This window comes from Echiichthys vipera, assembly GCF_963691815.1.
Source record: "Echiichthys vipera genome assembly, chromosome: 3".
NCBI lineage: Eukaryota > Metazoa > Chordata > Actinopteri > Perciformes > Trachinidae > Echiichthys > Echiichthys vipera.
In genome coordinates, this window is record NC_139828.1 from 18,337,061 (window position 1) to 18,409,149 (window position 72,089).

Sequence of the window (72,089 nt, forward strand, 5' to 3'; positions counted from 1 at the left end):
CTTTCGAATAAAATAAGCTGTTTTTAAGTTACACTTTGGAGCTGTAAGTGAAATGATGGAATAAAGATAAGTGTCTTCATGCTGCTTGTTAATGTGCTTGTTGTTTAGCCAAATAATTTAAACTGAAACATTTTGTGTTTTTTAATTTTCCTGCACATACACATATTTTCTGTTCTAGGTACAGTAATTGCCTGCTTATGCATAATGCCTGCCCTGCATACTGCCATCACTGACATGGCTTAAACTGTGTTTTTGTGTGTGTGTGTGGGGGGGGGGGGGGGGGGGCATGCACGTGGCATTTTGGCAGAAAGAAATATGATGCATTTACTGTAGGTGCCAGGTGTGAACAACTTTGCTGAAAACGGGGAGAAAGGAATTGAAGATGGGGAGGAATGAGAAGAAAGTGATGCAGGAAACAAAAAGATAGACAAAGTGAGAGGTTAGAGAGACCGAGTGGGTGATAGAGGGATGGAAGTTACTGCAGAGGAGAGTGCAAGCAGGGATTTACCATCCCTCACATGCTGCGCTCGATCATTCCCTCTTTTGTGAAGGTGGACAATGAGAGCCAGGGGTTCAGGGCTTAAAAAGGATACGGACACTGTCACAAGCCAGCAACCCTGGAGAGACACCGGCCAAACCAGAGGTATAAAAAAAAAATGGACTTACACAGAACCTGTTTTTACTGTACTAACTGAAGATACTACAGTACTTTCTTTATGGGGTTTAGAAGGCAAATCAACATCTAAGAAACTGTTTTTGGAGAACAAGTGGAACTACAAGACAGAAGAGAAGTTTGAAACCTGTGTCTAGGGAAAAAGGTCTTTACACCTAACAAACTAACCCTGGGACACTGGTGTTTATTCATGTCGCTTGATGAAAATTGACACATTTTGGGCTTCAGATGTTATCAATCTAATTTGTATGTGATTTTTGTTTAGCAAGGAGTAACGAGAGTTGAGAACCAGTGTCATAATCATTGGTTTTGCTGGCTGTGTGACAGGGAGCGACACTGCTGACAGTTCAGTTGCTCGGTATTAGAAGATTACTTTGTTGGGCATAGAGGGGAATTAGTGGTGAACAATGGCTCTGAACTGCCTGATAGGCAAGGTTATTGTTATACGGCAGTTTGGGTCTAGTACTTTGCTGGCTGTGACCAAATTCGACAGTGTCACTGAAGGTTGACTTACTCTCTTGTCTAATGTGCGGGGCATGTACAGCATGATTCAAATGTTCACATCAAATCTCTGGATTTTTCTATTTTATGAATAATGCTCAACAATGATCAGCTGGTAGGCTATTTCCAAAGCCAGAGAAAATGTCTCTTGCTAATTTAAACTTTTTTGAAAAGGGTAAAATTGGTTCCTTCTGGGCATTTAGTTTTGATGTATGATCAGTCTATTCCGTCTACTCTGATACTAACAGCGAGAAACCTGGCTCAGATATCATAAACACCTATAACTGATTTTTTCCCTGATCTGTAGCACATCCAAGAAATTGAAGTTTTGTGCCGACCTACAATAACTTCTGAGTTGCTTAAGGACAGATAGGGGAAAGGGAAAATGGCTAAGAAATCTGACCTTTGTTATCTTGACTGGACATAGATAATGATGATTTTTTTTTTTGTCACATTCAGAGGATCAATGAGTAAAATATTGGGTATGAGGTCTAAACGTTGCACGTTTTCTACCTTGTCTGCTCTTCTCCTGAACAGTTGCTGAATGTTTAGGAGGACAGTGTTTCCCCGGGCTTCTCCAAGATGCTGTATACTTTAGCGGGAGGGGGCACGCTCTGCGGCGTGGCCGCCCTCGTGCTTCTCATTGTTTCTACGGCAACGGATTTCTGGATGCAGTATCGATACTCGGGTAGCTCAGCCAATCAGGGGCTTTGGAGGTTCTGCATCAACCACAAATGCCATGCCCACACCATAACTGTAGGTGAGTACTTCAGAGGTGGCGTTTGGACGAGACAAAAGTTTTTCAAAAAATAAAATGTTTTGGACCAAGTGGGTGTTTCTGAGGAAATTCTGATAAAAATAAATGATATCAAGACACTTTCTAATCAAAGACCAATATCATGCAGGTTTGTCATAGAGAAAAATTTCCAAATAGTTGAGAAGTCCCAGTGAGACTAAAATATCATTAGTTTTGGCAAATCCAGGCCTAAGTGTAAGAATCTGATTTGCACATGACCCTGACCTTTATTGTTTTCCAGCCTTCTGGGATGCCACACGGGCTTTTATGTTGCTGGCGGTGCTGTGTTGCTTCGCTGGTGTTGTGCTCGGCCTGAGCGCCTTCACTAATGGCACCAAGAACAGGAGGGTCCGCACAGGGGGCATCGCCCTGGTCCTGTCAGGTAACACACACAGTTATCTAGGTCATCACATTATAAACCTAACTGCTCCTCTTCTAGACAGAGTGATTGTTAAATTGAGGAGTAATTGCAGTGAAATCAACAGTCTGTTGCTTACAAAAAGTGGTTTGTCAGTGCACTTTATAAACAGTCCATGTTGACAGGTTATTGGTTGGCGTTTCTTTTCTGTATCTTGTCTGCTTACTTTCATGTTTTACTTTTAAAATTCATCTCACCCTCCATTCTCAGGTTTTCTTGCTCTGCTGGCTTTGGCCATTTACACCGGAGTGACTGTCACTTTCTTTGGCAAACGCTTCTTGGACTGGCGCTTTTCCTGGTCCTACATCATCGGATGGGTGGCCATCATTTTGGCTTTTGCAGCAGGTATTGAAATAACTGTATTTAGAATCAGCTTATCTGTGTATTTTTATTTTGACTGCAGCAGCCTGGATAAGATTATCCAAAAAAGTGCATTGCACATTTTTGGTCAGTAACAAAAACCTTTGGATCTCTGTAGCGAGTTAGCACACACTTTAAGTGGCTGTGCTAGACACTGTATGATGTATATAGCAATTTTTAAAAAAACAAGCTTTAATTATGTTGTGCAGTGGCAAAAACTACTTTAGATCAGGTGATTACACAGCAGCCAGGTAAAAAAGCAACTTCTTTTGGTTCCTCTTGTCTTGTTGTACAGTAGGCTAATTCACCAATGTAATGCCACTACTGTATGTGTAGATTTGAAAGTTTCGATCTTCAGAAACAGTGATACACATTTAACAATAACATCAACCATGGTAACATAACTTCTTTTTTTTTAATATCATTTAAGAATGCAGCATTACCAGTTATATTTGGAGGCTACTGTGTTACTTAACTTCTTCTGCTGTTTGGTTTCTTCCAGGTGTGTTTCAGCTCTGTGCTTACCAGCGAACCACTGCAGAACCTGCTCCTTCAAATAACCCGGACAGCTAAACAAGATGAAGGGGCAGATTAGCTCCAGGGCTGTTGCAATGGATGCCACTGCTGCTTTTGAGTACCTAGATTGGAATAAATAGAAATCATAAGACTCCTGTGTGATTTCACTCCGATTCTTAATTCATTGACGGTGTTTTTTTTTTTTTTTTTTGAACTGTTGACCCTACATCTTACCTTTGTTCCTTATCATACCCAAGGACCACCTGACCCTAGAAAACAATTAGTAAGGGCACCCATTATTGATTTCCCTTTTCATTCCTCTGGTGGTTTATGCAACTGATCAGAATAAAAAATTTAAATGTAGTGTATTGTTGTGCTACACTGTGTATAGACCTTTTCAGCGGAATTCCATTATTAGGCAACAACCTTGGCCCTCGTTAACTTCCTGTCATTCATTCACATGAACTGTAACAGGGGAAAAAAATTAGGACACATTTAGAATGTTTACGTTAACATCATTGAAACTGTCTATAAGAGATTCTCCACTAGATGGTAGTCTTACGCTACACACAGGAGGCATAAAACACCACTGCTTAAAGAGTGGATATGTACTGTTGCTTACTCACCTCACAATGAAAACTCTGGCTAACTGGATTTTGAAAAACAGTTACCAGTAGGCTTTTGGAACAAACACCCAATCCTAAGCACAACTGCTCAGGAGCAGCAATTTAATAGTTATTACTTTGGTCCCTCTAGTGAATCTACTGTAGGTCAATGATAGAATAAGCATATCTTTAAAATAAAAAGAAGGGGGGTGGTAATAATTAGGGCTGTCAAAGGATTTAAATTTTTAAGTAATCGCACATTTATCTGTTTTAAATAAACTATTTTTCAAGTTTTTAATACTCTTATCAACATGTGAGTGGACAAATGTGCTTGCTTTATGCAAATTTATGTGGTATTATTACTATCATTATTACAACAATCTCAAACAATGACAAATACTGTCCAGAATAACCTCAGAAGGTACCACATATTGACTTTAATGTAACATAACTTAGTAATACAACCAAAATGTAGTATTTATCCATCTATCCAACAGGGTCTGTCTTTGGTGTTGTCACGAGAATGATTAAATGATTAAATGATTTTTGAGTATTTATATTCTGAATTGAAGTGGCATTAAGAAGAACTTCCGTTAGCTCTTAATTATTGCGTTACTTCGACAGCCCTAGTAATAATACAATTTGTAGGAGGCGCTAATTTGACCTCTCACTTTTCACACGCGTAATAATCAGCAAAAAAGCAATGAGTATAAATTAGTATGAAAGTATTCTATTTTCAGACTCAGTCCAATTCACGGTTGAGTTTTAATGCTTCAAAATGTTCAAACCATAGATAATCTGAAATGGATTTTTTAAATCTAGATCTTATTAAATGAGGTTAAATATTTCCTGTAATTGTTTTACAACAAACACTGGTGTGAAACAGGTGTGATTTGTGAATGTTTTTACTTGTTACCTGTGTCAAAAACTTGATCAAGTTAATTTCCATTCCATTTAATTAAGTATTGTGCATGTACTAAAATTAAAGCAAATACACCAAAAATTATTTACGTAGCAACATTTTGATTTATTTTTGAACAATAGCAAAGCCATCTCACAGAGACTACTTTGAATTACACAGAATGCAAATAAATATATATAGGACCATAGTAGAATTAAGGACATTAACAATTGATACAAAATTATTTACAACACTTTGAATAGTGCAAAACCACACGGATACTGCCCTCATTGAAATTCTTGCAATGTGTCCATCTAGGGACAGTGCGTGTGTGCTGCCCCCTGGTGGGGGATTATGAGAACTGACAGTACTGTATATGGCAAGTTGACAAGAACCTTAGCAAACATAAGATCATGACTATTTTCAAACAGGATGTAGCAAAAGTAAACCCGCTGCTACACCTTGTCAAGTACAGCTTCTTCAACGAAGGTGATGAAGAGTTATTGAGATTTGGCGTGGATATGCAGTTAGGTTATTTTAAAAAGGGTCATGGGGAGCAATCATTCTGAGAAGCTGAATACAGTAATTAGTAAAGTCAAGTTAATCTCAATGAAAAATAGTGTTCTTTCTCAAAAGGGACATTTGAGAAACCACCAAAGCTGGGATGCACAATGTGTGGACCCCATCACAAGCACCAGACTTTGAAATGACAAAAGGAAAATGACGACGGCCTAAAACCACGTGGCAGGTAGTGCCCACCACCCCTGAGTGAAAACAATTTAAAAAAGGTCTTAGCACCGGCAGATACCACAGAACACCAACTTTGCCATTTCCTAAACCAAACACCACACCTTGAATTGTGACAGGCACAACACATTTTTTAAAGTGCGCTCGCTCGATTGAGCAGTTTCCTTTCACTCAAATGTTTTTGTTTTTCTTCTTCTTGCACAATTTCTTCCCCACAAACATCAAGCTGCATTTAAAAAAAGCAGCACACAAAGATAAATTACATTTTTTGCCATGCATAATAATTTGTTGCATACTGAAATTTCTTCTTGGGACCATTGCCATTGAAAACTTGGACCTTAGAGCGAGTGTGGCTGCAAATTCTCCTCTTCAGGTGACAAGAGTGAATGCATATACAGTTTCAGTCGAAATAACTGAAATAAAAATGTTTTTGCTACTTTAAATAACCTGAAAATTCTAAATGCAACTTGGCCTTCAAGAGGAATGTCACAGAGAGAAGCTTGTACTTTTAACACAATGTGGTCAAACTGGTAGACAGTACATCAACAGACATCTGAAACAGATGTTAAATCTACTCTTGAAGACCAAAGTTGTACACAAAAACATATCGATGCCTCTGAGACAACCTCTCTGTGTCCTATTGTATTAAATATTTGTGCATTGATGATGTACTGTATTTATCCACAGCTGAGACTGCAGGAAAAGAAATAACCTCTGAGCATCGATCATTAAACTGGTTTAAATCATGCCAAAGATGAGGAAAGTAATACTGCAATAATTACTGATTGGAGAAAGAGAGAAAGGATAAGACCATCAGGAGAGCATCAAGCCTCCATGGGCTGATCTGATTTTAAAGGTTCCAGCTATCATAATTTCAACCCACAGCTAATCATGAAGATGTGAACCATTAAGAGAGAAGTACCCGACAGAATTTGAGGACAAACTGATTTGTTTTATCCGCTGTTAGATGGCAGATATAACATAATTTTAAAATCATCTCTGTGCACTCATGCAAAAGACGTGCACCGTGTGCATCTTTGGTTATGCATAGCACTACGCCTCTGGTTTTGAGGTTCTGTAATAAGCACTACGGCAGGCTAATGCTGATTGGTATAGCCCTGTTCAGATTGCATGCTCGGATAGAGGAGTCTGTAATGAAGGACGACGGATAACATAAACTTCAAGGTGTCAAACAGGTTCTGTTGGGGGAAAGGTGCCCGTCAACTTGGCTTGTGTGGCACATTGCTAAAGTTAGAGCCGTTTGGCTTTGGTTTCACTGACAGACACGCTGCAACCAGGCAGCGTGTGTACGCGATTTGGCTCGGCTCTGTGTGACTAAGTCGTAGCTTGTCCATTTCTCTCCTGCACTAGGGGGGTGGAGTATAGCCCTTCAAGTTAACAAGTTGTCTCTTAAAATTGCACAAGTTGGCCATTTTTTCCTGTAGCCAACACCACAGGCCATGTTGGGAGCACGGGTCTTGAGTACATTAAACTTCTCCCACTTCGTTCTGCTCAAAGAGGTCGAAATAATCCTCCAATCATGGGTCAACCGATCTCTCCTTCAGTCACTTGAGTGTTATGTGTCTTGGTACCTATGAAAACACAAGAGGGAACCAGTTAAGAGCAGCATTTCAGAAGCAACCTAAATAAAGCCCTAACGATACTAAAGTATTTAGTTACTTGAAATGAGGCTGCACCTATGACAGGAATTCATTTGGATTAATTTCTCTCATTTAGAGTCTTGTGACACTAAGGGCCAGTTTTGAGGTCACTATCAGGGGTGTTTATAATCAGAGAGACTTCTTACCCGCTCTGTAAAGTGAATTCAGGTAACGCCCCTAGTGATGTCAGCTGTTCCTCCAGGGCCACGATACGTAAACCAATGTAGCCGGAAGACAGCAGCAGCAACACAACCCTGTAACAAACAAACAAAAGATATAAGTCACATTTACTGCCTTTTCCCTGCCTATGTATTCACTGTGATAAGGGTCATTATCAGCTTATAGCAGGTAAATAGAGAACAATAGCTAAGCACTGCCAGAAAAAACACTGGAGGCCGACTTAATTAATGGGTTGATAAACTAGTTCGCAAAAAAACATAAAAAGTTGGCAACCCTGCATTTTCTATTTTTGTAATGAGATCCTACAAGATCACCTGGTCCGTTACCACCACAACAGGTTTTGCAAATTCCTCAGCACTTCCTTTAAAGAGTGTGACTTTGAGAGTGACTGGCAGATTGAGATTAGCACATAAGGTATTGGCTTAAAAAAGAAGAAGGGAGGGAGAGAGAGAGCAGAAGACAGAACATGCTACAGAGGTGAAGGGCTACTCACAAAATCAAGTAAATGAAGAGTAGAGTGTTGAGGGTGCTGGCCTCTCTCTGAACCAGCAGGGACTTGGCCTTTTCTGTTACGTTCCAAACCCACGATCCACCTGAACCTGGAAAAAGAAATGTAAACGGAGTATGAATATCAATGTTCTCATGTTTGTCTTTTTTGTACTGTCATTTTTTGCATATTTTGTACAGTCTATGGTTCAATTAAACAATGTCCAAACAGAAAAATTATCGTAATATCGTGAAAACCATTATAATAAAAATAAATAAATCCTGGGATTCTCTGTAATTATGCAAGATTTAAAACAGACATTTTCCAACTAACAATTTCTAAATGTCTGTCTGTATGTGTGCGTGTATATATATATATATATATTACCTGATACTGACAGCTCCTCTGAGGATGAGCTATCACTTGGCTGCAAGTGTAGACTCCTGAAAGCTGAGCCATTTACATTAGGCACTGCCTCTGCTTTAGGAAGAGCTGGGGGCAGGGGAAAGAAATAGAATCAATGTCAGCTTGCAGGCTTGAACAGACTTGAGAATGTGAGATAACACTAAAACACTAAAACAAACTGTTAACAGATTTTTACATCACGCATGGCTGATAATTAGCATATACTGCAGACATATAATGCATCATGGGTTACACAAAGAAATATTTTTTAAATTTCTCTATCAAGGTGATTCGAAGTACAGGTGACATTTGTTATATTAACTAGGTTTGCTGTCGCAGGTTAACAGATTTTTTTTAATCTCTGCTCTTGCTTTTTTTATCCATGTGAAGTCGCATTCTATGTATTATATTCTCATTTTTCTTGTATTTTTACCTGCAGGTTTTATCATTCATCTTATTTTATGTGAATTTGACACATATATCCTTGTTTTTATGTTCATTCTCTGTCTTTTTTTATGTATTGCACTTGGTGTCATTTTTAATTTCTTTGTTGTAAAGAACTTTGGACTGCATTTCATATATGAAAGCGGCTAAACAAATAAAGTTACTGCATATTATTATTAAAGGACTCTCACCTCTGTGTGGTCTGTACAGAGGCTGCTCCTGTAAAGATTGGGACTCAGAGCCATCAAACTGGTCGAAGCTGTCGTCCAGACTGGACTGGCTGGAGTTCTGTTATAAGAGAGCAAGGAACGCCGTCACAACCTTAACCATCATATCATTCAGGCATATTCACAATTCAGTGGTTCCTTTGAGCCCTATGACAAAAACGTCTTGCACCTTTTTGAAATATTCAAGTCTCTCACCACAAGTTTGCTCTTATCGAAGCTGTTCTCCGCTGAGGAGAAGATAGGGCTACTATTTGTGCTGCAATCCTGTAACAGGGAGAAATGTTGAGATTTTAGATTAGATTGGATAATCTGCATGCTCCGATTGCATTTAGTCAAAATATAAATAAAGAGATATGCAACAAGGTTAAAATAGCAAGGGTGCTCTTTCCATTCTAAAACTCAATTGATTTCCAGAGGACTTCTGAATGACTAAAAACTTTAGTAGCATTCAACCTGAGCAACTCACCTCTAGCTGAGGAGATACGGAGCGCAGCAGCTGATAACAGGATTCTCTGTTCCGCAGCGACACAAACAGGTACTAAACAATGAGAACAAACAGGAATATTAGCCATCTGCTGTGCCTGCAAAACTGAACCATAAAACATACTCACTCATTGACTAGATTACATCTAAACCACAGTTCAATGCCTACATATGACTTTGAACTTCTCTAGATATCAAACAGACTGTATGGCTATCAGTGTTTACTAAGATGGCTGTGTGGGGCCCAAGGGGAGAAACTGACCTTGTCTCCATTTGTGGTGCGAATAGACAAGGCGTTGGGTACCAGTAAAGCAGTGTTCTGCTTCTTCACTATGTGGATACAGGAAACTGGAATAACTACCTGCAAGAGCACACAGACGCAAACAGGAGAGGTTATGCAAGTGCAACAATGTTCAGGGTATATAATTAAAAAAAATTAACATTAGGAAAGGGTGGCAGAGATGAAGTCTACCTTAGTGTCCTTGAGCAGAACTGAGGAGTGGAAACAGGCGTGGGTGTCAGTGATGTACAGCCGACCGTGGTAGGGCACTTCCTTCTGCAGGGCACAGATGTATGCTGGGAGTGGAGGGGAGCACAAACAGTTAGTTTTATATGGTTCATTCATTGAGTTATTCGCTCTCTGTCTTTACTTTGCGTTTACCTACCATGTATCAAGTCTTCACTCTTAGGAATGTCTGGAAACAACTTGTGGAATGTCTTGTTGTGCTTAATGAAACTCTACAAGAGAGAAGTGAAAAATTAAAACCACATTAACAAAAGGGTGCACTAAACGTACCAGAAAGAGCTGTACTTCCACCTGACAAGAATAATTATCCATTATTCCATCTGTTTATATGAAAAGTTGTAGACTTACACTTTGTGTGCCAGTTCCCTCCGTCCTCTCAAAGCCTCTGTTGTCAACATCAAATGTCTGTGACCTGCTGAGATAAAGATCGCAGTTGTCAATTTACAGGAAGTCTGTGGCTTCAGCAGGTTAGTGTGAAAAGATGTAGAGACACTACATGACTTGCCTACACCTCAGTGTTTTTGGCACGGTTAAATTAATATTTGAAGATGAACTAATTTATTGTCAAGGGTGTCAAAGGTAGGTGGAAGGTAAGGGAAGTGTTCACCTTGTCCACTATAAAAATTGTTAGGCTTATTCCATGATGAGACGTCGGTTAGTGTTGATGTTTCTCCTTCCAAAATTATGTTGAAAGTGGTTGGGTAATTACACCGTCACATAGGCAGCAGCAGGGATGAATACTGCTCCTCACACCAACAAATATCACAAATATACCTTGAACTTTTGAATCATGTGAGAAGACAGTCAGTGCACAACAGCTGTGCAGTCATGAGTGTGTCACCACTGAACACCAGCTGAGAGTTCGTGCCGGTCTTGTGATACATGTTCAGAATAGCCTGTGAGTCTCCACTACATCCAATGTGTGATTTTATGCATTTCAAAACTGAGATAGTATTTTCTGATGGGACTTTAAGAGTCTGCCAGATTAATTACATACATATAAGTTTTTCAGATTTTAAAAGAAGTTAAAAAAACGGAAATACGTCTTGATTTGTTGTTTTTTTCTTGTTTAGTGAGGTTTGTTTTTTCTTTTTCTTTTGGTTTCTTTAATTGTTATTTTTTTGTTCTCTGTTGACTGTATGTCTGTTTTTATAACATTTAAAAATAAAGTATTAAACCTCTGTGTGTGCTTATAAGGGATTTTATTTAACAACAGTGTTTGAGGCCTTTAAGGCTTTATTTTTAGATCATTTTAGACAGTTGCTGAAAATATCTTTTGGCATTTTGTATAATTCTCACTTTTACCTGATGGCTACTTGTCTGGTGAGGGTTTTGTGCTGTTGCTGGATCTCGAGCTGAGCCGCCTCCAAGCTCAAGGCTTTCCTGGTCTCCGTCTTCTTGATGCTGCCATTGCTTAAGCTGCTCCGGCTTTTCTTCACTTTGGCTGGCAGCCCGCCACCACTGCTCTCTACTGGGTAGCTGCTGGAAATGGGAGGGGAAAAAAGGAGATTGATTGTAAAACAGTATTTTAAATGATGTTGAATCGAAGTTTTCATGTGCCCTTTCAATGGGCATGTGGAATTTCTGTGGGTAGAGCAGAAAGAAAAAAACAGCACAATTAATTGCAATTTCCCCACTATGTGACTATTAAAAAAGCCAAAAAGTCCCAGCCAGAACACCCACTGATAAAACTTCACCTCTGTAGAAACATACAGTCAAATAAATAAAATACCTAAACAATGAGAATATATTCCAAAAAACAGTGTGGGAATCAACAGCCACCACCTAAATGACCCAAAACACTTCACACTGTCTCTGCAGAGATGCCTGTCATAATCTCCTGTACCCTACAGAGTATCTTCATCTAGAACTAAAGAACAGTCATAAAAAACGCCACATTTTAAACTGCGCATATGAGGCTTTACATTGACTTGGGTCTAGGATTTGGTTACTTATCTTAACTAAATCACTCCATATCTACTCAAATTACAGGCTATGTAATGACTGACATTTGGCAGCCAATGCATTTATCTTTAGTGATGCGTTGGGAAAGGTTACACTTTTTCAGAATCAGAAACTTTTATTGATAGACGTTGCGTCAGTGCACTGGTTGTGGCTGTACAAATAAACCTCCTGGCTGCTTAACAAGCTGATCTACGTAGGCTAATGCTCTAAAACTGACAAGGCTCTGCAAATAGATCATTTCAATAAATTGTTAAAAAAAAAAAACTGTAAAAGGAAGACTGCTTGATTTACAACAGCCAGAGTGTTCTTCAAAGACCATGGCCTGTCCTTGACCAGAAACAAAACCAGCCACAAAATCATTACAGGAGAAATATGAAACTACACAAGACAAAACACCTTCAACTTAACAAAACTACTAAGACATAAAATAATTAAGATCACCTTACCTTGTAAATTTAGATCGCTTTGATGAACGAAAACTTATATACCTACTGACAGTAGGCATTTCCTTTACTTATAGAAAACCACCAACTCAAACTGCTCTATAATCTCTAAGCTATATTCATGCCATCAAAGCTGAGGATTTCCAAAAAAAAGATGGCACGATTAAAAAAAAAGCCCCAGAAAGATTTTTGGAGTTCTCTTGATGTTTTAAAAAGGTATAATCCAAGATGAGTTGCCGTCCTAGTTAAGTCAGGGCCATTTGCTATATCCTGCTAGAAAAAACCTGTTGCTGTATTGTAGTATGAATGTACTGGTAAGAGGAAGCCACTTTGTGTTGAGAATGGTGTGACACCCCGTAGTGGGAGACGTCAAACTCAGCCACTCCCCCCAGACCCAGAAGCATGAGGGAGCTGTGCTCACACACACACACACACACACACACACACACACGCACGCACGCAAGCAATGGTGCACTACACAGGCACTGACATGTTTAAGAAAACAAGGCCAATCCCATAAAATCTTCCACTGAAAAACTCCATCCAACATCAAAATCCTGTCTTGTTGGGATTTGTTCTGGTCGGGTAAAGCAGGATAAAAGACTATAAAAACGGCTCTATGTGTGAATGAGGAGGTAAAATACTTGTGATGTGCTCAGACTGGCCCGTCTGGCAGGATTTAGGAGTGGTACATTATCTCTCTCTCCCCTTCTGCAATGAATCACACCAAGGAGCCAGCAGAACAACACAACCTCAAGTCTTCCTTAAGCACACTAGGGGTGTTAAGAACTTTGACACTAGCTCGGAACAACTAGCAGCATAATGTTAAAAACAATATACCTTACAGTACTAAGGGTGGGTACCCAACCATGAACAATGTCTCTACCGTGTCACCTGACTAATTGGAGTAAAGGTCAGAGAGAAAAAGAAAAACATGAAATGCAGCTTAAGGTGGATACCTTGGAACTCTCTATTAGTATTTTTAGTTTTATTTACTGTATACGTGTGTTTATTTTGATTTTGTATACATCAAAGCAGTTTGTAAATTGCTGTTTTTAATAAGGTGCTGTTCAAATAAAGGTATTTTCTATTTATATAATTAATACTTGTCATGAAAGCTTATGGCTGTTAGTGTTGATTCCTATAAACTAAAATATAAATACCCAAAGCAGCTTCTAAACTTTGGGGTAAGTAACCAAGCTACTGTGGCTGGTGCTTATACAAAGGCAACACACCGTGAGAACAATTTTATTATCAGTGCTCAACTGTTGACCAAGTGTATGTCTGTGTTGAAATCTGCTCACCTGACCCATTTCCACTAGGCATGGGGTTACTGGCAGGGCAATATAGGCAGTATTTAAAGACTATTGACTGTTTGATTTCTCAACAACTTCCTCTTTTCACTAAGGACTAACTGTAACCATTAACAAGGTCATGTTGAGGCTGCTTCCGGTAACACTCAGCAGCCACCCGCACTCCTCTGTTCTTTCAGTATGTGCTATATATTTAAACAGCACTCAACCGCAGGTTAAGGGCTGAAATTTTTCAACCTATGTTGAGTGAATTCAATCTCTGATGACAGACCATCAGAGTAAAATTATCTGTACCCTCATTACCATTCTGTTTATTTCATTGCACACAGAGTCTGGCAGTCCTCCACTAAATTCTACTGTGTATAATGTTTATTGCAGAGGTTCCAGACAACACTGGCATGGTCTTTATAATACCATGTTCTACAAACACTGACATGCAAAGAATCTAATAATCCAATGTCTAACAGTGAAACAAAATGAAAGTACATTTAATGCCAAGCCTGTCCCAATCAAGAACAACCTCTGCCTGTAAGGCCTCAACAGGTAAGTGACAACAATCAGTATAATCACCAAAAAGGTTACTATGTGGGAAAAAAAACGTTATTATAAAACAAACTATGTACTATGAAAGTGATGTTACCTAATGACCACGTCATATTTACAAAGCAGGAGGTGGCCTTACCTGAAATGGGTGTGTAATGGCCGGGGCCTTGACCCGTGACCTACTTCCTTGATGGAGCACATGTCATACTGCACAATCAGTGTTGGACCTTGTTGTACCGCCATGTCTAACATTTTATAGCAGGCATGGACACATTAAATTCCCTGCAGCAGCAGATTAAATTGAACATGCACAAGGCTATAGGGGCATAGGGTGGGGGCTACGGAACAAACAGCAACATCACATGACGTGTTCTGTGAAATAAAAAATGACTGGCCAACACATTCCACCTTCATTCGTTTCTTTATCTGCATTTGTTCTGGCATATCTTAAGGCGACCAGACAAATCACTTCATAAGAGTCTTGGCGTCCATTGGCTCAGATATAACCACTGATATGCCGAAACATTTTCCTGGATTTAGGTCTGAGAAAACAGCAAATTAGTACAACTTTTTTTCGGGCAAATGGACTGCTGCTCACATTACTTTATGCAATTAAAGAACAGATAAGACTTATGGCCAGATGATAGAAGTATTTTCCCACAGGTCAGTTGAAACCATTATGTAGCAGACGTCAAACAATAACCATACATTTACTCTGTGTTGCTCAAGTCAGCCCTTCGTTATCTGAGACGTTTCAGAAGTACTGGCTTAGATCAGAAACTAGACACGCTTGCTTGCCTTACCTTCCCAGATCCGCAGAGAAATGAGAATCGGTCACAGTACCCGGCTGGTACAGCAAGCCTTTCCCTTTCTCCATGACCAACCAAAGTTTTCCCACAATCTCTAAAAAGCTTGTAGCCAACACTGGTCGAGGCAGCCAAATGAGTAAGGCAGTTCTTTTGCACTTAGACCCTGAGCGTTGGGAGCCAAATCAAAATGGGTGTAAAGGTCTTTTTTACTGCAGCATTTTAAAACACCAGAGAGCTCAGCATGAGGATAGTGCCAGAAACACACAGCAGGAAAGAAAATAAGAAAGAGGGGGTGAAAGCAGTAACAAAAAGAAAACTGCTTGGGGTTCGAGCGTGAATTGCCCTCCAAAGCTTTGTCCTTTCAGAGTCCTTTCTCCATCTGTGTTGTTGTGGAAATGGCTACAACGGTAGGGGGTAGATGGTGGAAATGTGGGGTTGAGAGAAACAGTGCCAGGCTATTCTCAGTTCAGAAGGACAAACAACAACATTCAATAGCCTGATGGCTTTAAAAGCAGCCGGCGCAATGTGCATGACAATAGCTAGCTCAAACTCTTTGTGCATGATGTAAATGGCACTATCACACATACAAGAATAATTGTGTCTAACTGGAGGGAAAATGTGAGAAAAGCTCAGAATATATAATGAAAGGTAGATTAATGTAGTACACTATGTACTGTAAATGTAACAGACTATTGTTTTGTTAAAACCTCAGCTGAATACTGCTGTTCAATAGGCTGTTTCTATACCAATGATATCATCCAGGAAACTCAAGCAGACAGATAAAAGTCCAACTGCACTTGTGGCATCAGTCTAAATTTAGCCACCACACATCACTCATTACCTCTCCTGTCTCAACACCACCACCTGCCATGTTTTCAGTGGACACCTCTTGGTGTAAAGCAGCAGGATGAATGCTGTGGGAGGCGGTGTTATATATGCACTTTGCCATAATCATAATGGCACAGGTTTGGTCCTTGCTACAGCCAGAATTCTTAAGCCTGAAACCAAATTGCCTACTTCCTCGCCAACAGACCACACGTGTCCTGTGCGTACCATCAATTTCATCAGTCAGTCAATGGTGGATTGCAGGCTATCCATAATTGTCAAAGGCTCAGTTGGTCAATGCGCCACTGCTATATACTGTAACCTTGCTAGACATTTTGTCAAACTCTCCCGAGATCAATTCATCCCGGTGACATTTTAGCAGAAAAAGGTGTGTCCCAGAGGTCCCTTTTTTGGCCCAGCCAGTTACAGAATTAACAAATACAATCTGAACAGATAACATCTGTATCAGAATGCTGCCAAGTGGACAAAAGGGGATACTCATTCACATCAAACAAGCAATTCAACATACACTGCCTGTGAACATTTGCATGAGCAATTCTACCTTTCTCCATTTTATCTACAGATAAAACTGCACAATGCTTGTGAGGAGGCACAAGGGTGCTTTTCACAACAGCAAAGTTCATCTTTGTTACCAAACCGCACTTCACCATTGCAGTTAATATGCAGAAAATGTTACTGACAATGGGGTGAGATTTTATCTTTGAAAGTCAAAAGATGCTGAATTGCACAAAAGAAAATACATGTGTGCAGGCTGATGATATCAAAGAGGGCAGGAAAAGCTCTATTCACTGATCGTAGTTCTTTTAGCAGGTTCACTAGCAAGTTACATATTAAAAGCTAATAATGGGCTTGTAAAGGCTAGCTAAATATATTCAAATAAACTGGAAACTAGCTTGGACTGAGATTGGAGCTGATTTCTCCAGCACAGGACATTCCAGTCGGCAAAGCAACCCCTCTGGGTGTAGAGTTATGATGCTTTCATTTGCTGTTCTGAGATGAGACATAAGATCCCAGGATCCCGCAGACGTCAGTCATACGTCAGCTGTTCAGCTATTGCCGTTAAGATAAAATTGCTTCCTTATAGAATGCCTTTGTCAAAGTTTTCCCACAGGAAACATTAATAATATGATCTCTGGGTTCACATGTGAAGCTGACAAGTTATACATCTGTATAATCTCTATGAGATGAGTGTGAGAGCACCATCTTCTGGAGAGCTGTGGGTATTTTATGTGTCATGTGAAAAGCTGACTCCTCTTCATCCAATTACAGCAGCTAATTCAAGAAGCAAAACAGATTGTTGCAGCCGTGCTTTATCGAGCCAAATTGGACAGCTAAGATATTACAGTTTTTGCAACCATGCACACAGCACGAGTCCAAATCCGTGAATTATCTAGTTTAGTTTTCAAATTTATATTGTAACCTACTTTAAAAAGCAGAAACAAACAAATAATTGCTAAAGTGGGAAGATTAAAGACAACCCAAAATATTATTCTGAGTAGGCCTGAAAGGGGTAATGTGTCTTTGCGTGTATGCATGCATGTGTGTGAGCTTCAATGGAGCAGTCACGAAGGACAGAAAAGCAAGCCAGTGGTCATGGCGAAATAACATGCCATTTGTGGCGCCATGCCAGGGCTCAGTCTGCAGGAAAGCCATGTGTTTGTGGCAAATGGAACAAAGTGTGTCTGTGTACATGCTTTACAGAAAAGCTGTGAGAGTGGGAAGTCATTCAGCCTTGTGCATGCTGCATCTCCCTAAAATTCATCTGTGCTTACTGGACACAGAGACAGAGAGGGTCTTTCTTCAGCGCGGTGGCTGCTGGAAAATCCCACCTGACTTTAAAATCTTTAAAAGTAATTTGTTGAACACAAGGGGGTCTTGAATTTAAACTATAGTAGAATTTTGTTGAGCCGAGCTCCTCAGAGCAGCAGGTTGTCAGCTGTAGTCACGTGTAGACCTGAAAACCTGCTACAGGTTACTTTTAATCTGAAATACCTTCTATCTCAAAAATTCTAAATGTCTTGAATAACAGTAGGAGGGTTCATCTATCATGGAGGGCAGAGTGAATGAAAGAATTGTACAGCAGGTGATTTCTCTGATTAGTAATTTCCTGTTAATTATTTCCTGCCTACATTTCCATAGTCCATAAATACAGTACGTCATTTGTTTAAGTCAATTCAATTAGTTATTCAGACTTCAGTGATAGATAAATGACGTTTTGTCCTCATCTATGTCGCTATGAGTTTTACTGGTGTAGGAAAGTAAAAAATGTTTTCATTTTTCGAGTAAAAAAAGACAAGGTTAATACATTGTATGGATGGCAGTAGTAATGCGTACACACTTTCCTGAGGGTGAAACTTTCTGAGAAGAGTGGATTGGAATTTTCCTTGACTGTTTTTCTTACAGGTACTTCAACCTTAAAATGTGCAGCTTACCATGACAGTGATGCCAAGGCAAGGAACTAAGTTTTTTCTTAGGGCTGGGCGATAATTCGATCTCATCTCATCTTCAACCGCTTATCTGGGGCCGGGTCGATAATTTGATATGACCCCTTTTTGTCTTTCACTGGAATTTTATCATGACTGAAACATATCCTAATATCGTGATACACAATTACGTGTATATAAGCAGATACTAACTCAAATCTTTCAGAAAATCTGAGGTGAAATATTTTGCGTTCATATTTGGCACTTAAGTACTTATTTTTCATTTGTTACATAATTTAATTTACACAATAGTATACAAAAACAGGCTTTACCATGTTATTATCTCATATAGACTATTTATTCATACCAGAAAATATGCTATATGGTGAGATGAAATGAAATTATTCATCTTGGGATAGAAGATTTGAGGCATATTGTCCAGCCCTAATTAAAACAGTAATTTATGTTATTGCAATTACTGCTGCAATTTCCCAGCTTGGGCTCAATAAAGTATTTCTATTCTATTCCATGTTATCCTGTTGATCGAAGCTGAGCAGTCCCCTCGTGTGACTGAAATTTGACCTATAGCAACTACAGTGGAATTCCTCAGGCTACTGTCAGTACCAAAAGGTGAAATGGCTAGGAAGAGTATGGCCTTTGTCTTGGGTCTGTGACAAGAGCAGGGGAGTGGTTATTAACACTAGCCTGACAGAGGCAACACATGACTTCAACCATAACCAGCTTATTAGTACGCAACCCTTCATTTAGCAGTGAACATCTCTGCAGATGTGGTTTTCATCCTCTAACTTGGGCTTTTCCTCTAGGCCTGCAGCACATCTCATAATTTAGACCTACATGGTCTTCACTGCCCACAACCGGCATGGAAGCTCTGTCCTTGAAGCATCTTCATGGAGCCAAGAGAACGCCTTCACAGCTGCCACACCCAGCCTCATCCAGGATCCTCATTCTAAACAAACCTTGCAGCAATAGCTTCTTCTCTGTTTAAATAAGGCCATTCATATTTTTGCCAAACTTATATGCAGCAACTTACAATGAGCTTGCCGGTGTTCTCATGTTCTACCTTCAACTACTTGGCCACTCGATAACTTTTTTTGGGGCTTTTTTTACCTTCATAAAGGAAGATTTAAAAAAACAAACAAACCAGAGGGGGATGAAACGACTATGGATAGATACTGCATTTACATGGTCAGAGTTGTGGCTCACTGAGGCCTGAAATTGCCACAACACTGTCATGTGTGTGTGTGTGTGTGTGTGTGTGTGTGTGTGTGTGTGTGTGTGTGTGTGTGTGTGTGTGTGTGTGTGTGTTGTGGTAACAGACCCCACATACCATACTACAGACACATCATAGCTATGCTGATAAGCAGCAGGCCATGTCTGATTGGCGGGGCCCATGTACCCATACCCGTGTAGCCATTTCCTCCCCATAGATAGCCAGCAAATGGCTATCTATGGGGAGGAAAGTGAAAGTCAAAGCTCAGAGGACGAGGAGTACTAATGGTGAGCTACAGGGAGCATTTATGTAACACCATGTACCACCTGTGGTCGGCTCATGAGAGCTAAAAATAGTCTTTTCTGGGGAAACAGACTCGCTAGTCCCATGTGTGACAAGCGTGTGCGTTTCCCAGAGGGTAACACAATACATGTGTGCATGGTTAAAAGAGTGTATGAGTGAATGTGGTCGTGCGCCTTTGCCAGGCTGGTCTGCTCTGGATCTCCACAGGGCTGGATCATCCACGGCAGAAGGACGCAAAGTGATGCCAATTTGACCCACATAGGCCAGTGGATGAAGTCATGATTTCTCGGCAGGAGGCACAGGCAGAGATTAAGGACTGACCAGATCTGGAGTAGCTTCACCTTTATGCAACTCTACCAAATGTAATGCTGTTTATTTACACTGCCTGGAATAGATGAGCCAGCTACAGACACAAACACCACATTCATAACAATGTTGATGTGGGTCAATCATTGTGTTCTTGGAAGTGGCCCAATGAGGAAGGGGTGAAATGATTTAGATGAAACCCTCTGCATTGTGTCTGTACAAACATTTCAAGGGAAAGCCCATGAAAATACTTCCCATATAATAGCCTACCTCCCCTCTGGTAGACGCAGAACACGTACACCAGAACCACCAGACACAGGAACAATTTCTTCACACTGACTGTCCCCATGATGAACGGTTAACATTCATAGTCATTTTGGTATCCTTGTATTTAGCTGTGTGTCTATTTCTCTTGGTTTTGTTGTGGCTAGCAGAGAAAAATCCCTTGTATGTGTGTACACTTACTTGGCCATTAAAGCTGATTCTGCAGGCCATAATTCTGCTGACAGGTATTTACATTTTACCACTAGAAAACATTTTACTCAGGGATATCCAAGTACGTCTTTGTGCATGCTATAACAACAGCTCAATCAACCACTAATGTAAACTAGGACAGTCACGTGATGCTTAATGCTAAAAGTGTAGATTCTCCAGTATTGGTTATGTTAGCTAATGCAATGTTACACTTATAAAGCAAAGATGCTCGCTAAAGCTATCCGTATGTATTGGAGTGTAGTTTAACTCAGAAGTCAACAATTGCCGTGGTTTCTTTACTGTTTAAATTCAATATCAGAGAGTAATTGTGCCATTGTAAGGTTAGCTAAAGATGCTTTAAATGCCAACACATGCTAACTTGCTAGCATTATCAACTCACTGACTAGAAGACGCATCCCCTCTTACATACGTTTCACCTTAAAACACGTCTTTGTTCTGTGGTAATTAGTACATTAAGATGAGATACAACTACCCAATCTTATCAGACAGCTTAGCACCATCATCAAAGACATGCTAAATGTTAGCATCCACCCAGTTGATGGTGCTCACCGGCACATAGCGGTTCAGTCAGCCACGTTCACTCCGCTCACCTCTCTTTCATGAAGTGCTTGATTCTGACGATGGCCTTCTCGTCGATCTTCCTCAAGAAGGTTTTCAATCTCTCTCTCTTGTTCTCAAGCATTCTTCCCCTCAGCCAGTGGTCGTCGGTTCGTGTAGAAACGACGCTCCACGCCAGACTCCACCGTTCTTGTTTGGTTTGTGCTTCTTTTTTCTTCTTCTCTCTCCCCACTCCATCCACGGCTGATTAAGATAATGAGCCCTAAATCGGACCAAGTCAGCCGACCAATCAGCGTCGGCGACGACTTGTGAAAAAACGGTCATGTCAGACCGCTTCTCCAATCAGAACGGGGTAGTTGGCTTTCACCGACCGCCCAAAACCTTATATAGTAGTCGGGCTGTCCCTAGTTTGAGACCAATAAAATGAAGGGCTTGTGTTATTGTGCTGTTCTGGTCCTTTTAATCAATGATTAACATGGAATTTTAACATTTCACGTGATGAGAAATGCACATCTTGGTTTATCAATAGTGTTTTACTTCCCACATCATGCTATGCTTTATCTGATAGAGAAAATGACTACTGGTACACCAGGGTGGGGCTGTACATACTGTTTCACATCCATAAACATAAAGCTGAATTATACTGTCAACCTACACCTTAAATATGATGCAGTCCCATACTATTAATAATAGTAACAGTAAATACTGCACTATTTATCTGAATACTGCTGTTGTCAGTTATTTTGAATATTAAATGTAGGCTTTTAAACCATAATAATAGTAATATTCATTTACAAAGCACAGTTGAAGAACAAGGAATAAGTAGGCTACTGCAAAAGCCGGCAGCACTTGTGGAGTTAAAAAGTGAAATTACTCTTAACTTCATGATGAATCATAATGAGCCAGGAAACCAATGAGCATTTGACCAAGTGTTGTTGTGAAGGGAAGTGGAGATCACTGACTCAGAGGGCCAGTCAGTAGCTCAGTTTGTGACTTTTCTCCTAATGCCACGGCATGAAATGATTTCAGGCTCAGCATTGTACAGGCAGCTAATGAAGAGCTGTGTCTCTCATCTCCCCCCTTATTGGAGAAAAAGGGAACAACTGCAGTGACGTATGGCAGTCAGACACCTGTACAATCAGCAGACCATGGCCATAAGGCCAAAGCTAAAATCATCAGCTGCAAGTCACATTGTAGTCACACTGGATGACTGTGTGTTACTTGTGACTACCTTGTGTGTTTAAAAAAATTGTTGTAAGTGTAAGAGATTGGGTTTGCCCTTCCTGTAACAGCAATTATTTAGAGTGTTCTTGATCAAGCTGTGTAATAGTTTTCTGCAGCTGACCCTGAACCTTGACCTCAATGTGAGAAGGGCTCCCCAAATAAAAATACATAACGCATTTCATGGTGGTGATCATTGCAGATGGAGAAGGTTGTCCACTTTTGGTTATTCTTATCTGTGAAATCAGTTGATGATTTAAAACTTTCTATATTGGATGACATCATTTTAAAAACATGGCTATCAAGTTCCTCCAGTGTTGTACTGAATATTCATGTTTTTTAATTACTAATATTTGAATGTTATTTGAGTCACTATATTAGTCAATTTCAACAATTGTGCCAGACTTTTTCATGTGTTCTTTGATACATCACATTATGATAAATTAGTGTGTTGCCTTTGAAACACAGTTCACACTGATTACAACACAGCTTTTGCAATTTCATTTCACCATTCTATTGATGAAGACCTCGATCACCTGTAAAAACAAAAACTAACCATTATCAGGTGGCAGTTCAGACACCATATATGTTCACAAATCCTACCATTGAAAGTCCCTTTTTTTCTAACCAGGCGGCTCAGGCGCCGCCGCGCCACCAAGGACAGAGGAGGCAGTGTCTTGCCACATGACACAGTCAACACACCACCCACTCAACCACCCACCCACTCCCTCACGCAATTCGGCCTTCAACAGCCAGTTAACGGTCTTCCCTTCCATTTCCCCTGCCAGGAAACAAAGCAGATAGAGAGGAGGAAATCATGCTTCATAAGGAAGTATGTGATGCAATAAGGGGGTGTAGAAGCAGTGTAGGCAATAACAGACTTCTCTGTGTTGATTCATCACTGTGAAAGCGGGATAGATAATTGGGCAAAGCAGGGAACTATGCAAGGACGTCACAAAAGCCTCATCATCACGGCCTGTCAATTGGTTTGAGGTACTTCGTTCACAGCTTTTAAGTTGCTCGACTAAGATGATCCCATGACCTTGAAGCCCTGTCTCGTAGAGATGCACTGCATGTGAAAATTATGTGAAATCCACATTCAGCATTACATCGTTGCTGAATGTATTTCCTTTTATCAAAAATCCCAGAAGCAAAGTCAAAACAATAAGAGAATTGAGTAAAAGAAACATGTTTATTCATCGTTGCAAATGCTTTCAGTCCTATAAGACCACACATTTTGCTAATATTAACAGTCTGAGTCATGAAGCCTGAATTATTCACCCTTTGAAATTGTCAATATTTGTAAATGACACGCCATCTGTTCAGAGCCAATGAGATGAGAGTCATTAAAGAAGAGAGTATTTAACTTGTCCTTTTGCAAACAGCTAGCAGCTTTAATTTACTAACTATTCTTCCTTTATACTTCTCTGTAAAACATAACCACGGCAGAGCTTTGGCATGCAGGTTTTATGAATCTTGCATGTTCCTTAATTGTTTGCATCATGTAAAGTTTTTGATCTGTTCATATAAAGTTGCAGTTTTACATGCATTAATCCATACAGACTAGACTTTAAAATCTGACAAAAATTCCCCCTCAAAAAAATGGACCATGCAAATAACACCAGAAGAAGGTACAACTTTTAAAAGATAAGTGAAAACTAATATAATAAATAACAAACATTTGAGAAAATGCTTAATAAGGCTCCCAGAGACAACTTTGAGCTGAATCAACTTTTTTTATTTGATTTATTTGCAATTAAACAATGGAGGAACTTTGAAATATTATCTCTTGTTCAGCAAATGTAATGTATGAAGAAAGCTGAGTACCAACAAAATATTTGTATTTGTGCTGCAAATTCAAATCTGGGAAACCAGAGTCAGTCAGTTATCTCTGGTGTTGCCCAAGACAGGCTTGTATTTGCTTAGAAAATATAGATAGAGGTGAACTTCTTTATTCTTGTCATGTGCGCAACAATTATGAAGAAGCAGTCGCTGGCAATGAAAATCTGAGGCCTAGGGCAACCTCCGACAATGCTCATTAAATATATTTTTTTAAAAGAAACATGCAATTAAAGAAATTCTGAATCCAAGACATGGAATAGTAAAAGGTTAAATAAGGCTAAAATATAAACCCAGATATAAATAAAGTAATGTGCATTTGTGACAATGTTGTAAATGAACAAACTGAATGTAAACTGGGATTTGTATATAAATGCATAATTAGATGTAATATGCTGTTTGTATCACAACAGTATATGTTATCATGTATATCTCGGCAGTCAGTCACTGTCAGTGAGATCCTTATTATCAGCTGCTGGTGTAAACACTGTGACCTTGGGAGGATGAGAAATACCTTGACCTGGAAAAACAAGGCTATGACGCACAAACATCTGCGGCCATGCACATTACAGTGCAGGTGTGCAGGAACGCCTATGAAGCAGTAAAAAAAAGCCCCCCAAAAAAATCACAGGCTTTATCCCCATACTGTGCGATGATGGAATGTACATTTTTGGCTTAATATTATACTTAAACACAGTTTACAAAACAGAGCGATACATGGCAGAAATAAAATGTAAATCAACAGATGCAAACGTATTAAAAACATTAAAGAATGAATATCATACAATACAACATACAATGGCAATTTGAATGCCATTCGAATAGGAATGGCTTTTAACTTCAGGAATTTGAATCTGCCAACTAGCATATATCCTGAAAGAATCTTTTTTCTGAAGCTGGAAATTTAAAATGGGATTTTTGTCGAATTTCCAGATCTGATAAAGATAGATAGCGCCTTGTGTCCTAGCATGACATTGTCCTTGACTTCCACATGAGTAACACATCACATGGGACAAAGTGTGACAAATAAAACGGTTAAGGCCAACAGACCATCGTGGCAGAACAAAATAGGAATATAATGCTTCTTCAGTGTTTGGGTGTCTGTCCACTAGTTGAAATGACATCAGCGTTCTGTCAGATGAGTGGAAATTCCCTTACCAATCTTTGAAAGTCTTTATCTATTTGAATCCAGCTGTCTTAGATTCCAGATACAGAGAAAATGTGTGTCTCATGATTTATATAGATATACCTGTACATTAACACTATTCCCATTATTTGTTACTTGTATATTAAGCATTTTGGTATCATTTCACAAAGACATGTTTACTTCTCTTGATTATTATTGTATAAAATGTTAAAGATATTGAGTGACTTTTATTCTTGGTTTACAGAATAGGATAACCTTTTAAAAATTTTATACACATATCGATTCCAGGAGTTAATTAGAAAGATATATTCTATTATTTATTTATTATATTTAAGGGCTGTACATTTTAGTTGGTTGGAAACTACAGTAATATTTAAAAACTTTGCTAGTATAAGAAGAACCAAATGTCTATGAATTAAATATCTATTTAACACCTGTAACTGTGATCTTCAGTATCTGTGGGCTGTCTGTGGGGTCAAAAAGGTCAGTGCATCACCAAGGATTCACCCCAACAACAGTCAGTTTCATTCAGTGAGGCCAGCGAAGGGGGAGCTCCTTACTCCCTACCCAATGATATCATCTTACCTCTAACACTGGGGCATTGTCTGTGGCCATCTCACAGCAGCCCACTTTTGGAATCATTTTGCAGATATGCTGGACCTTTTCACACTTCAGAGGGATGTTCACATATTCAGGGTCATGCATGTCTTGCAACCCAGACTGATATGGGGGATTAGAGTCTAAACCGTGTCATGTCTATGAAGGAACCTTTACCTGATGTGTTTTGTTTGTGTTTTCTATGCGTGAGCTGCCAGAAGCTCAGGTGTAACACATACAGTTCTCAACTCAAAGGGTGTTGGGTTTCTACCCAGCGAGTCTGGCCTGCCTCTTCCAGCTAATGTTACCAGGCTCCTCTCATCAGTAATTCATCTGCACTCTTTACCACAAAGCTTTGGGTGGCTATTTGGTTGATGGTTGGTCACCTAAGTGGGGGGAAGGACAGAGTTTCTCTCTTTGACAGAGCAGTGCACCACCAGGGCTCCCAAAGGAGGACCGTACCTGAGCTGGGGCCCGATGCAGAACGGGGAGGCTATGAGCCCGCAGAACTCCAAGGCAACAGGGGCAGAGGCCATGGAGGAGCAGAAGGCCCAGAACCAGAGCCAGAATCAAGGGTGTGTGGAGCCCACAGCGCCTCCGCTTCCTCCTCCTTCACCGCCACCACCAGGGCCACCAGAATACCCAAGACCCAGGCTCATCTTTCACACCCAGCTGGCTCATGGGAGTCCCACAGGCCGCATCCACGGATTCACCAATGTCAAGGAGCTTTACGCCAAAATAGCTGAAGTGTTCAACATCTCCCCCTCAGAGGTACAGAACAAACCCAGCTGTGCATGATTAGGCCAATTAGTGGCACCTCAAGCTTTGTGAGAAATGATTAAGATTAAAAAAAAAGTTTTATTCCTTTCTTTCATTTCTTGTCTGGTCATTTCAGGCCAGCTGCGAATAGGTATTAGGTTTCAATTCTATGCTATTTTCCATGATGCACTATTGAAGATCATTGCTGACTCACTACTGTCTGCCAGACTTTGTACTCATCTGTGCCTTGACCAGGATCAATAATGGAAACAAATAACTAGATAATGTAGTCGGTAAACACCACACATACACCACAACAAGATCCAGAAGGAAAGTGACTTTAGAGCAAAACAAAAACAGGTGATGAAACATTTTTCTTTGGAAGTTATTTTAACAAAACGACAATAGGTGCTCAGTTACACTGATGCAAATATCTTCAAACTTTCAACCTTTTTTTTAAAAACAATTTTAGACTACTATTATTATAATACCTATTTTGCCTTATTAAGTGGGAATAATATAATATATAATTATCAGCCTTATATCCAGCAGTGCTACATTTTGGTTCATACAGAAACCAAGGTAATGTGATCCAAAACTCATACTCATACTAAATCTTATTTCCAAGATGGTTATATAGCATCATGGCACTAAGAACTTAATATGTTGCAATGAAGGAGTAAAAAAGTGCAGTTTGCAGTCAGGTTACAGCAGGCAGCTGTTCACAAGGCCAGAATCCTTGAGAAGCAGTCGAGTCACCTTAAGGACACTGTGAGTGCGCCCTTAGTAGGTAAGGGCTGGCCACACTGCAGCCCGATACTGCTCTCACAGCTCACCACAACCAAAAGCCACAGGCGGATGTCAAGGAAAGACTTCAACTAATTTTTGCATTTCAGACAGGCATTTAGATGACACTTATCCAGACCAGCTGGAAGTAGATGCAACAGTAGAGAGATCAAGTGTGTAAGAGGTAATTGTTGTTGAGGAAAGACTGTAGAGCAGGGGTGTCCAATCCTGCTCCTGGAGGGCCACTGCCCTGCATGTTTTAGGTTTCTTCCTGCTCCAACACACCTGAGTCTAACCGTTATCTAACCTGTAACGGGCTTCAGCTACTTGATATGAGCAAATTTTTAGAATCAGGTGTGTAAGAGCAGGGATAAACCGAAAACATGCAGGACAGGGGCCCTCCAGGAGCAGGGTTGGGCACCCCTGCTGTAGAGCTTAAGGTGTAGGCAACTGATTATCTGTCTTGTAAAAATGTAAATGAAAGTAAGGATGATGGTGGTCAATGGTTACAAAGCAATAAATATTCAACATTGGCTCTATCTTATACTTATCAGCAGCGGGATGAAGGCCACCATAAAGGCTTTTCTTATTAATGTATCACTAACCGTTGGACAAAAATGACTGGAGATGAAGAGATATACACTGATGTAAATTTCACAGGAGCTAACCTTGATGATCTTATCAGACAAACGATTGTGTGTAAATGTGTTGGCCTGTTTCCTTGTGTTACATAAGATTCCTAAATGCTTAATGTCTATTAATAGGAAAAAAAACTGTGAACTTATGTTCATTTACCCATTAAAAACATACACTTACACACCACAATGATCATCTTTATTCATCTGTTGATACTACATTTTCAGTGTAAACATCTTAATCAGAATGACTTGAGATGAATGGATAGAGGAATGATTTGATAGCAAGAAGACCCTGTGTATTAGCCAGTTGGTGGAGTTTATGTTGTAACTCTCAGACGCTCTTGTCGAAATTGAATTAGAAATTCTGAATTCCTGTAAATGTGTTTGTCTTCTTATATATACTGTATGACAGCAATATGGCAACTTGGTGGCCTGTCCAGGGTAAACACTGCCAATATGCTGGGATAATCTCTGGCGCTCTTGAAAGAACAAACAGTTCTGATGATGATCGGATAATACCATTAACAGTAAACAATGCAAGGGTTGGAGCCGTACATTGTAACAAAGACATAATAATAAATACTAAAAATGAATCCTTCAAACCTTGAGACTTTTAAATATTGTTTTTTAACAAAAACCTTTATATCTAATGCAAAATTGAATGATTAATAAACACACACCTTCTGGTCTTGTTTTGTCAGACTTTATTTAAATAATAGTTGATTTAGCAGCCTGTATATGTACAAGACCTTGAACTGCAGTTAGAATTGAAGATACAAGACTTTCTCTGGGAAATATCAAGCAATTGGTTGGTGATAGTTCCCTTGACCTCATGTGGACTGAACAGCCACAGCATTAAATTACAGTACAGCTACATTCCAACTAAGACCTTGAACTACAGTCAGACTGCTGCACTTGCCAAGACAATGTCTAACAATATCTCACAAGAACTGCTCCAAGTGAGATAACAGATCACAGGCTATCTTGAATTTCCGTTATGAATTATGGAGTCAAACTTGAACTTTAACCTCAGATTTCAGAATACCAAACAGAAAGATTGCACAAATAAAAAGTGATTTAAAAAAAGACAATTGCAGTTCTCAACTATAAGTAAACTACAAAAAAGGGTAGCCAGACAGATGTCCCATTCAGTCTGACAATATCAAATGATGCTTTTCTTTACAACCCATTTGTGGCAATATATGGTTGATATTAGATGTAATCCTGAGACTTAGTTAGAGTTGATGCCCTCTAGATGTTATGGGGAAAAGGTCTTCATCTTAAGTTTATAATACCATTAGTTATACCCATGATTTAAGCATTTAACCCTGAAAACAACAGAAACAGGTGTTATCAAAAACAATGTTTGTTGCTGTTATTCACTCAAACATTCATCTTGAAAATATACAAAGGCTCTTAATGAGTTGTTACATTGATGACTAACAACAAAATGGCAACAATAGCAAAATCCGATTGTGGGCTCTACTGCCCTCTGCTGTTTAATCTCTATACAGCACAGCTAAATTAATTCTGATGGGCTCCATTTGCTTTTGAAATAAAATGAGAGGGGAAAACATGAAAGGGATGCCACAGAAACCATAATCACATGTATTATAAGTATGTAGGACCTTTTTGTTGTTAGGGTTAGGGTTTTATTTTTTTTTTAAAGTGCTAGGGATGATTTTTTAATTTACATCCACACAGGGTTTTCAGCAAAAGCAAATTTAAGTTGATGTAAATTGTCACTGAAATTGAAAGTATTTTTTTTATTTTATTGGCTTATGCGTTATCAAAGATGTAGGGGCCACAATGAAATGCTCTTATGTTGTGCATAATTCGAAAAAGAAACATGTTTACTAAGTTGAAGGGTGTTGACATCATATATCATAAACACTCCAGTATTTCGATAATACATTTAATTTGTGTTTCATTCTTGCACAGGTGTTCAATGTATTGGAATTCAGCTCAGTTATCGCAGAAACAATTCAAAACTTTTTGGTAAATTTTTTCTCCATAGATCCTGTTCTGCACACTCAACTCTCATAAAGTGGACATGCAGAAGCTATTGGGGGGGCAGATCGGACTGGAAGACTTTATCTTCGCTCATGTCAGAGGGGAGACCAAGGAGGTTGAGGTGACAAAGACAGAAGACGCATTGGGCCTCACTATCACAGACAATGGCGCTGGATATGCTTTCATCAAGGTGAACAATTAAGCTAAACAGGCTGAGCCCTCTCATCCCTCAATGTGTAGGAGGCTCCAAATTGGGAATAATTTTCAATGTGTTTCTTTCAGAGGATAAAGGAAGGCAGCACCATAGACCAGTTGAAGACGGTATGTGTTGGTGACCACATCGAGGCCATTAATGACCAGAGCATTGTAGGCTGTCGACACTACGAGGTGGCTAAGATGCTAAAAGAGCAACCAAGAGGCATACATTTCACTCTCCGCCTGGTGGGGCCCAAGAAGGCCTTTGGTGAGTGGAAATGGTTTTCTTGATGGCTGGGCTTCACTATCATGTGGTGGTTGAATAGGTCGATATCATTCACACTCAATAGTTTTTTGCACACATCTGAATTAAGTATCCATTCCTTCCAAGTCTTGAATCTTGTAATCACGTGATGGTATATATCCATTCCTGATTAAATGGGTGAAAAGGGCTCAGTGCCGAGGGCGGGGCTTTAACCAAGAAGTGAAAACACAGGAATAGAGAGCAGGGAATACAAATGTTTCTCCTATTATTGCTAACCTCTGCCCCCCACTCTCAGCATACAGGAAACACAAGTGTGTTGGCAGTGTATCCAGACTTTTTTGATTGGGGTGCCCTGAGTGGGGCACTGACTTATGCAGGGGTGGCATGAAGTAGCTAAATTAACCATTTTCATTTTTCACTACTCCTATCTACTTCAACCCCTAAAGACCCACCATATATGCATTTTTGTCTTGTAAAGTGAACCTGCTACAGACTCTTAAAGACTGTAATGTTGTCTGAGATCGGAGACGGCCCCGCAGGTCTCTTTCTGGGGTGACACTTGGGGTGGACAATCAGATTTCAGAGGTGGCCACCCCCTACAAATGCTCCTGGTTGGCTGTGATTCATAAAACTGACATTTAATATCATTAGCACCAAAAAGCTGCCCCAAAGGTATATTTGTTTTATGATCGACTCTCCATGCTACATGTAACACCAACAGCTGATTCCCACTAATCAGGAGGACTGACTCTGTTGTCCACAGTTGGCATGGCATATTTCCATATTTCATGATCTAAACAGAGAGAAGAGACAGGAACATTTTTGAGATTACTGGCTATCAGCCAATTCGCCTGGAAAAGTTGTTAAACATAACAACTACAATTAATTGACCAGTATTATGGTTGTTAAGCCCTAGCCTGGAGGCTAGTGTGTGACAGATGCTCTAGAGTGGCTCTGCAGGGAAATGTATGGCTCAGTTAGTAGGATTAGATTTTGATAATCAAATCTTATACATAAAAGTGTTTTTGGTTGTAAGTAAATCCACTGCTTTTGTTTACACTTTACTGTAATATTACAGATAAATTGAAGTATGTATTTTGTGTCAACTCTTAGAAGAGGTACTGTACAGCAATGCATTCCAGTATTTTTTTTTTTAGTTTGCAATTCAACTCCAGGCGGTGTGTAGATACATCCTAGGATGCGCTGGGACACATCATCAGTGATGTTATAACCTGAGATCGACGGGCGTTTCGGATCTCTCAACATCAGACACCCTCCCTCAGGCGACCCAGCCGAGGTGATCAATCCCCGGCTTGTGCCCCAGCAGCGTTAGCCCACTTTTCTGACCTGAAGCTGGAGTTTGTTACTTCTGCCATACAGTGCTGCACTTGTGAGACTGCGTGGCAGACCCAGCCATCTTTTGAGGTAGGAACTGATCTTTCTCTCCAGGGTCTCTACCGTGGACATAGTCACCTCGTAAACCAACAAAGGCCAAAGGATACGGGGAAGAGTTCCATGCTGGTACAGCCGTGCCTTGAACCTGCCGGGTAGGCCAGACTTGTCTACAGTGGACAACCAAGCTTCCAGCTTCGTGATGGTTGCTTGGATGGAAGCTGTGTCTCTGAGGCTACAATCAAAAGTCTTTCCCAAGCTTGTGACTGGTTTCTCAGTGATCGATGGTATGGTCGTTCCATCAACAAGGAAGCGAAACTTGTCCACCACTTTTCCCCGCTTCAGGACCATGGACCTGGATTTTGTTGGTTTATAGCTCATCCTAGCCCAGCGGATTAACTTCTCCAGGCCATGTAGGATCCACCTGCACCCTGGCACTGATGTGGTGGTTACCCTCAGGTCGTCCATAAAGGCACAAATGGGGGGTTGCCGAACTCCAGACATTGACAAGGGGCCTCTACACTCAGTTTCAGCTGCTTTCACCAACATATTCATGGCAAGGGCGAACAGGATAACTGAGATCGTACAGCCAGTTATGATCCCTTTCTCGAGCCGATGCAAGTCAGATGTTACATTCCCTGATGTAACTCTCAGCCTGAAGTTCCCATAGTAGTTCAGGATGAGGTCCTTGATTTTGCAGGGAATGTGGTGACGGTCCAGGATGGTTTCCACAAGCTTATGGGGGATGGACCAATTGGCCAGGTCGAGCCAAAGCACCGCCAGGTCTCCATTCCCCTCTCGTGCCTCCCCGATCAGCTGGGTGACCACTCCCGTATGTTCCAGACAACCGGGCCCTCCGGGAATGCCCCCCTTCTGTACTGAGGTGTCCAAGTACTTGTTCTTCAGGAGGAAGTCCGTCATCCTTCTGGCGAGGAGACTAAAGAAGATCTTTCCCTCCACACTGAGAAGTGAGATGGATCGGAACTGCTCCAGCTTGGTGGAATTCTCCTCTTTTGGAATCAAGACTCCCTCTGCCTGTCTCCACTGATCCGGGATGGTTCTTCTGCGCCAAATCACCCGCAGCAGGTTCCACAGGATTCTGAGGAGGTTTGGACAGCGCTTGTATACCTTGTGAGGCACTTGGCTGGGACCTGGAGCAGAGCTTGCTCTTGCAGATGTAAGATATATAAACAACAGAAATGAAGCACACCTTTTATAATAACACAGAAACGACCTCCATGGAGCACCGTCCACAGACAGGAACATGCGCGCACACATGCACACACATGCACACACACACACACACACACACACACACACACACACACACACACACACACACACACACACACACACACACACACACACACACACACACACACACACACACATTTATACTATCCTGGCTGATTCTAGCCATCCCCTGTCCAAGAAGTTAATGTTGCTTCCATCTGGCCAGAGATTAAATCTGCCAAGATACAGGACCAATATAGCCTTAAGAATTCATTGTCCCTGCTGCCATTGGCATATTTAAAAAACTCAATGTGATCTTTATATTGTAGATTGTATTTATGTTGTTATTGCTGGATGTCCCCCACAGTGAAACAATATGAACAATGTTTTGTTTCAAAGACAGAGAGAGAGAGAGAGAGAGAGAGAGAGAGAGAGAGAGAGAGAGAGAGAACACATGAGGCTCACTCTTTTTATGCTTTGCAGTCACACAGAAGTCAGTGCCAAATAAATTGTAAATATTTAATCCAAATGTACTTGTTATACATTCCTGTTGCTGAAGAGGCTGAAATGTACTTTCATGGACATTTCATCTATTTATTTCTGAGAAGTTTAAGTAATCTTTTAGTAATATCTGATATCTGAGTAAAATATCAGGTGACATCTGCCTCTTTTTGAATTTTTTTGTTTTATTTGAACCTGTGACCTTTTTTTCAGGACTGTCTCTTTCACCATGAGGGCGTCCTTTCCCCCTTTCCTTTCCAGACAATGTTTTACTTGTCAAAAGTAAAGGTGATTATTTACTGCATCCTGTATAGAACACAGAGAGGAAAAAGGGAAGTCTTTTCAGAGTGGATAGCGGCCCAGGCTGGAGCCAGGCTGTCCTCAACCTCACTAGGAAACTAAATCCATGATCAACAAGCCAACTTCCTGTTAACGTGCATTTTCTCTTGATATATTTTTACTATGCCTACTGATGTTACTAAGAGACATCAAAACGGGTTAACAAAACAATCTCAGCTAGTGGTCCATTTACTCCCTTTGTCATTCTTTAGCTTTCAACCGTATCAGACTTCATCAGCAGAAACAAATCCCCTCATTTTGCTGTGAAAACCTGCCAGTCATAATTTTCATGGCTGTGAATTAAATCTACTAATAATTAAAACACTTGGCTGCCAAACCTGGATTGTATGTAAAATGATTTATTACACTAATTTAAGGTCAAAGTATCCCAGGCCAACATAAGGACTATTAGTCTGACATAGCTGATGCTGGCCTCTGATATCCCACAGGAAGAGTTTAATTTCCTTTTGTAATCAGTGATGTATCATTCTGAAAACAGATGTGCATTCTCACACAGACCTTGGGACATGAATGTTATACATACAACATACATAACAAGACTGTGAGCTACAACTACGCTAGCGGCTAAATGCTAATATTGGCACGCTAACATGCTCCCAACTCAAACATGCAGCTGCTTAACAGATAAAATTAGCCATGTTAACCATCTTTAACGTGTGAGCATGCTATCATATATAATTATGCTAATAATACCAACATATAAAATAATGACTATCACTAAACACAAACTACAGTATGGTGAATGAATGTCATTAATTATGTGGCTGATTCACAATCATCGACATCATTGTTAACAGAAACAAAGGATGGAAAGCCATGATTCACATTAACTCTATTACAGAACTTTTCCTTTACTGGAACTTCAGAAACAACAACAACAATGGTTAAACACTGTTGGATTCAATGCTGTTGTTTGTGTAGACAACAACAAACGACACACTAAAATTTGATTTGAATTGTTTTGCCCAGGCAGTTTGCCTCTTTTATCATATACCTAGAATTACTTATTAAAACAATATTTCATGTCTTAAGACTAGCAGCAGTAGTGGGGTGCCCTCGATTGAATGTTTTGTCACCTGTGAAAAGAAGAACAAGGAAATATGAATTATTGTGAGTTGCTTTAGTCTTTGTGGACTTTTGGTTTTCTAAATGACAGCAGAAAACCAGCAGTGAAAGGCTCAACAGTTTAACAAAAAAGAGTGCTTTAAAAAAAAGAAGATGATCCAAGTTGAAGTGACACGTAACTTGTAATAAACACTAAAGAAATACATAATGTCTCTTTGAATAGATTAATAGTAATCATCCTGTTTGTGTGCGATCAGACATGATTGGAATGAGGACCAGAGCGCCAAAATCTACAGAGGGAAAGATGGGGAATGGGAGGGAGACGCTGCGTCTTCGCTCCAAGGGTACTGCTACAGTTCAGGAAGTGGTGAGTTTCACACACTCTGCTGTACAATGACTGCTTAACTTCAACACACACACACACACACACACACACACACACACACACACACACACACACACACACACACACACACACACACACACACACACACACACACACACACACACACACACAGGGAGAACGGTTACTGCTGATAGTATTTTCAAAATTTTTTCACAGCTGGTTAGGGCATTTTTATCTTGTTTCGTCCTGTGGGACATTAAAGAACTGAAATGACCTGAACTGAACTGAACACCCTCAGCTGACTTGAATCCGGTCTCACATACAACCACGATCACAAAATATCCATTATTTCTCATCAAACAGCTTTTCCAGAAGTGACCTCAGTAAACAAGGACATTTTTACTTCCTACACTTCAGTGCAGGATGTTTCAGATTACACTTAACTATTATGTGAGTCCTTGAAGAAAGTGTGGCCGCTGAAAAGGTTAAATGGATTTCGAGAAGGGCTTTCATGGTATTCTTGAGAGTTGACTATGGGCTAACTTAGCTCAAGACACATGCTGCACCTCTACTAGCCCTGAGTTAAGTGTGTCTGTTGCAACATTCAATTAACGTTCTAGAATTCCATTGTTTACTTACAGTACTTAAGACTGACAACTTTTTTGGCAGTTTTTCAAGCCTTTATTATATAGGACAGACAGGCAATGGGGTCAGAGAGAGAAAGAGGGAGACATGTAGCAAAGGGCCGCAGGTCGGAGGTCAACCTGCAGCCGCTGCCTGGAGGACCTTCAGCCTCTTTACATGGGGCGACTGCTCTAACCACTGTTCCACCGGCCGCCCCCCTTGGGTTAACGTAAAATTCCGGCGTAAAAAATCATCCCAGAGTCTTTTCGAAAATACACTCAACAAATCAGCCATTGAGGTAATTTTTTCTGTGTAACAACTATTAACAGGGAAATCCTGGACAGTCGCTAACAGTAATTAATGTAATGCGGCTAACACTGATTAGCATGGGGCAGTACGAAGGCATTAAAACAGCTTTTTTAACCACTAATACTGCTCATGATAACACCAAGCCTCTGCATTAGCATGATAAGAGTCCTTACACATTAACCAAAGCACCCACAACAAAGACTTACCAACTGGTCCCAGTAGCAGATCCTCCCACAGTAAAGTCCAATCAAGTCAATTACCAAATGCAATCCAAAAGGAAGGAGCCCATTGATGCTTCGGTTAATATGTAAGGGGCTCTTATCATGCTACTGCAGAGGATTGGTGTTATCATGAGCAGTATAAGTGGTTAAAAAAGCCGTTTTAATGCCTTCACTGTGCTGCCCCGAGCTAATCTGTGTTAGCCACATTCGGCTTTTATTGGTAGACAAAAAAAATGTCTCAATGGCTTATTTGATGAGTATATTTTTGACAAAAAAGGCCCTGGGATGATTTTATGCCGGAATTTCTCTTTAGATTTTTCGGGTATAAGGGCCAGCAAGCCCTAGGCTGAAGTCAAGCTTAGCCAGGATTGTGCCAGTGTAAATGCTTTCTTAGCCTGGGGCTTGATGCAGTGGGAAGAGCCCTAAACATAGAACACTCGAGGAGCAGTGAACATCCACCAGCAATACTCTCATTTATAAACTTTGATATATTTATACATTATAAAGACAAGTTATATACTTGGCCCTTAAATGTTTTGGCATGACAGTACACTCTTAGTTTTTACATTACCATATTTAGAGCACCATGGAATCAGCTAACACCTCTGTATTTTCCTGTCCTCTCTGCCAGCAGAATGAGTTTGAAGAACAGGCCACCAAGAAAGTGGACGATCTGCTGGAAAGCTACATGGGCATCAGAGATCTGGAGCTGGGTAAGACCACCCACATCACACTTGGGTCCCTAAAATAGACATCATCTTTGAGTCCACGTTTAAATGTAAGAATGTGAGCCATTGCTGAATGGCATTTTACAGATCCAGGAGTAGATACGGTTTTCTGTGGGCCGTAATAGACCTCCTCACAAATAATGTATAATGATGAAGGGTACCTCCAGCTCACTGTTATTTTTGTTGGTGTGGTCATTTAATATTTGTGGAGTGCTTATTTTCCTTCAACATTTTTGACCTTTGAGTTCCTGTATTTTATCCGTTGTCAGCATTCAGTGTTTTGTGGCAATATTTCAACTTAGTCAGATCAGTTTACTAGCTTTTACAGCACTTGCATCCTCACATCATGCATGTCATGTCATGTCATGTCATGTCATGTTCAATTGAGCAAACTCCACCTGCTGAGGAAAGGGGTTGAAAGCTTCAGAAAAAGTTACAAAATGATCCATTCATTTTCCTCAATAACAATAGTGAAAGCAGATATAAATAGAAATTGGCAGCATCATTTGATGAGTGAAACAACAACCAAAAATGAAAGTAATTATTGTGTTGTTTGCACTCAAGAGAGCCTTATCCATGCTGAAGGTTCTCAAAAGAATCAGAAATTTGAGTAAGACACATACTTAACATTGCCAATGATATACAAGTTTGCCCTTTCCCAGACTTCCAAGGTCAATGGCCTGATTTCCAGATGGACGTTTGGCTGTTTAAACCTAATAGTTTGAATAGCAGATTCAGGAGTTCTAAATCTTCTCTTGCTCTTGGTTGGTTTGTCTGCATATTTTCATCCAAATATTGTGCAGGGCTTATGGACATTTTTTTTAAATAGTGGTGAGAAAAGTATTTGAAAAAAAATATTATTTATTCTTGTAGACAGTTTTTTTAGAGAGGCCAGACAAGGTTGCTAACAAATGTCTGTTGTTGACTGAATGTGACAAAATTCAGCTACACTGTATGTCATGTATCACTGGGGGATCCAAGTCATTCAATAACTCATTTCTTTAGGCAAATAAAAAGATGGCTACCATACAAACTATTTTATGGTCCACTTAATTGAGAAGATATTTAAATAGCCTGACTTATTATCTTTAATTTTGCCTGCAGTCTAACTAATCAACATCAAAATAATATCATAATGTAGTCTATGGAAGAGTTTGAATGCATTTCCTGTATATAAAGAAGCGGGCTATGATTGTTTTGAAACTATATTATGTTTCATGATTTTAAAAGTCCATTCCACATGAAGTAGATATTGGAAGATAGTATGCGAAATAGCATTGATAGCTATATTCCGGTGCCCCATCAAAGTAAATGAATGGCTTTCCAAGAATATTTTGACCCATATTATAGGTGCATACATACAGTTTGACATAATCAAAGACACTAAAGGAAGAGCCAATGTATTTGCCATTATCTAACAGAAAATTTGATTTTTGGCTTGTAAATAAAATGATAAATGATTAATATTTGTTGGGGCCTGTTCTAGCTTTGGCTGCTGAGGAAGACAACCTACCAGCTACAGCCAGTTTGGCGGTAGTTTACCCACAGTTAACCCTTGCTTGATTCAAATCTATCCTGTCCCTTCTGTTCTGCAGCAACCACCATCGTGGAAGCAGGCAAAGACAAGAAGAACCCTGATGACTTTGCAGAGGCCTTAGACTCGGTATTGGGAGATTTTGCTTTCCCTGATGTGTTTTTGTTTGATGTATGGGGAGCTATTGGAGATGTCAAGAATGGTAGAATGTAGAAGTCCACCATCTGTTCACAACAGAGAGAGGGAGGAGGAGAGAGAGAGAGAGAGAAAGAGAGAGAGCGAGAGAGAGAGAGAGAGAGAGAGAGAGAGATTTTCTGAGAAAAAAGAATGTGTCGAAGCTTTAAATGACAGGGACTGCAATTAATACAAATCTCTACAATAAACAAAAAATAACAAAAAGGGCAGTGTATTTTTTTAAATACATTTGTTCTAAAATCCAAGACTTAAATTAATCTTTTATGGTGAAACTATTTAGCTGATTATCTTGTAAAACAGTGACAGAAAATTAACTGGTTCACAAAAATACAAGCTTATTCCCAGTTTGATTAAAGATAAACATTTATAGATGTTTTAAGGGTGCTCCCAGTGTTAAGGATATGCTAACAATGTGACAGGAAATTCAGTGGCCAATCTGCCAGCCCTCTAGGAATCAAGGAAGTTAGATAAGAAAATCCCAGACATTTTTAGATCATCCCAAAGTCAGAATGTAACTTCTCCATTACCAATAGAAGCGATACATTATGTATGATTTGTAAGTTATAATCTGCTTGCAAACAGGTTTTCATTATATTTATATAGAATTGCTTTACTCTTTTTAAGTAACCAAGTGAAACTTAGTAAAAAAAAACAAAAGACATTAATCAAAATTGTCTCAATGGCACTGCTCTGAACAGCACATATTTCCCACATGATCATTACTGTCCATCTGGACCCAAGCCCCAAATACCCCCACAAAAAAAACAACTAAGGAAAAAGTAACGGCAGCTTGTGTGTGTGTAAAACCCATTTCCTTTGAAATTTCCTGCAGCTCTTTTGCCTAAAAGACATGAGGGTCTTTGTGCTTGCAAATGAAAATAACAATGCATGACATATTCCCTTGCTTCCTTCTTTTGCCAGAATTTCACCAGAATTCTTTCTGGTTTGTTTCAAAGAGAGAATGTAAATAAATTTGACTTGTGTGTTTCAGTCTTTATATTTTGTTATGGCTTAGTGTCAATGTACTGCTCTCTCTTTCTGCGCTGCAATGGATAATATTTACTGTAAAAAGCATCAGACTGCATGTTAGAATTTGCAGTTGTATGTTTTCTGGCTCACAAAACGAGAAGAAGTTATAAATTCATATAATTTACATATGTAGTTTGACTTGACTTAGTTCGTTCTGGCTACACTGTTTCAGCTACATCAGTATTTGTCTCTTAGCGATGTTTTCTTTTGACACTTTGTACATGATTGCACCTCCTTATGAAGACCTAAAAACGTATTTCACATTTTTACATGTTAAATTGTAAGCAAAAAGGTTGGAATCATAGCCTGTGTGTGTTGAACAGAAAAGCCCATTTAGATTTTCTGCATTTTACTAATCCTTTATTTATAGTATGTTCAGTCACATGCCATTTCTTTTACACACAACATTGGATGATATTGCTAAAGTAAAGTTAAAAACTGACAACTATATCATAACTACTAATAACTAACTATAGAAATAATAAAATAATAAAAATATATCATATTACAATATAACTACGATGTCATTACACTGCATAAATGATCTGGCTGTATTTTAATTATCCAACAGCTAAATCATCCCCCATTCCCTATTCAATGAGGTGCAGATGAAAGGTAAGAGAGGGCCAATCCAATATTATGTATCCATACTAAGATTCGGTATCTGATTCTGGTTAGTAAAGGTTATTATTATTCCATTTTTCCCCGGAAAACAATTATTTTAGCTTCCCCATCAAAGGTAGGCACACACATGAAAACAGATGGAAATATTGTACTGTATGGCTTCCTGAGTCATTTACTTGATACAATGACAAATAACATGATTGGGCAAGCCTGTTTTTAGGGTCAGTTCACCTAAATTTAGGCCCTGTTTAGACGGAGAAGGTTGGGACAGGAAGCGCAAAAGTGACGTTGCGTTTTCGCTTTTTATTCCCCCTTCGGGGGAAAATCTGTGTGCATACAGTGACCCAAAAGGGTGTGAATTTTGATGTTATCTGCACGCCAGGTGGCTAAGTGGTACTGTGAAGCCCCACCAAGTCTAAACGAAAGGTACATCCGATAAAATATTTTGTAATTTTCACTTGCTGTTTTTTTTTTTGCAAACAGGGCCTTAAACACATTATGTATTTCCCCAATTATCCTTACTTATACTTGCACTTAACCTTCTGCACTAACTAAACCCTTTTTTCACCACTTAAGGACATGTTCTTGATCAATATTTAAAATATATTTCACCAACTTGATCAGCACAATTTCCTTTTCACCCCTAATGCAGAAATCTCAGAGGTTGATATCTCAAAATCTGGGTAAATAAAATTACATCCATGGCTGGACACCAAAAGTGGTTGGTGAGAAAAGGGTTTTTAAAATTGGGTGATCTGACAGTTTAGGATTTGTGTGAGTAATTGATTGGGAATACTGAATAGCTCATGTCAGAGATTGTTTTTAAATATGGATTTCAAACTATTCATGAAAATAGGCTATGACTTTTCATGCAGTAGAATACATCTCAAATTAATACTGTCAAGTGTTCTTCCACTGAGAACATAAGCTTTGCATTTTCAGAGTCAGCATAAACATCTACAATTTCATTTGTTACAATAATCACATTTTCACTGGCATCTACTCTATTTTCCTTTATTTTCTTCTTTTTTCAAATGTGGATGTGTCCATTCATGGAAATCATGAGGACTGAAAACGTCAAATATTGATAATTTAGTGTGTAGAAAGTTTGGATTAATTTGCATGCATCATCAAAACATAAAATCACATGCATTGTTATGTACTGTATAAACTCTTGAAAAGGAAATTGTATAGTTGTATAGTATTTAATTTCAGTAAAAGCATCTTTACTTAACCTCCACAAGTTTAGGAAAAGTGTTAGATGCTATGGGGGATAAACTGTTACACTGTTACTATTCCTTCAACACCCAGTCTTCTTCAAACAAGTTCTACAGTATGCACTTTTAAGAGGACCTATTATGCTTTTCTATCTTTTCTGACCTATAAATGATGTCATAATCTTTTAAAGTCATGTTTAACAAAAGCGTCAAGTGAAGTGTCAAAGTACTTGCATTTAGAAGTGCTGACCTTCTGAGTTGGCTGTGCTCTGAACGCTAGGGTGTCCGTCGCTATTAGCGATATCTTTGAATTTCTGAAATTTGTCTTCGTAGAAGAAGCCTGACATCCCTATTGGTCATGCTGCGACACACAGGCTCAAACTGTAAGCTGTGAGTTCGGCCACTCGTATGTTGTTTTGGTGTTTGTTTTGGAGGTCAACCAGATAAAGCTAATGTTAGCATGTTTCAATATAATGTGTTATAATGTGTTTTTTAAAGATGCATGTAGCATGTAAACCTGCTCACCCGAAAACTTCAAATTCAAATTCACACATTTGCTATAAGGGCATAATCGTGCCAGAATTTAGTGTCACATTAAAACAATCACATGTGCCCCATCCACTGTAAAAAAAAAAAAAAAAAAAGATTTAAAACTCAGATCATAAAGCAGTTGTGTGTACAGCTATGCTCTGTATAGTGGTAACATACAATTTATTTTTATCAGTAGATTACAGGTTTAACCCCTAGTAAGTGTTCAGTCATCATCCCCTACTCTCTCTTTATAATTTGCTCTTAATTAAAGTGTCAACTGTTTCAAAGGTATGCAATACAGTAACAAGATTCAATTATTTCATATTATTGGTACAATCCTTCTTCTTATCCTATTCACATGAAAACTTATCAGAGCATGGAAACACTGTTAAAGACATACTGTAAACTCAATTGTGGCACTCATGTCTGCTTCGACAACTCAAATCCAAACAATCACACAGAAGGAGTTGGTGGCTTCATTGTAGCTGGGGTTGTTACACTGGATTTCATCATCTCTGCTGTTTCATCTGGGCCCAGGGTGCGCCCAAGTGAAGAGCGTGTGAACCCTTGGATGGTGTCACTGAACGAAGGGTACAGGGTCATGATGGAGCTCCGAGACCAGTTGAAGCGGGGGTAGATTCTCTTAAGAACTGCCCTTCGAAACAGGATGTATACCCATGGATCTAAGATCTGGTTCCACGTGGCAAAGCGTATCCATAGGAGTAGATATTTGATCTGGAGGGGACTTCTGGACAGCACAGTTTGTGCAATAAAGACCTGGTGGGATGGAAGTGGATAAAGGAAAGGAGAGGCAAAGAGACATAAAGGGGGGGATGGGTCGGAGATATAAAAAGATAAAATCAAACAGATCCAGGGAAAAAAAGGACAGACAGCAAATTATAGTTGAAAAGAGTGCGAGGGGGAGATTAGAAATAAGGAATGGAAGGGAAATTATGACATTGGTTAATATTATAAATGCACACAGACACACACATATGTGTTAAGTCCACTGAGGGAATGGCTAGACTAGTTTTACAACGGCCATCCTGAGGCAGTGGCTTCTGCAACATAATTATCCCCCCTGCTTTAGTTAAGCTGCAGAATTTTGTGTGAGGCATAGCCTCATTAGCATCAACAGTCTCTTGTGGGGGGGGAACATGCTAACAAGCTCCTTAAGGAATGACAAATTGGCTTATTGTTGCCTTATTGTTGTTCCAAATTCAGCTTGTGCCAAAAATACAGTTCTATTGTGGTTTACACCCTAACAGTGCAATGAAACGGTTATATAAATCCACTTCACATTGTGAGAAAGAACTGTTGCATGCAAGTGAGATGAAGTGCAAACCACAGTTTTAGTGAGGTAAACTTTTCTCAGAGGCATAGGTTCTCCAGAGCCTGAAACAGCCAAAGATTCAGAGTTTTCCAATGCTTCCACTTTCACAGGAGGTGGCGTTCATGGTGTTGTTGCTAACTGGCAACAGGCTATTTTAAGCTAGATAAGTTACTTTATCATGGTTGCATTTTTCAAGAGCATCACATTTACTGAGCAGTCTGAGCCTGAACAACTATCTTAATGTTAAACTCTTTTCATCTGCTTTGGATGAGAAAGCATGTGTGTTAGTTCCAGGGGATGAAAGCAGGCACAAGTGCAATAAACAAACAGGACGAATGGCTGAAACGATTTAGGTGAACTGTTTATTAACTGACTGAGAATGGAATGAAGTGTAGCAGCAACAAAACCCAGATGAGACACTGACACTATGAAGCATGCTCCCAAAAATACTTTGAGCTCATAGAAAATGGTTTGGAAGTAAACTGTGTTGTACAGACCATCTTCAAGTTTCACTTGCAGATGTTCAGGACATGCTCAGGTAGCCGGTTAAACAAAGACCAAAGTTATGATGGGGGTGAGCAGTTACTATGTCGAAGCTTTTTTAGTTTCACCTTTTACTCGCCTTAGTCGGGACACTTGACACATGATGTATATCCAGGGGTCAAATATCTGATTGCAGGTGGCCATTCGTATGTAGAACAAAACAATGTCATCTCTTACGGGATCAGAAGTCAGCACGCTCATCAGAATATATATCTGTGCAGGGTATCACACAACTGTGGTTAGACAAGACTGCAGAAAAATATATGTGTTGGCCCTTCTGTTCAGGACTCTGATGTGCTCAAATTTAAAGTTACTATATTGAGAATTGAAGTCCTGAATTGGCAACTCCTAGTGTAACAAAAATGTGGTAGATGGCAATGCGTGCTTGGCTATAAGCTACTTATAGACTGCACCAGTTTTCACCATGATTGTCTCATTTTACATTAACAAAACCATCAGAAAATCGAAGGGTGTTATAATCACACAAAAATACACCATACATCATTATCTCTTGACATAACAGTAAACTGTTTTTTCATTAAGTTATCATAAGGAGCTATATCTTTTTTCTTTATTAAGACACAATGTAAGGAGAGACAAAGAAGAGGGTGCCAGGGATGGAGCTTAAGCAGCTTAGAGTCAATTCTTTATATTGCTTCTACAGTTATGAACATTATCCTAACCACTAATCCTCCAGCAGAAGACTGATCTTAGGAAAACAGCTGTTTATTACAACTTGAACTTGAGTTGTATTGTCGGAGCTTGTTCCATTGGTTATTATAACAGAATCCAGTACAGTAATTGCTGAGATGAACACAGATAACTACGACAAGTGCAGTCAACAAAGGTAAATCAAGAATCCGTTCAGTTTGGTTAACCCAGGGGTTAGTTTTTAAACTGTATGATCATCGGAACTATGTTTAGTGATGTCTCCCTCTTTTCAACAATTGTTAAGTGCAACATTAGAGCTGATGTAAGTAATAGCTAGAGCTACAAAAGTCAAATCCAAGTTGTAACCAACTGGAGTTTTACCTTTTAAGGGCACTCAACCCTGCTCTAAAGCTGATATGTGTCATCTCAACTCAGGCTTTATGGAGCTCTCTGATCCAGGGTAAGATCAGAGGGCTTTTCAGATCAGCTAGTTAGGAAGTTAGACTGCTAAGGAAAATGACGCATTTACAGTTGAGGGGAAGCAGAGAAAAGCAGCTTTGGACCTTGTGATGCCTTATTATAGTTTTAAACAATTAAAGGGCAGCAATTATAACAAAAAGACTGCATTTGCCAGAAACCCATAATTTGACAACAACCGTTACTAAGAAGTAAAGCTCACATGTTTTTAGATGCTTTTTTCCTCTGTAGTATTTAACAAATAACAACCAAAATCTGTGGATGATGAAGACAAATATGGATGCAATGAAAGGATGTTGTTTTGTGGATAGCCTTCTGGTAGTCATTTACTAAAGAAAAAATGTGTAAAATAATAAGATACACATTGGAAAACACATACATCAAGTGAACCGATATTCTGCCTTAAGCCAAAGAAGGCAAAATCCCCCCTGGGTCTTATCATTCCAAAACACATGCTTTCACAGAGCAGATGATAATTACAGAGGCCCATGCTCATTCACACAGTTTAAAACAGGGCCAGAGACTGACCCGACTCTGAAATGCTACAACTTTGTGTCAGTTGGCTTCAGAGGTCCCTGAGCAATATTTGTCTAATTGACTTGAAAAATTCACATCAGGCAACATCTGCATTTACCTCATATAACACTACATATTTTAGTGCACAGATAGATATGCTAGTGGTGAATTGTGGGAATTGTGCTTTTTCATTGCAGCTTCATCATTTTCTATAAACCAGTTCTAAACATATAACATGCAAATATACACTTAAGGGCTTCATTGTTAAAGAAAATTAGGAACTCACCAGAAGAGGGCACCAACAGATCGAAGCGATGACCATGATGAGGATGAGCTGAATCATCATCTCTACTTCATGATCCCTACGACGCTGGCTGCCATCCTGTCTGCAGCACACTTTGATCAGGGTGACAACGCTCACCGTGTTCAGCAAAAATGACATGGCAATGGACATTAACCCGACCAGAGAGAATAGCAGGGAGAAGGTCAGGTTATTCCCCTCAGAGCTAATGTTAAAAAAACACCAGGAGCCGGGCATCTGCATGTGGTAGCTCCCAATGCCAGTTAGAGGCAGCAAAGCTATGCAGCCTGCGATCGACCACACCATCAGCACCATGGCGACTGTCCGGCTCTTGGGCATGCTGGTGAAGCGTGCAAATGGACGGTTGATGCCAGTGTAGCGCTCCAGGGCCATAGCGGCACCAAGCAGCAGTGGGCACAGTCCGTAGAAGACCATGGACATGCCCATGAAGTTGCAGAAATGGCAGTTTGGATCTAACTGGCGCCAATTAAAATGTGTGATATGGAAGGAGATCACGATGGAGCTGGTGACCAGAAGACCCATGAAGTCAGTGACCACCAGGCCACCCAGGAAGATCTGGAAGAAGGAGCGTGAGCGGCTCTGTGTCCGCCTGAAGGACTTGAGGAGAACTAGGAAGGCGATGAGATTGGAGATGAGACCCAATGTGCCAAAGATGGATGAGTAGTAGGCCGAGGCTATGGTGGGCTGGTATTTGAATGGTGGGCTGTTGATGGAGTAGCAGAGGGGGGTGTCGTTGGAGAGTGGCAGGACTGAGGCATTCATGGTGGTCAGCTGGTGGGGTCGATTTCAGATGACTCAGAGATGGAAGGACAATACCAGTGTGGGAGATTTAATTTCCCCCTTCAACCTTAAAAGTAGAAAGGAGAAAAGTAAGACATTGAAACATTAAATTAATTAATAAAATTAGCAAAGGGAAAAAGCGACACCAAAAAGGTCCAGCTACTATGAGAGTTAGGCTGGTTGTTTTTGCACTTCAAAAGTGGCAGCCTTCATGGCCTTCATTCAGCCTTCATTACTTCATTACTTTTTCTTTTTGACCTGTTTTTTTTTTTTTTAAACCTGTCTGATCATCTGACTGCTCTTTCCATTTGCCCTATCTGATGTCTTTTGTATTGTAAGTATAATTCTAATAAATAAGAACAATCGCTTAAAGTTCAATAACACCAGAGTTATCTTTTGAAAAATGATGCACAGTGAGTGCATTTTTTAGGACCGTACAAAACTATATTACGTCAATGTAACAGACTAGATACAGCACATACATAACACCCACACAAACGCAGATGGGGACAGCATGGGACATAGATGGAGAGAGTGACACAGAGGCAGAGAGCGTAGGAAAGCTGCCATATCCTGGCAGGAAATGCAGTTATGTGACATTACTGACAGAGTTACTAACAGGAAATAAACATATAATCGAAATCAGTCTATGACGTTGTCCCTGGTGGTCTTTCCCCAATATTGCCTCTTATTGTCAGGTTGTATGAGACTGTGCTACAGGCAAAGTGAAAGTACACATTAGGCCAAATAGTGAAGAAAATAAGCATAATGTTCCTTAAACAAAATATTTCTTTAATGGGATATCATGTGGGTATTAATATCATCCTGAATAAAGTAAAGGAATAAACAGGAAATATCAAAATACTGGGATGTTATATCTCAAAAATTACATTTCCCCAGATCAACCCATACAATATAATATATACTGATGTTACTTGATGTACCAACTATGTCTTTGAGTCACCATATAGACCAATACACATTTACCAAGATACATAAAGAAATAAAGGGATTATGTTTCAATTGATAAACTGGGCTAAAGAATATAGTAAATATGGATCAGAATTCAAATGAAAACTATACTAGACAAGTTTGCATTTGGTGGCAGTGATAATTGCTCAATCCAATACCCAGAAATGGTGTCATAACAATGCAGTATTTTTGTCCCTTGTCCAGGCATTTCCCTGAAAACAATGAGTGCATGATACAGTTTAAACCAACCTATAATGGTGATGAATACTGGTTTGAGGGCCCCCCTGTTAATCTTTGCCTAGGGCCCCAACAGACTCTAGAATTGCCTCTGATGCCATACTGTATATCATTTCCAGCTTGTTAAAAAAAGTATTCATGTTACATTAAATCCAACAGGCCTTGAGCATTGTTACTTCAGTTCAGCGGAATCTATTGAAATCTCTCAAAATGAGAGGTATTTGCTTGCAGCAGGAACATTACGGCTGGAATCTGATTGGTTTACTTGTGGTTTATATAAAACCTATATTTTCCTTTCAAATCTGCTGTTTTACTTCAGTAATTAGGCCTTCTGTTAATTCACACTTGGGATAAACTCTTTGAAGTTTTTGCAAAACACTGGACATCTTAAGAAGAGAAAATGTCCCCTGCAATTGAGGCCTTTAGGAAAGAACTGCAGGGGCATAAATAATCTCCCACTTGCACAGGCATGCTACTTGTTCGGACTTGCATAGATGAGTACTGGGCCTGCACAAGCTTCCCTGACCAATAGCGGAAGAGTAACCAGTAAAGGTTTGGAAAAAAATTATGTTTTTGGGAAGTACTGAGCACACGACTTGATAAACGAGACTTGGTTTATACTGCACAGGTTGTGTGAGAGTTTGTAAGCAGATTTTTTAATATAGTTTTGCAGTTGCAGAGCCCTATTACTTCAATGCATCATGACTTTTCTTGTTTTGTTTTTTATTCACCATTCACCCTGGAGGCAAGTGAGGAAAAACAAATGGTCATTTTGAGGGTGAAGTATTTCTTAAACAAAGTGGGCAAGTGTTGAGAGGGAATTTCTGCATCCATTTTTGGAAACTTGTATATATATACATATTAAGTGAAGTTCAGTGCACATGCTCTTACGGTATAATCAATAGCCATAACAGCAGTTTTAAGTCTGTCTAATTGTCAAAGCTTCCCAATAGGCTGAAGTATAAAGATACACGAATTAAGAAAGTCCTTTGCTAAAAACTATCTACACTATTAGCAGGTCCTTCCATACCTCAGAGAATTCTAGGATGAGACAGACAAAGCTTGGCGCCAGTTCTTGTATGACCCTGGAACCCTTTGAATGTGCCATTAGCCAAAAGATAACGTTAAGTGTCTGAAATCAATATGTCGAATTTAAACTGCTTCACCGTGGCAGTCCAGTGGTTTCCTATTCAAACTAATGGGAAACCACATTAACCTAATCACAAAGTACTGTGTGCATGGAGAATGCAGAGTGTGCGCAACATATGTGTAGAGAGGTTGCTGAACTGAGGATGGGAAACTGCCAGGGATCTTTCAAATTCTAAACACATTCCACAAGACATATTCAATCACTGTTGGTGGTGCGAGACATTATCTACTATACTTGTGCTTGAAATTAAAACATTTTGAGACCTCTGGAATAATCTGCTGTTCATCTAATTTATAATTTTTTCTTGTTCGTGTCGCTTCTTAATCAGATGTGTTTATAATGTCCCTTAATTAAAAAGGACTGTTGTCTTAAGTAAAAAGGAGAAATGCACATGAAAGCAAGCAATCAATATGTGAGATGATAAAAAGAAGCCTGAGCTTTTAGCTATTTGCAATTGGCTTATAAATTAGTTTTGGCATTATGCTCACAGTGACGTGAGAAAATAAAACTTGCTGCTTGTTTAACTAGGTCTTCTTACATTCCATTATTTCAAATAAAAGACCCAGAATATCAAATTAACTTTTGTATAAATTCTATCAGTAATAGAATCCATTATATAAATGCAACAATGTCTGTAATAATTTTCAGTTTATCCACTTGTAGAGAGAGGAGACTGAAGAGACACAAGTTTTTTTGTTTTTACAAAAAATCTGAAGTGCACACTGCACAAAGTCAGTAAAGTTTATGATGAGGCTGAGCAAACTCATATCTTTAGAGAATTTTGGAGCTAAACCAGAGGCAATAGGTTTACGTGCATAAAGAGGTCAGGTCAAGGAGCATGAATTGTACTTAGGCCCTTAGGTCCACATTTCAAGCAATATCTTATGCTACATCAACTGTGTGGTTCACAAGGAAGAGGTTCATACACTGAAAGTGTGCTGCTGTGCCTCACTGACTTTAGGAATTGAGGAAACATCTTCTTCAACTGTGATGAAACATTATCAAGCACTATTTCCAAAAATCTAGGGTCTAGGTGTCTGGCACAGAATTCTCCTGCAGTGGTCCAAACTTTGGTTTATTTTACCATGTGCATCATAAATGAGAGTTCACTGATGAAGCCTAGCCAGTGTTTATGGCATGTATTGCCCATTAAGCTCAAGTAAAGGCTTAGTTGCAGAACATTTGGTATGGCATTTTGTAGAGTTTGGTAGACTGGGAATCATCCCTCTATAATAATGGTGAAACAAAGTTATATCATTGCATCATAGTAATTCAAAGTCTGTAGTTCATGTTAATCAGCACTGAACTGAGTTAGTGCAGCTCTAAAACGCCAAGTAATTAAAATATGTCTTACCACAGAAATGCTTCCAAAGACGAAGTTGACTATCAGTTGGGAAGTTTGCACTACTCCATCCAAATCATCTTTGCCTCTCTCTGCACTTGCAACTAATAACAGAAACAATAATCTCAGGAATAGGTGGGAAACATGTCTGACATACTAAGTCCCAACTGATGGAAATGAAGACCTATGAAGTACTACAGCAGACTAAGCAGGAACCCCTGATCATCTCCACCCCCTTCCCCTGCAGCTCAGATACTCATCTCTCCCCTCCAGTCAGGCTTCCTTTTGCTCAGTCCACCCCTCCCCGGAAGACAAAAGGGGAATGGCTCTGGGCAGACACCACACAGTATTTTAGGCAGGAGAATGAGCAACAGAGAACTGTTGTAAAGCATTGGTGCAATGTGGGGTAAAATGGCATTTGTCTCATTTAATTTTGACCATGTGTTAGTATGTAATTGAGAGGTGGATGTGCTGTCCTTAAAGGCTCTAGAAAGGGGTCAATGAAAGATTAGTTAATAAAGCAAAACATAGGATTAATAGCCTCACAGTATATTATCTTATGCTTTCCTCATTAACCTGAACAAGCTTAGTTGTACAACTGTAATGTTTCTGAGACAAATTAATGTTGCAAGACGCTTGCTGACTAGATAAAAAATTGAGCGATCAACCACATTTAACAACACTGACATTAGATCAAAGCATTTTCTGGAACAACTGTAAAAAGCTGGAAATGCCATCAGCAGATGTTTCTTTTCTCTTTGATTTCAGGCTTTAAATAGAATTAATCCCTTACCCAGTTTATATAACTGAAGGACTTATTCAGATAGACATATGCAGCGCAGATGAAGATCACGGCTGCCTAACACTTTAATCATTTACAAGGAGAATCTAGCAGGAATGAAGGAAGTCTGAGGAAAATAATCTGCTAACTGCAACTATTGTTGGAAAAATGTGCATCAGTAGACATTAAGTTAACAGTCTGAAAAGGAAAGTTCAAAACCTTGAGAAATAAACTTGTTGCCTTTCTTGGCCAACAATTTTTCACTGATACCACACTAAAGTATGGAGCTATATCAAGGAGGGAATTAGCTCAGTTTAGGATAGAGACTGGACGCAGGGGAAAACAGACCGCCTGGCCAGTGGCGATTCTAGACCACTGGGGGGCCAGGGTGGGGCAACATGTGATTTTAGAGGTACCATACAGGTATATGTTAAGAACAACTGTTACATACCACCACCAGCTTGATTTGGTTTAGCTCCTCAAAAGACTAATAATTCACACACACAGATTAAAGTAAAGTGGATTTAAAGTGTAATTCTGCCGCAAATCATCGCATGGTCTTTTTCAGCACTTACGTACATCAAATAAGCCATCGAGAGTTTTTTTCGTGTATGAACTATTAACGGAAAAATCCGGTAGAGATGCTAACAGCTGGACGTGGCGAACACTGATTAGCTCTGGGGATTACGATGATGGCATTAAAACAGGGGTAGCCATACCTGCTCCTGGAGATCTGCCCTGCATGTTTTTTGTTTCTCCCTGCTCCAACACACCTGATTCGAATGATCTGCTTGTCAAGCAAGTAACTTTTTGTGGGTAACTTTTTTGTTTGTAGGCTTTTTCCCTGTGTCACGTCCCAGTCGTCAAGATAATAAATTCATTGTTGAACCGCAAACCTCCGCATCTGAGTCATCTCTCCTGCCCTGGGTCTGACAAAGTTGCCTCTAATTGTTTTTAGTTAGTAGATCGGAAATAGGGAAATATCATGCCAATCCAGTTATTACATTTTGTGAAACCATGTTTATAAGGCTGACATTACATAACATAATAAGTGTTGACCAACCAGCCCCACCTACATGCAAGGTATTATACACGGGTCAACACAAGTCAAACAACAAACAGGTTTTAGTATTTGTTTAACATTTGTTTGCATTTAAAGCTTAACCTGCATGCTTCTCACTCCTGAAAAAACACTTTTCCGTCAAATGCACTCAAACCCTAGTTAAACTACAGGTTTGCAAACATTAAATATGAAAATACAGGCGACAGTGATTTGATTGATCGGAGCCGAATAATGTGCCATTTAAAGCTGCTCAAGTAACCCACGCCACAAGTTCATTTTCTTGTGCAGTGAAAAACAAAATCAAAACTGAAAAAGCAATGGTGCAAAATGAGACACAGACAGACAAGACAGAGCAGCACAGTTATTCAGTTTTTAGAGATATTCACACCATCAAGGGAAAAAGAGAAATAAAATGATATTGTAATTTATTCCCATGCTTGCTAATCTCAGTCAGTGGCTCTTCTGCATTTCTCGCAGAAGGAGTGCGTTGCTATGGTTATGGGAACGCTCTGTCTCTGACTCTCTATGCCATATCATGAACGTAAGCATCTCAATGCTGGAGGCACCTCGCAGTTGACAGGAAATCCCATGAATCCTCCCACTTCACAGTTATATTGGAACAGAGTAACACAGCAAGATCATTGCTTGTGTGGGTTTACCTAAAAAGATTGGAGAGGATTACATAAATACATCTTGATAAGGAAGAAAATGCACAATGTCTTGTGTTACAAACAAATGCATATTATGTCCAGCAATAAATTTGTTTTTTAGAAATAAAAACATACATTTTCATTGTTAATATCACAGTGTGTTGTATTTAAATCATTCATTCATTCATCTTCAACCGCTTATCCCGGGGTCGGGGTCGCGGGGGTGCTGGAGCCGATCCCAGCTAACATCGGGCGTGAGGCGGGGTACACCCTGGACAGGACGCCAGTCTATCGCAGGGCACATAGAGACGTACAGAGACAGACAACCATTCACACCTGCGGGCAATTTTAGACTCATCAATTAACCTAACACATGCATGTCTTTGGACTGTGGGAGGAAACCAGAGTACCCGGAGAAAACCCACGCAGACACGGGGAGAACATGCAAACTCCGCACAGAAAGGCCGAGGTCGGGATGCGACTCTGTGACCTTCTTGCTGTGAGGCGACAGTGCTAACCACTACACCACCGTGTAGCGAATATTTTTTTTTCAGTGTTGTTTTTAAAGCTGACATTCTGGTCATAGTAAAGTATAGAATTAATGAATATGTTCACAAAATACCATTGATCTTAATCTATGGTAACAGATTTTGAAATATTTTGTACAATACAATACTGTAATTCAGAGCTGTGCCAAAGAAAAGGCCATAAGGTCACCAAAAATTAACAGGATTAATCGGTGAAACGTGTTTAATACACCAGAGAGATTAAAACCTGTTGTTACTGTTGCTTCAGTATATGTAATGCATCACTGACTGGATGGCAAAACTACAAAGTATGTAGTTTTGCCATCCAGACGACAACACCATGGAGGGCGTTTTCAAATCTTCCCAATCTGGGACCTGGTTTCAAAAGATACCTTTTTAGGGCTCCGATAACGCTGGCTGTGTGTGGATGGTCGGCCAAAACAATACAAAAGTTGTGTGGTTACAGGAAAACGCGTCTCGTGTGGATGGGCCCTTAATCAAAAACAGGACAGAGACAATGTTTTCTCATCAACAGGTTTGCATGATCTCTTACAAAAAGTTATGTACAATTCATATGATATCATAGGAAATATTTAACAGTGTAAAACAGCAACCGGAAGTGGCCGCGACGGTTAAATTCAATCAACAAAGCGATGGTGACGATAAGGCTTCAAAATGACTTGTTAAGGGTTAGAAAAGAAGTTGTAGTTTGGCTTAATTCCGGCACACAAACAAAGTTTTTGAGTTTGGCTATCTTATACTGTGTCACCTGATTTCCTTCTCTGCTCTGGACATAATTTGTACTTTGTATTACACATGCAATTCCAGTGCAATACTTTTTATATTTATATGTATGAACAGTGAATGAGAACAGTGACAGGAAAGGTAACATTTGAGTACAACACGAAATCAGAAGCAGCGAAGCACAGCACAATGGATGCACTGGCTTTACAAAGCTACGGCCTTGCTTTAGGCCAGTGTAAATGTTTTCCTCCTCCAAGAGCAGAACTGATATTCCCTCATCTGTCCCCTGTGGGCTAGATGAAAGGGTTTGAGATAAGGTATGAAATGGTGGGTGTCCGAATAACTACAATTTATTCCACTCAAGCAATCCTTTGGGCTTTATACACTGGGTATGTGAGTGAAGACTTTTAGGGAAAAAAAACAGAAGCAGTGCAGAGTAAAGACAAGATTAGAGACATAACGTTGAAGCACCTAACAGACCAAACACAGTTTCTTTTCGGCAAAAGCTTTTTTTCTCGTTTCTACTATACTACTAATACTATCATATACATGGATCTAAGGATACCATTAAAGGAGTGGTGGCATGTTTAGCTTTGGATATTTTGTGATTGTTGGGACCGCTGAGACCATGTTCACACTAATCTTGCTAAATCTAAATGTCTGCATTTTGGCCTTCCTTTCACACTAAGCTGGCATTTCTCTCTTTGCAGAGTGAGTAAAGCTGAAAATAACTTACCAATAGTTTAGTGTATAAAAGACAGACTGAGCTTTTCCAAAATGATGCAGACCATTATATAACACTTTATTATCTATGGTTGAGACAATGTTAGGTGCTGGGAAGTGGTGCAACTAGATAAAAGACGAAAGATGAAGCAGTGCCGCTTTAGAGAAAGTAATGCAAATAGATAAAACCAAAAAAAAAAAAACAAGCAAATAAAGAAAATACTTAAAAAAACACTGCAAAATGAGAAAACACCACAAAATATAGAAACATGCTGCAAAAACAAAAAGAGACAACCAAATATAGAAATGTGCTACAAATTCAGAAAACGCAACCAAAAACAGAAATACGGCCAAATAAAATACTAACTGGAGGCTGGAAAAGAGCGAGCGATAGTCATGTTAAAAAGAAAAGGAAGAAGAGAAATAGTAGAATGACATCAGTGCCATCAAGGTAATATGCAAAACATCACTCTTTGTGGTGGCCTTGCTGTTCAACCCTGCCTCGAAAATGAAGCGTTCAGCTGCTGGGAACAAAGAGACAGGCTCTGCTTAGTTGAACTTAAACTGGTCAATTTGGCAGTTAATTGCTTAAAGGTGAGGTGCTGACATACCACTCAGAGCTAGTTGTAAAGCTAGATGTGGTTCCTGAATCACACAGTGGAGGTTAAAGAGTATTGATCCACCTGTGATGCGTTGATTTCAACATATTAGTAAATAGATCAAATTAGAAATAACTCATCTGACCAGATGTGCAGTAAACATATCACATTCGCATCAGACCATAGTGGTCAAACAAAAAACAGTTCAGTCTGAGTCAAGAAAAAGTCTGAAGGCAGTTGAGACTAAATCAATTCTGAAACAACTTGACCAGGTCTAAATAGCTAAGAGTCCAAGACAATTTTCAAGTCCAACAAGGCACAAGACCAAGACAAGTGCAAGTCTTCCAAAAAGTGGACCAGAGGCCACTCCAAAAACTCAAGCACTACAGTCCTACAGAAGACCTTTCCTTAAACAGCAGCCTGGTCTCACTAAAAGGCGTGTGAATGACACGCTATTTCTCTTAAGCCATCTCGCGTATAATTACAACGCATGTCATGTTTTTTGCGTGTCATTTCACGCCATGTAGTCTCAATTGACTTGTATAGTGCAGAGATGGCGTTGTCATTTCACGCACAAATGTCATTGAGGGAAAACCCACGTGTTCGTATTTCTCCGCTACTTTCCGGAGAAATACGAAGTGGTGGAGCTTTCTGTCAGAGGGTTGTTTTTAAATCAATATTTCATGTGAAGGATGGCTGAAATAACGGGCGTGAAATGCCCTAACCCTTACCCTAACCCTTACCCTAACCCTAACCCTAACCCAGACCCTAACCCTAACCCTAACCCTGGGGAACAACGGGCGTTAAATGACACGCGAAAAGCTTAATATGCGTAGACATGCACGCGAAATGTCATGCAAGTCATGAAAAGTGGCGTGCTATTTATACGCTCTCCCATGAGACCACGTTGTAAACTGTGGCTCAGTTAAATCCTTCCTCAGACCTTAAACTTTCCATTCATGATCCCAGATGATTCTAGGAACAGCTCACCCAACTCACTTAACAAAACCTCAGCAAAATACAGCAAGGAAAGTCTTTTTCTCAAATATGATAACACAACAAATTTCTTCACTACGCACCTTTAAATCTAAACATGGTCTTGGCTGGCGGTTAATCTGTTTCTATCTATTTTCTGCCCATACTATATCTTGCCACTACTTCTCCTCCCCTGATTTCAGTACAAACATATAACTGAACCGTACCCCTCTTCCCTAAACAGAAATCTGTCCGTGCGATGAAGGTGAAAAAAGATACAACCACAGACTCATCAGAGACAACTTATTCTCTGCTTTTGTGATTTTGTACATGCAATCTTACCCCCGCTGATCTCATCACACTGACTTCATTACTCTCTCTTTGTCATGGTGAATATTGGTTTCATTGTTTAAGTACAAAGCAGCCTGAAACTCCTATTAACATCACAATTTAGTTTGCATACATCAGTTCCTGCTATACCATTTTGTTCACAGTATAAATTGGCTTCTCTGCTCCATTGTTATCTTTGTAGTTTCCCTACTCAGACCCACTTTGTGTGTCTGTAAGCTTCCAGTATCCACATAAATTATATTACACTCTACTATTGCTAACACCTTAAAAGGATTCTGAGTGATTTCCTCAACATTATGCTTAATCAGGCCAACCCATAGTTGGGCAATTGGCACCCATTTTCATATAGTATCTCCTAACACAATTTGTTAACTCCCACACAAACACACACACGATTTCCCTTTTTCTGCATCCATTATACTACAGGCACGCACTCACTCACATATCCCACCTCTCTATTTATTTTATCTTTACATTTACAGATTAAATATAATGTGGCTTAACACACACAGCCATCCATACTGTAGGCCAATAAACTCTAAGTTTGTAGATTCACACAATTCATATATGTAATATAAATATTTCACATTGCAATGTACGTCGAGCATCCATTCACAAGCTAAAAGAACGCCTTTAATAATTTTAGCAAACTAGAATTAGATATTTATCTGCACCAAGAAGGTTATCTGCAGTATTCGATTCACATCCCCATGACTGTTTTTCAGATTACAATTCCTCTTATCTCCAAAGAGGGGTGTCTATTTCAATCCACAAACATCATGTCATAGCTTTGTCATTACAGACTTTTATGGTACTGTAGATACATTATCATTAAAGCTACCATATGTGATACCCATATTACAAATTTAGATTCCATACTTTTCTCTCTCCTTAATAACGGTTCAATTCATGAAATCTTCATTGAAGATTTTAATACAGGTATTAACACCGCACTGGACAGACAGTGTTGAAAATTAAGCAATACCTGCATGTGGATTTCACCTTGGTGAGAGTTGGAAATCACTTTATCCAATATGGATTTACCAAATTCTACAGGCCCTTTTGGCAAACAATCAACTGATTTTTCTGCATATGAAACAACCAGAGCAGCAAAAAAAAGCTTTTGACAAAGTGAACTAAAACTACCTGATGGCATCACTCTTTGTCGATTAACTTTGCAGTGAGACAAGGCAAAGGTGTCCAGTCTCTTTCTCTCTCTCTCTCTCTCTCTACGATTTGCATTGAGCCTATATTATTTGATTTAAAACACAAAACAAAACAGTACTGTCACCATAAGAAGCCAATTCATCAATCCATCCCATCAAACATAGTATTAATTTGAATGAAAACAAAAAAAAGAAAAAAAGAAGGAAAAAAAAAACATCACACCTCAACCTGAATCTGAAGTATATACACAATGGACACAGAATAACCATGACTGCTATCTCCACACTGCCTGAATTTCATAATCGCTCCACAGATTATAGCAATTTCCCAAACCTTTTCTGCAGGGCCCGTCTTTTGTAGAAAAAATACTTTCCATACCAGCAATACTTACTTTCTTTCTTTTTAAAAGAAATGTCTTAAGTAGGAAATGAGGGGAAACAAATATTAACCATTTCATCTTGCCTTTTATATCTGTTGTCTGTTTGTTGTCTCTGCCAATAATCATCTTTTTAACACATTTTTGCAAAATTCCAATCTATTCCCCACTTTGATCATTTAAAACCATGCTTTTGATGCAGTTCAACATGAGCCATCATATTTCATACATGAGACATTTCCTTTTAATTGGTGGAAATGCTTTCCAACCCTACTCTTTATCGTTTTATTCCGTACATTTTTCAGTTCCCTCTAGCTGCTGCAAACTTTCAGCTACAAAAACTATTCAACTATCAAAATGTTCAGCTTGTTCCACTGATTTATGCTCATCTTCAACTTTTTTCATTTTTCATATTTCTTTAATAATGCAAACCAATGGAGATCAGCTAAAAACACTCTTAAACATGCCCCTCTTTGAACCTCATCTTGTCCCACATTCCTCCACCTACAGACTTCATTCTAACTTTAAACAAACCGCAATACTTTGGACTGTTTCATTCTTATTCAGTTTTTTTATATCTTTTACAGTTTTTCTATAATCACGGTTTATGTTTTATGTTTTCAGAGTTTATAATGAGTGTGTATCGCGCTGGTAGAGTGAAGAGAATCTCTTTGATCTCTCCCCCACTCTGGCGTTCAGGTGTGCGTTTCTTTCTGACAAATCTTCTCCAGCTTCCACTACCAATACTTTTCAGATATAGTGTAGGCATTCTTATCTTCTTTCAGGAAATGTGCTCATTGTAGCACTAGGACTCATAGTTTATTAATTGTGTCTCTCAAAGTACCAGGAAGTGCCTTCCTGTTCTCATTGACTTCAATGGTAAAATCTGTTCAATCTGTTGGTGAGAGACAACTTCATGATTTTAAAACTATGACTTATCAGTCATTATTAACTTTTTCCACACAAAAACCCTCATAATGCTTAGTGAATCAATTTTAACAATAAAAGTCATAGTTTTTACATGAGAAGGAGTGGATTAGAAGCATGTTTCTATGCATTTCATTGCAGAGACCAACACTTTAGTTTGACCTACATCTGATGAACTGATCTCCATGGCAACCGTTGATTTGTCTGAGTTGTGTGATTGGCTCACACAGCGCTGGCCTTTTGATTGGTTCTCAAACAGCTGGCCTCTGATTGGTTCTCACAGAGCTGGCCTCTGATTGGCTCTCACAGAGCTGGCCTCTCATTCGCTCTCACAGAGCTGGCCTCTCATTCGTTCTCACAGAGCTGGCCTCTCATTCGCTCTCACAGAGCTGGCCTCTGATTGGCTTTCAGAGAGCTGGCCTCTCCTTGGTTCTAACAGAGCTGGCCTCTGATTGGCTCTCACAGAGCTGGCCTCTCATTCGCTCTCACAGAGCTGGCCTCTCATTCGTTCTCACAGAGCTGGCCTCTCATTCGCTCTCACAGAGCTGGCCTCTGATTGGCTTTCAGAGAGCTGGCCTCTCCTTGGTTCTCACAGAGCTGGCCTCTGATCGGCTCTCACAGAGCTGGTCTCTGATTAGTACTCACAGAGCTGGCCTTTTGCACATTTTCAGCTGTTTTAATATTCTTTTGAAATATTCAGCTTTTTCATACTTTTGCACATCAGCTTTTTTATATATTTGCAAACATCAAGCTGTTTTTCACTGTAGCTTCAGCATTAAAGCATTTCCACATATTTCCGCAGGAAATACATTTTCTAGTTATATTAGCAAGTGTAGACAAGTGCAGAGCAACCACCTAGCTGCTGGTGAACCACGACATCGTTTAGTTAATATCACTTCAAAAAGCGAGTAATTTAAACACACACACAGTACTGTTTCCATACATTTTTACATTCATCTGCTATCAATTTCTACAGCTGACATACCTCTGTCTACGATAACCAGCCCCAAGCATGCTGTTTCGATTTTACCCTAATGAGCTGTAAAAGTGGAGTGGAAAAAACAGTGCACCAAAGCAACTTTGGTGAACTAACTAAACTTTGCCTGAATTCAGCCAGAGGGTCATACCTGTCTCCACAGATGCAGCACAGACAAAACAAATATGCTTTGTTCTTGAAGAAAGGCGACAAAACATTTGACAATACATTCCCTGGGTAATACTGAGAGAGTTGTAGTTGATTTCTTTCAGCCTTCTTGTAGACATGAGCGCAGCTTGAGATATAGTTAAAAAAGAAGGTCTCCTCTCACTTCATTCCCATCCATCTGTGCAGGCATGTCGGAACAGAAGTTTAGAGGCCAATTACTCAAGGTAAAAGACATGAGTCATCCTGTCTGGAAATGTGACATGTTGTTTAATACATTCAGATAGTATTTTGCTAATGCTTGCAATGAGGTGACAGGTCACATGGCTGTTGGTTGTGAGAATCAAACCTATTACATGACAGTCTCTTTTAACTACTAGTACTTACATACTGAACATGTCATACCTTCAAATAAGCAAGGCAAGCAAGCAAATTGATGCTTTAAAAAATTGTTGGGTCATTCGTGACAGATATGTGTTAATTGATACATATTAGGAGTTATTGACCCTGTATTCTCACATTGCCAGACCATACTCCACGGAGAGTGTGGTTCATATTTTGGGATAGGGGGAAAAACACTCTATTGCCTCTGCAGTCTGGTCGACAGATGTAAAGTGATGGGATAAAGTCTGATGTGCTGGATGTCAGGCCCCTTACGCTATCTCTGCTTTCTGTTTCGCAGAGGTTTTTTCTGCTTAGCTCCACTCAAGATGGCTAGGATTGGTTCAAAGAACTACAAACAAGCCAGAAATACAAACAATCTCAGTATGATAAGTATGAGTAGCCAGACAATACTCCAGTGCTGTGAAGATAGGTCTGGCTATGGGAGACTATTGACTCTGTGACCCTTAAATCCATTGGTCGTAACAAAAAAAAAACCTGTCCAAACTTCAAATATTAAATCCCTACTACAGCCACTCATCTAGAAACAAACCTCTTGAAGAGTCCTTGAAATATGCTGTGGATAAAAAGAAAAAACAAATAGAGTGACTGAAGAATACCTTACTTTCACGACAGTGCTCCAATTTATCTCTCTGCTCTGAGGTTAACTTTGCTTTAGATCCTGGAGCAAAACAACTCCCAGACAAAAATTCCTTTGAGGTATCATTGCACTCCGATTAATCCAACAGCTCAACTTCTCTGCTACTGTCATTTAAAAATAACTTTGTAGGCCAGCTAGAGAGCTGTTCATGCTCCCCTGGCCCCAAATAATCCCATGCTCTCGCAGTTCAACATTAATACAAAAGCCCCAATTAAGAAGTCTCCATGGAGATTGTGACAGAGGAGATTGGGATTTTTCTTTAGTGTGAGCCCTCAGCCCCTCAATACCTAGTATAGGTAATTCTAATTAAAGCATATAAGCCAACTCAAACTCAAAGGCAGATAGTTTAGAGCCTGTGCAAATAATATGAATTCAATGAGATCAATGAGGAGTTCAAAGGCAAACGATAAAGTTGCAACCCAGAGTGTGTAAACATTCAGTTTACAGACTTCCTGCATCAACTTTGACCTGCCACCATCACCTCATGTGAGCACTCAGTTTTTCAGATTATTACATTTCAGGTGGGCTAACCTTCGTTTGTCACTTTCACATATAATGATGTAGCTACTGTAATCTCTCAAATAATTAGTTCTCCTTGTTACGCTATTTGACCTATTTTTCGCAATTTATATTGTAAACAGCAAAGTAATGACTGAAGGATCTGGGGGTCTGAGCTAAAAGAGCAAAACCATAGTATTAATAACCTAGAGCTTTTAGAATATAGGTTCCTCATGGCATACTGCACCTTCTTGAAGATGAACTGTGACAGGTGGGACACTAGGGGGAGAGAGATTTCTTCTCTTTGGATGAGCTTATCTTCATGGCCCCGGTCTCGGACGCTAGACATTGTCCATCTCAGCAAACAAGTTCAATTTCAATTCAATTTTATTTATGGTGCCAAATCATAACAAAAGTTATCTCAGGAAGCTTTACAGACTAGGTATCTCACACAGACAGTAGAGCTGAGTTCCACCTCAGTATGAAAGGAGGGTGCACAGAGATAATGCACTTCCCAGGTCTCATGTCGATAGCGTATCCACTTCACCTTAGGTTAATACCACACAACCACAATCAGAAGAGGGATACAGAACAGTAAATTAGTTCATAGAGATTTTTCCCCCTAACCCCAGAGGCAATATAAGGAACACAGGCAGAGAGCCCAGTTCATTACATGGTGAACTTCAGTGGACGCAGTGGTTAGTGAACGCCTTCTTTTTACAGGGCTCATATTTGTGGGTTCAGGCCTGGATGGCTCACTGAACATTATGCAAATTTCAGTGTGCAGATCTTCTATAGAGAGGTTGCATGTGTCGATCCCTGTCATAGGGCTCTACTTCTAAAACTAGAATTAGGGCTATAAAACATAATCAGCATTTTTCAGCCTTAACTCATCATTTTCTCAGCTCTTCACTCTGCTGGAACATAATTCAATTTAGCTCAAATGGGCATGTTTACAGGAAGGCTTTAATGGTTCCACTGCTGATGGTTTCATGTATCCTTAATCATTACTGTAAAATTCAGTAGAGAGCATCACAGAGCAGACAGCATGAGGGGTTTTATTCTCTGCCATCATTCATACGCTCTGTTACCCATTACAGAACCCTTATCCCTACAGTAGTACAGTAACCCTTTTTGTGATGAACTCTGTTTTAGCGGACATTTGAGGCCAAAGTCCAAATTAGTTTTTTTTTTTTTATAGACAACTGCTATTTGGGTTCAAAGTTTACTGCTATATTACCATGAATGGGGACTGTGTCTTAATCTAAGCCGAGTCATTGTCTAAAAAGTAATTCTTCCCACATTCCATGCCCTTGTATGGACATATGTAGTAAAAGAAATGTGGCTTTCTTCTCAGGCATGGAGCCAAAATGACATCCCACTTTGTACACTGAATCAAAACCTCCTTTTTTCAAACGCAAAAAGGATCTTTCTCGTCAACCTTTTTTCATGATAATGATAAATGAATTAAGGAAGCTCCTGGAACAGGTTAAACGACATTGAAAATATTGGAAATCGCGATGCCAACATGGCAAAAATGTAGCTTTAAAACTGAATGCAATGAGATAATAACTGAAAAACAGAGCCCAAGGCACACATGGACATCTACACTAAATACTACTACTTCTACACCGTAAAATAGCCATGAGCAAACAAAAGCTTAGTGTGAGCTTCTTTTTAATGTTATAATACACTAGAATCTAATTAAGAAATTTTCAGTATGTTGACCATATTTTCTCAAATTAATCAAATTTGTCAGGTGGACACTGGAGGGAAATCCTCATTCACAGGAAGTGATCTTTCAAACTGAATAATAATAATAAATCTTGCTAAAATAATAACTAAAATTCAAAATATTGTAGCGTTTGCGGCCCAACACTGCGGGTGGCTGGCTAGCGGAATGATGAGGAGACGTGGCTCACCATCATGTACAGGCTAACAACGGGGTTGGGGGAGCGCCCAATTCAACAAAGGCTGATAGCCGAACACTAGCTGGTTAACTAACTGGTGAGGTGTCCCAGCGTCCTGTCTCAGGTTTCTTTTTCGCACTTCCCGTTTTCTTCTCCACTTCTCCTCTTTTCCGCTGACTACTCCCCCTTATTCAAAACTGGCCTATCAGGCTGAACCATCCCCATCAATCCCCCCCCATAATTCGTTGTTGTAGCTAAACAAACAAACAAACAAAACAATAGTTTGCATGTGCATCCAAAATAACCCATATAAGCACTTAGCAGAACTTGCAACCATGCTGGTAGGATTATGACACACCTGACAGCATGGTTAAAGTGGAATTCTGGTGTAAAATCATCCCAGGGTCTTTTTAGGCAGATTGGGTCCTAAAATAAGCCATGGAGACAATTTTTTTTTGTTGTTGAAAAAAAAAAAAAGTAAAGTCAATATATATATATGCAGAACAGGCTGATATATCCCAACATTTAGTGCCTAGTTTGTGTCAAATAAGCTAGGCCCTGAAGGTTGAATCTTACATTTACCATAATGCTTCTTAATCATATTTTATTTAAGTCCCGCAGCCAATATCTATCAAACTTCAAGCCCCCCTGTTGGTAATTTAGCCTTTTAATTAAAAATATCGTTGTCCAAACTGAGATAACCCTGATGAAAACCTTGAAAAGGATTTATCCTGTAGGGAACAAATTTCATGGTAGTCCATCCAATATTTGCACACTTTGGGACCATCATTGGACCAATCGATCAGCAGAGCTGCTCCTAGAACAAGGCCTCTGGCAGGCTACGTGTCATATATATATATATATATATATATATATATATATATATATATATATATATATATATAACAGAGGAGTGGGGGGATATACAGAGAGGAAGAAATACAAATAGTGGATGAGGGAAGGAAAAAGTGAGTGAAAAGAAAAAGACCGAGAGGGTAAAATGAGAGAGTATAGCCCTTCTTCCCTCTCCAACAGGAATCTGTTTTAATAGCAGCCATCAGTCATTGGTAGAGCTCTGGCTGGAAAGAGAGAGACAGAGAGGATGGAGGGAACACAAGACAGATCATAGGAAATAACAGCACAAGGGTATAAACGCAGGAGTCATGTCATCGTTTACTGCTGCATACTGCTGTTCAAATAGCAAACAGGGGGGGTGGGTGGTGGAATTATTGTGGGATATATAATACACGCAATGTGTAAGTATCTGGTGTCACTGCATTACTATATCCCACTGATGTAATGAGCATATAGAAAGCAAGAGCCTCTGAAGAGGGCAATACATAATCTATGTTAATCTCTGATTTAATTGAACAGAATTTGGGCTTCAGTGTTTATGACAATGATGAAATAGCACATTACATCCTGCAGATGGCAGCAAAGCCTTTCGAGAAAGCTGGTCTGAGCTTTCTTCTCAGATCTATCTATCTATCTATCTATCTGCACATCTTTGTCCATCAGTGCCATACCATGTTCACCTTGTGCTCCAGTCATGATATTGACATTCAGTGATCATGATTACATGGAGTGGATCCATCACTTGTACTTGGAATATCCTTAGGTGAGAAGAGATCCTGCTGTCTCTGCATTTCATTCATTTATTATCGCTCCTTGGCTGCTCATTTACATCATCAAGATCTCAATGCTGCTGCTTTCTCCCTGGCGAATCAGTAGGCATGTAGCATGCTGCCCCTGTGACACCTTTACTATTCTGGCTGGAGTTCAAACGTCGGTAAATCTCTTATTATAAAAGGCGGCCATAAACACCTAATGGTCTGGTATGAATATTTTAGAGCCCTGAATATCATACAGAAATGACCTCTGGAAAACCACAACCTTAACAAGGCACATCTCAGACAGACAGACAGACAGACAGACAGACTTCCATGGCTGATGCAATTGGCCCCTTTTTCCTGGTTCTTTTGGCTTTTTTCGTGGCATGATTGGATTGATTTGTCATTTGCAACAGAAAGAGCTTGGCCACGGGTATGTGGATAATCCAATTTATCGCTTTGCCATTTATTACACATTTCTGTGGCTTTTGGGTCCACTGTCACATCGATTCGTTGATTGCTTGCTTAGCTGGGTCCTAATGAGCTGCTGTCTGAATCACTGCATAATCACCGCCCTAATTCACTTCCTCGCCTGCCCTCACACTCGGTCGGTTGGCTCACCACTATTAGAAAAGAATGGACTGAAACGCAGCTTTCTGAGGAGACAATTAGTAACATCATCCTTGAAATAGGGTGTCATTCTGAGTATATTAGCCTTTAATAAATGACAATCCTTTTGTGACTTAGCAGAATGTTGTCACAGATTGCTGTTTCAGGTGACAAGGAGCTTGTGGGCACACATCATCTGCAGCTGATACACGTGTGATTTTATCAGCCATGTGAGTCTTAGGAGAGAGGACTTGAGGATGATTCACCAAACCACTAGTTTCTTAAGTTTAAATGTGTGTAACCGACGCTAGAGGAAGGCTTACAGCCCTGTAAATATTTTGGACATGTGGACTACCACTGAAATAACTACTGTGTAGTTACTATTAGGTTAAACAGGAGCAGTACAGGAAATAAGCGCAAACAAATATTTGCTTTGAGGGTATCTCGAAATTAGTTACACTGCAAGTACAAGTATTTTTTTTATGAAACCCTGCGTACTCAATAGATGCTTTGAAATTACCTTGAAAAAGTGTTGAACAAGAGATTGCTTTATGATACAGCCTGTTTGTTACCCTGTGATAACAGTGTAAAAGGAGTGAGCAATGAACCACTCCATGTTACAGCCTGCATATTCTGGATTTACACTGTAATAATTCAGGCTGTTACGTATACAAAAAGCAATGCACAAAAATCCATGTGTATTCCATGTATTTATTTTGTGTGTATTTCACATATTAAAATTAGGTGCCGTAGAGAGGAGAGTCGTGAGTTTTGGGACGGGTCCCAAAACACAGGACTTTCACCCGGGAGGCCAGTGTTCATGTAGTACCAATCCTAACCGCAACCCTTTTCTAATCCTATCCAAGTTGTTTTGATTCCTAACCCTTACTGTCATCTTTTGTCATATAAGAGTTGTTTTATGGAAGGCCAACCAGTTCAGATACACATGAATTCTAACACATTGACAACGTGTACATGTTAGAATTCATGTGTATTTGAACTGGTTGGCCTTCCATATAGTTTTGCTGCCTAAACCTAACCGTCAACTTTTGTTTCCTAAATATAATGAAACAAAACCATTGCTTCCCACTCAGTTTGCAGCATGAAATAGAACATTACATATTGTAACATGTCATACGCATTTTTTTGCGTTACTTAGCATACGAACCTGTTGATGAGTATACGCTGAATATAAATCACAAATAAATAAATATGGATAAATTACGTTTTCTCACACGCTTGCAATGCTTTGTTTTAATTGTTGTGTACTGTGACTAAAATGTACCTTCTGCTTTAAAAAAGTCATATAACATAGCAGAGAATGTTAAAAGTTGATACCCTTTCACTCCCTAACCTCTTTCCTCCACCAGATACTTACATGTTTGTCTTGAGCATGTACCAGTAAGTACTTTATTGCATTACTTCACTGTAATTTGCAGGCTCAGTGAGGTTTGGAACCAACATTTTCCTTTCATTTGCAGACATGTTTAAGGTGATCAAATATCTGAAGACAGATGAGACAGCAAATATCACCAGGTGAAGGTTTACCTCTGTCTGGTTGGCATTTATCAACTTTGAAGAGAGGCTTAAGGGCCCATTGGGATATGTTTGTGAAGAAGCTGGTGGACAAATATAGGAAGAAGCGAATCAAGCCTTCTATCAACAAGCAGAACCCACCATCTGTTTGCTTCCTCGCTTGCTTTTCAGTGCACATCCCAGTGTAATGAATGATGTACAAAGAAAGTGCAATTAAAGTATTGTAGTTAAACAGCTCCTACCTTTTGTATATTACACACAGATGGTAGAATAATCAAACATGAGGAGCAATGTCTAGAATCACATCATGACGTCATACTTTATCAGCCATAAATCACAGGAACAATGGTTTTCAGACAACATTTCTTTAATACAAAGTCAACATATCTACATACACAGTGGCTTTAAACCAATTATTGTTTCAGTTAGAAGTAACAATTTGAAAGTGATAGCACTTGGCCCTCATACAAAGGAAAAACTATTTTGCTGAGTTTGGGTTGTTTTTCATTTTGTCTGTATGTACTGTATACGTTCTATTCTTTTTGATGTCATTTTTTTGTTAGTGTTTTTTGTTAGTCCCCCCCCCCCCCCCCCCCCGTGCCCTCCCCAACTATTTTGTGACATATTCCAGTAAATTTGGCGTCTGTTTTCAAAAGTCTAGCATCTTTACATGAAGTCAAAAGAGTAACACATTGCACAAGCTTCCAAAGACTTCCATGGTTTCAGTTTTGGCGTTTGGGGCCATTTTTACTAGTCTTTTCAAGATTTTAGTTCATTATGAAACATCTCAAGGTTCCCACTGTTCAGAAATGATGTGCTGGCAATGTTAATTTGCAGCAAGTTTTTGGTTGTCTTGGTCTTCCCTTGGTTGCATCGCACTGCTCTGTTTCATTGAATCCTGATTTCTTTCTACATCCCACAATGAAAAACATGACTGAACAAAAACACAGAGTATGTTTCTATACAATGCTTAAAAATGCTTCAGGGAGAAGATAAATCAACAAGTCATGTTGCAACTGAGCTATGTATTGCATGGCCTTTAGCATAGCTGCATTTGTCAGTGATATATTTATGGATAATACCTTGGCATTTTAGGCAGTTTTAGGCAGACTTTCTGAAGATATGTGGGAAACTTTAAGGAATGAAGACCACCTCGGGGCAACTGTTTCTCACATTGGTGGGCAAATTAAAAATCGACACCTTTATAATCTCCATTTTGTTGGAGTTTGAGACTTTGGAGGTCTGGTAATTTAAACAGAATCCGTTTTTTAACCCCTGTAGTTGCTTTAATGGTGTGACAGAGAAAAGTTCACATTTTCTCTACAATGTTCATGCCAGGGCAGGAAAAAGTTGAGAATGAGAATATAACAGGATCTTAAATTGATGGCTGATTGGCAATCCAAATGGTTAGTGAGTGGACTGACTTCCCATTCTCAGGTAAATTATACCAGCAGATCACTGATGCTGATTGCATACCCTCATTGAGGCTATAGGTGTGAAAACAGGAGCTGGCTTGTTTCCCAGTTTAACCGCTAGCAGGGGAAATAAAAGGTAGAAAAAAAGCGAGAGGTAATTAAAGACCAGGGAACAGGGCTGGAGAAAGAACATTTCGGAAGGAGAGAAAACAGGCTTTACAAACACCAGGAAGTTGTATATGAGTAGAACTTCGATCTTTGTGATTCTGCTCCTGCTCAAAGAGTTTTTGAGGGTCAAATGATACAAATACATATAATCTATATATTTGTTTATTTACAGGTATACTCTAGATCATAATGAATATCTAACAAAATGAATGACCACATTATGTTGGAAAATAACAAAAGTTAAAAAAAAAAAAAACTTAAGAGGATTTTCTTCAAACTTGTGAGAGTCATAGTCTGTACACGTTCATACAAGGTACAGTACTTTAAGTTGGGCTGATATAGCTAACAAAAAAAGTTCAATTATGAAAATTTTGATTTAATTAGATATTTTATAGACCAGTTCATCATTCAACAGTTGCTTAAAAAATATCCAAATACTAATGGCTAAAAGTTAATGATAATACCAAATTTCAACAAGGTTTAACAATGGCATCTCCTCATCCGCACAGGATCTACCCAGGGGTAGAAGTTAAATATCGGTGAGTGGAGGCAGAGTGTTCAGGCAATGCACTGACATCATCTCCGCTTTTTCTCAAGAAACACACAAGGTTTCTAAGATTACAAAAAACAAACACACCAACAAAAAGAAATCAATAAAAAGTCACATTTTCAAACATGAGCACTGGCTGGTATAAAAAAAGATGATGAGGATCAAAATGTAATTAATACTATGTTTGGATATATCTTTATATTCTGCACTTAAATATATATGCATGTGTGAGTGCGCATATATATATATATATATGTATATATATATATATATATATATATATATATACATACATACTGTATATGCACACGTACACACAGACATGTTATACTTAACATTTCTACAGTGAAAAAATAGAATGTCTTTTAACGTAATATGAACAAATAAGCATTTCTCTTTTCCTGCTAATTTAAAAAATGTGATACAACATCTCTGTTAAAAAAACTAAACCAAAAAGAAAATAAAAAGTCAACTATGTAATGTAAAATAAGTTGTCATAATACAACAGTTATGTTTTCATAATGTTACAATAACAATAAGGCTTTTTTGGAAATAAGAAAAGATTACACACAGTTCTGTCCATCGCTCTGGTTTTGTGCACCCCCGTTGGAAACCTCCACTGAATCTGCACACTCATCTGTACCAAAGCAATAATGTCAAAATGAAAACCTGGTGATTGAAAAATCTTGATTTTTTTTTTTTTAATACCACACACATATACATTAGTGCGTCAAATCCAACCTGCAGTTGTTTTTGGGGTTTTCTTTCAAGTTTATTTTCTTTTTTCCTTAGGGATGTGCAAGTAACTTGTACCGAAAAATTTCATTATCACATCATGGCATCAGCATCCAACTTGGCTGCTTGGTCTGACTGTGTCACCCACAGAGACATCATCTATAAAATGTAGGACAAAAACCAAAGCAACTACTTTGTTTATCCACCTGGTACCAAACACACATACAGTGGAACTAAAGGCCAAATTTTCAACCACATGAACGAACAGCTTCGTAATTGCAACAGGCCTCTGGCACTCTTGAGTGTCTTATACAATGAGATAGATGATTATAGAGGAGGCTGGGGAAAAAAAAGGAGAGGTGGAAAAGACTGTGGACGATGTTGTCATGTGGATGCTCTTTCAGATGGGCCCGCTTTGGCGCGAGCGGTTAGCAGAAGTGGCATCTTTTGTTCGTCAGTTTCCTCTCCCTCAAGAGTCACACTTACAGCATACACGAGATAAGCAGCATGTTTGGTTTTGACAGAAAAAAAAAGGATAATTCCTCAGAAGACAAAAAAAAGTTTAAAACGATGATGAGCGTTGGTCACTGTACACAAAGAAAGCCCCGACCTTGCGGCGATCCTTGTTTAGTTGTTCTGTTTGTTCCAAAGCTTCTCACCCACCAGATTTATCTCTTGTTCAAAATGGTGGTTGTTAACACCAAGGCCCCATGATGCAATGGTTCCAAAGAGAGGAGTGATTGTAAAAAATCATGGGAAACGGTCGCCATTTCTCCCATCTTGACCATCCGCAAGACGATTCGTAGCTTCTTGCAACAGCCAAGGTTTTCCCCCCGGTTTCTCTGATGCCTGAGACACGAGCCCCCTGGAGCACTTCTTAAATACACTGCGGTACTTTCCAACATAACTGTTGTTACCTGGCTTGGGATACACTGATGTTACCAAATTCATGAAACTAACTGATCCTAGGATATGTGTTGCTGCTTTCTTCCCCACACCCACTGACAGTGCCTTCTCTAAGCTCTTAGTGTTTGAGAACAGGCAGTTATGTGATGTGTACTTTAATAGTTGAGTGGTTTTCCACACAAATTATGCATATCATTAGTGGGACAGTGTAAAAACTCATGGTTTATTT

The 72,089-nt window shown here is 39.4% G+C and overlaps 4 protein-coding genes across 8 annotated transcripts; 2 read left to right on the forward strand and 2 right to left on the reverse strand.

The window, feature by feature from the left end:
- Positions 1 to 1,756: 1,756 nt before the first annotated feature.
- lim2.2 (lens intrinsic membrane protein 2.2) lies at positions 1,757 to 3,321 on the forward strand (the record flags this gene model as incomplete). Its single annotated transcript, XM_083911142.1, has 4 exons — positions 1,757 to 1,934; positions 2,212 to 2,352; positions 2,599 to 2,733; positions 3,251 to 3,321. 4 exons carry the CDS (start codon positions 1,757 to 1,759, stop codon positions 3,319 to 3,321), a joined length of 525 nt encoding a protein of 174 aa, XP_083767268.1.
- Positions 3,322 to 4,907: 1,586 nt separating this feature from the next.
- Positions 4,908 to 21,344, reverse strand: LOC310945301 (GRAM domain-containing protein 2B). Of its 4 annotated transcripts, none has more exons than XM_083911353.1 (13): positions 21,198 to 21,344; positions 11,236 to 11,412; positions 10,279 to 10,342; positions 10,070 to 10,142; positions 9,877 to 9,980; positions 9,667 to 9,765; positions 9,388 to 9,459; positions 9,117 to 9,185; positions 8,886 to 8,982; positions 8,233 to 8,337; positions 7,852 to 7,957; positions 7,325 to 7,432; positions 4,908 to 7,109 (listed from the first exon to the last, which is right to left on the reverse strand). In XM_083911353.1, the coding sequence occupies exons 1-13, from the start codon at positions 21,287 to 21,289 to the stop codon at positions 7,094 to 7,096; spliced, it is 1,182 nt and encodes a 393-aa protein (XP_083767479.1). In that variant the 5' UTR covers positions 21,290 to 21,344; the 3' UTR covers positions 4,908 to 7,093. The 4 variants fall into 4 exon arrangements, with proteins under 4 accessions (XP_083767479.1, XP_083767478.1, XP_083767481.1 ...); XM_083911352.1 differs by having other exon boundaries at positions 10,279 to 10,345; XM_083911355.1 differs by lacking the exon at positions 21,198 to 21,344 and adding an exon at positions 12,342 to 12,667 and having other exon boundaries at positions 10,279 to 10,345; positions 11,236 to 11,409.
- Positions 21,345 to 26,446: 5,102 nt separating this feature from the next.
- On the forward strand, positions 26,447 to 39,151 carry gipc3 (GIPC PDZ domain containing family, member 3; the record flags this gene model as incomplete). Its single annotated transcript, XM_083939174.1, has 6 exons — positions 26,447 to 26,740; positions 30,170 to 30,355; positions 30,448 to 30,628; positions 35,434 to 35,543; positions 37,308 to 37,389; positions 39,000 to 39,151. 6 exons carry the CDS (start codon positions 26,447 to 26,449, stop codon positions 39,149 to 39,151), a joined length of 1,005 nt encoding a protein of 334 aa, XP_083795300.1.
- A 1,369-nt stretch (positions 39,152 to 40,520) lies between these two features.
- On the reverse strand, positions 40,521 to 51,005 carry tbxa2r (thromboxane A2 receptor). Of its 2 annotated transcripts, XM_083911590.1 has the most exons (4): positions 50,870 to 51,005; positions 46,341 to 47,223; positions 44,479 to 44,623; positions 43,120 to 43,311 (listed from the first exon to the last, which is right to left on the reverse strand). In XM_083911590.1, the coding sequence occupies exons 2-4, from the start codon at positions 47,136 to 47,138 to the stop codon at positions 43,178 to 43,180; spliced, it is 1,077 nt and encodes a 358-aa protein (XP_083767716.1). In that variant the 5' UTR covers positions 47,139 to 47,223; positions 50,870 to 51,005; the 3' UTR covers positions 43,120 to 43,177. The 2 variants fall into 2 exon arrangements, with proteins under 2 accessions (XP_083767715.1, XP_083767716.1); XM_083911589.1 differs by lacking the exon at positions 44,479 to 44,623 and having other exon boundaries at positions 40,521 to 43,311.
- Positions 51,006 to 72,089: the final 21,084 nt, after the last annotated feature.

Coding starts and splice junctions, on each gene's coding strand:
- tbxa2r (XM_083911589.1), bottom strand. CDS start 47,138: ATGAATGCCTCAGTCCTGCCACTCTCCAACGACACCCCCCTCTGCTAC. Junction 43,312..46,340: donor TCTGTTGGTGCCCTCTTCTG/GTGAGTTCCTAA, acceptor CCATCCCACCAG/GTCTTTATTGCACAAACTGT.
- LOC310945301 (XM_083911352.1), bottom strand. CDS start 21,289: ATGCTTGAGAACAAGAGAGAGAGATTGAAAACCTTCTTGAGGAAGATC. Junction 10,143..10,278: donor AGGGAACTGGCACACAAAGT/GTAAGTCTACAA, acceptor TCTCTCTTGTAG/AGTTTCATTAAGCACAACAA. Junction 9,981..10,069: donor GAGTGAAGACTTGATACATG/GTAGGTAAACGC, acceptor CTCCACTCCCAG/CATACATCTGTGCCCTGCAG.